Consider the following 72,089-nt stretch of genomic DNA (forward strand, 5'->3'; position numbering starts at 1 on the left):
TTTTAAAGTTATGGCACGTTGTAATGATTGGCTTTTGGGAGGGAGAGAAGGAGGATGGCTTCTGGGTTTCTGACTTAGGCCACCGGCCATCTCACTGGTGAACTCCCCTCACTATGGCCTGGATGTCCGCGTCGTTAGGTTATGATGGCAGATGTTGGATGTTTCCGCCTTTCATTAGCTGACCGTCTAAGGGGGGCTGGTAATTTGCTCTGTGCTGAAAGCAACCTCATTGCTTCATCTGCCCCAGGGACGCTAACACAGCCGTTTCCATAGCTTCTTCAGTCTTCCCTGGCCTTGCTTCTGGCTGTATCTTGATTTATATCAACATACTTAAAGCCTCGTTAATGTCACCCTGGGTAGACTGTCACTTGGAATAAGCTTTCCAACAAGTTTTCTCCCACCTCCTCTCACTTTCAGATTCATCAAACAAGGCATATGTTTCTGTCATTGCCAAGGTACCGACATAGACCACAGAAAGTGCATTCCCATTAATTACAGGGCTGTGTCAGAAACACCTTGACACAGGAGCTGGCCAAGGTACCCATTATACATGCACTAATGGTACACCTCACGCCTCTCCCCCAAAGCCCAGCTACAAAATGCCAAGCATTTGTCATCATGAAGTGAAATCATTAGAGAATATGGGTAACTTTTGACAAGTGCTTACACTTGAAGAACTTTTAGTGAATAGCAAATCAGGGTAGCATATTTTTGGAGAGAATGAACCTTACAAATAACTATCAATTTTTCATATAAATTGATAAGTAAAGAGAAGTCCCTGACTCTATATGAGGCGTTAGTCTTTATCCCATAATAACAACTTTCCTCAGTATATCCTGTTATTTACCTTGAAAATCAGAGCCGGTGGGTGGCAGGTTTATATATACAGAATAGGAATGCCAGTGGGGCAGAAAGTAAACAATAAAGGAACCAATATCTATTCTACAACATCAATATGTGGAAAGATGAAGGATGGATTTGAAAAATAAATATCAGAGACACAGTGATGAGTTGGGAGATTATGGCTGGTAAGAAAGGATGATAACCTGAGCTGGACCAGTGGTGGTAGAGATTAGCTTGGATGTCAAAAGAGGTAATATAATCCACAGGTATCATTCTACAACTTAAAATCTTTAATGGGTCCACTCTGTAAAGAATAAAGTTCAGCCTCATTTTTGTTACACTAAACCTCCCATCCTCAGAGTGATCTCCAGCCCAATTATTCTATTTTTTGACACATAGGATTAAATTTATCCTGCTATTTTCACTAACTCACTTGAAAATCCCATTCAACATATATTTCTTGAGCACCTACTATGTGCCCGGCCTGTTCCTCCTGTTTCCTCCCTTCTAATGATACACCCACTCAACATGAATTAGAAGTCTGAAAATTACTGTTATGTAATTGATAAATGTATTGAGTACCTACCATGTTTTGAGCAATGTTCTAAGTGCTAGGACTATGGTAATGAACAAACAAGATTAAAGTACCCTTTGCAGGGGGCTTTCAGTCTAGGAAGAGGGGCCAAAGTCAAGAAACAAAATAAATAAAATATTTGCTGTGCCAGATGCCTGTAGGTGCTATGTTGGACAATAATGTGGGGGGATGAGGGGGTAGATTAAGAGTGTCAGCTGAGGGAAATGAGATTTTAAGTATGACAAAGGGAAGACCTTACTGCCAAGCTGTATTTGAGCAAGAGAAGAGCGTCCCAGGCAGCGGAGAGTGAGAGTGCAAAGCTCTGCCGTGGGGGTGTGCCTAGGGCATCCCAGGAACGGTAAGGAAACAGTGTGACTAGAGCAGAGTGGCAATGGGGCAGAGAAGTAGAAGATGAGGTGACACAGGAAATGTAGGGCCAGACTGTATGCACTACTTAAGGTTTTTAGGTTTGACTTAAACCAAGAATTTTGAGTAAAAGAATCTTACAATATGAGCCAGACTGTCAAAAAACTCAAAGCTCAAAGCAGGAAGGCCAGTCAGGAAGCTACTGCAATAATCCTGACAAGAGGTGACATTATTGTAGGCCAAGTGACAGTTGTGCAGGTGGGAGAAATCAGTTAGACTCTGGATGAATTTGTATTTGATTGGTTCACAGATAAGACATGAGGTGTTAGAGGAAGAAAGAACTCAAAGAGAACTCAAAAGTCAAGTTATCGTTTACTGAGATAGGGAAGACATTAGGAGAAGCAGATTTCAGGGGAAAGTCTACAAAGTTGGATTTTAAACTGCTAAGTTTAACGTCGATTAGAAATCTAAGTGGGGATATTAAGTAGATAGTCTTGAGCTAAGAGGTGATACCTAAGCTGGAGACAGAAATTTAGAAATTGTCATTTTTGCTGCTCAATATGGTATCACTAGGCAAATGAGGCTATTTAAATTTAAATTAATTATAAAGAAAAAACTCAGTGAGTCCCAGTAGCCACATCTCAAGTGCTCAGTGAGGTTGACATGTGCCTAGCGGCTATCACATTAGACAACCATTTTGGACAGTTTCCATCATTTCAGGAAGTTCTATTGGACAGTACCAGACAGGCAGTATTTCAATATATGAAATAGGAGACTTGATGATATCAACCCAGAGAGTAACTGTTTCTAAACTTGGAGAGAGAGAGAGATGTTTGGGGGGAGGGGTCCTTTTTCTCACAACCCCACAAGTAATTGGTTGAAGAAAGTCTTCTGAGTATGTTCTTAGAAATTTATCTAGTTAATCTCCCCTTCTCCTCCTTCAGCCTCCACCTAATATTTCCAGCCTTCCTCACCTCTTGCTTGGATGATGACAGTAGCCTCCTAACTGAGCCTTCTACCTCAGGCCTGTGTCCCTCATATTCATCCTCTGTGCTCCTAAATAAAGATTCAACTGAATCACTCTCCAGTTTAAAGCCCCCCCAATAGCTTCGTTACAACCTACGGTGTTAAGCCCAAATACGATATTACTGTGTGTGGAATGCCTATAACCCGCCTCTTCTCTTTCCCTTCAGCCTCCTGTCTCAGTCTCTATCTCTAACTTGTGATCCAACAATAATGAGCTCCTAGTAGTCCTCTTTCTAACCTCTGCTTCTTACTTAGCTCCTCCTAGTCTCCTTTTTCTGACATAAATGTTTCACTTCTGACAGACTAATTTTTACCCATCTTACACGGCAGAACTCAAATGTTGCCTCCTCTATATTTGGGTCCGATGTCCCATATCTACGTTTTTATAGCATCCTAGACTCCTCTCTGTATAGTTAACACCTATTACTGAAGTGGTCTGTTTATACATCTCCCTGTGGACGAGAGCTCTGGGAGGTCAGTGCCTAGACTTTCTACATTTTCTATCTGCAAGGCTGGCTATGTCACCTAGCACTCAGGCAAGCAATGGCTGCTCGCTGAACGAAAATCAAAGTAACAGGAGGCTCTGTGGTTTCCTGGCATTGGCATGAACTCCCCTCAAGTGTTCGCTCATGCTACTTCAATCCTCTTCTTATTCTCTGTATTGTCCCACCCCTTCTCACCCTCCAATGCTCAATCTAAATGTCATGTCCTCTGTGAGGATTATGTGTCCTCCCCAGAGACAATCTCATCTTTTCTCCAAGAAGACGCCATTAGCACGATTCTTATGCCTCCGAAGTAGCACTTTTCACAGTAATAACCATGTCTCTTTGGCTTTTTAAGTAAGTTTTATGGACAAAGAGGGTGTGATTCATTTATTACATCTTGTATTTTTTGTACCATTTAGAAAATAGTAAACATTCAATAAGTTCTTGTTGAATAAATAAATCACTTAATTAATTACCGTATTGATTTACTAAGAGCTCCGGAAGTGGATGATTGGATTACAAATAAAAAGCTGTGATTAGAAGCATGTATGAATGTCAATGATTTTTTTAATGATTAAATCTGGAATGGGTTTTTGAAATTAATCTAATTTTACAGTTAAAAGACTATTGCCAAGAGAGTTAAAATTAGTTTTTGAGCCAGAAAGACAATTTTACGTAACCTGGCCATCACCCAGCCTCCTTCTCTGCCCACCCTGCATTTTCCTGCTTTGCTTTTCCAGATTCTTCCGTACCTAACTTCTCACCCCATCCTCTCCACAGTGCAACACTTGCATGGGTATGTGATATGATGGACAAAGATAAATATATGTATTTCCTCAGCCATGTATGACAGTGGCATTTTGATTATGAGGTTAAGATTTCTGTCTGAGTAAAAACAAAAGCTAAAACAATGTTTAATCTCAAAATAATATGAATCACAAGCCTGATTCCTTTCTTCTCATAGGAGTCTAAAGCCATCCTGCAGTTATTCAATAAAAAGAAATGGAATGAGTCAGGTTTCTTGCCATAAATTGTTTCAGCCAGAACAATGTTTAGGGAGAGCTGGCAATACTTTTGTCTTCTGAATGTGCAGTGAGATTAACAACTGCCACACACAGAGCTGAGCTGCTTAATACCCATCCTCTCACAGGCAGGTTAATGGCACGAGAGTTGAGTTTTCTAAGACAAAAACCATCTATACACACAATCTCCATTATTTAATCACATGTGCACATGTACACACACACACACACACACACACACACACACACACAGGTGGGACAATGTATAGAAATAAACTATAGTAATTTCCCCCCAAGAAATACTGAGAGATAAGTGTGGTCATACTGAGAACATTAAGAGATCTAATAATGAGCATTTACCATGAGTGAAGGCGAGCTAATTACTACTTTCCAATTAAAAACATTTGAACAAAGAGCAAAATACTCATAAATGTAATTGATTCAGAACCTTAACCTTCAAAATATACATTTGTCCTCTTCTTGAAAAGCAAGGGGGCATATCTTTAAGAAAGTGTCTCTAAAAGCATTAAGGAAATGACACTCATAATTCTAAATTAAAATCATTAAGATTATTTCTGGTTTCCAAAGAAAACTAATTATATTATGCCTGCATTTTTTTTTTTTTGGCTTTATGATATCTTTGCTCCAAGATTTTTGTCTTGAGTAACTTTTTAATACATTTTTCTGTTATGAAAAAAAGGTCATTTTAAACTAATTTTCTATTTTCCCACATATGTATAATGAGCATAAATAAGAAACTTATGTGAGAAACTCCCAGGAACTTTTTCCTTCTGGGATTGGGTAGTGGAAAGTGGAAAGGGATTTGAAAACAATACGTTTTATAACTAGGATAATGCAACCATATTTAGTCTTCAAATCTAGTTCTCCAAGTACTGAGGATTGGGTTACTCTTGATTGACTGGTCAGAATCTCTGGTTCCAGTTCAAAGGATGAGCTCAGTTCAAAGTTGCATGTACCATGCAAGGTTTACTCCTAGAGAAGCTAATATGTTTCACAATAAATCTAAACTAGGAAAGAAGCAGAAGGTGGACACAGCTTCCCCCTGCCTCTTTGTATTCCTCCTCTTAGGCATGCCCTCGAGCTCAGAGCTCTCAGAAGCCTCTGAGGAGAGAGAAGTCCTCTGGTCAGAGGCTCATGTTATGGTGGGCTCCCTGACTTTTATACTCAGAATCACATCAGCACATAGCATCAGCTCCCATTCTTCTCCTTAGGAACCCACAACACAAAGCCTGTTTTGCAAGATCTGGGTCTCGCAATTCTCGTTGGATGGGCACAAGGATAATGCCCCCTTTTCTGTGTGTGCCTCACTCATAGATTTTTTTTTCTTATTTCGCAGATGGGCGCTTCCTGAAGAAGACCAACCATGGACTACCATACCATTTAAGGAAGAAAACTGTACGTGTATCCTTACAGGAAAATAAGTAAGAATAGTAATATTACCAGTGGTCACAAGACTCTTCATTACCCCAGCTCTTCTCCAAAAAAAGAAAACATCAGATTAAAAAAAAAAAAGTCTCCAAGTTCTCTAGGTGAATTATGTTGAGGGACTTTTAGATGAAATTCTAGAGTGATTTTGTTTTATTTAAGCCAATCTTTGGAGACTATCAAAAATCCCAGTTAGTGCCAATTACCATAACATTTTTATTTTAAAGCAAAGTCTATTTTACAATAAGCCAATGTATGTTAGGTGCTTTATATTATCCAGCTGAAAGAAAACTACAAAAAAATGGGGGCAAATTAATATTCCTGCAAACAATTTTGAAGCCTACTGCCATGAATTATTTAAAAACTTGTAAGAGGCTATTATATATTTCCAAGGGATATTTTAAATTAAAAAATTAAATATTCTTGTTTCAGATGCCATATCTGAACGTATCTTTTCCCTTGTCAAAAGAAAAGAAAGAATTATATATAATTCCCCTTTAATATCCTCTGTCTGGTGTAATGATGTTATGAGTGGCTAGGGACTCAATTTGGAGGGAATATTATCAATATTAAAGAACTGAGGATCTGTCCCAGATTCTCCAAAATTGATAGATTGACCCAGTCATATAACCAAAGGCACAACAACTCCCTGACACAGCCAGCCTTCCCTACCTATAAAGATGGTTTCCCCATTATCCCTGAAAACAAAGGCTGGTCACTCGAGCTCCGCATTATTTTCTTCATGTTGTTTCATCCTGTCATGTTCAAGGATGTGAAACAGGGTGTAATGGGGACTTACAAGTGATGTTCGCAACTCAGATTGTCAGAGAGACATTGAGGGGGGACCATCACCGGTAAGTCCCTATTAACCATTTAGCCTGGAAAGATTAGTTAATGAATATTTTAGAAAGAAGAATAATTACATGAAAAAGAATAAAGAATTGGTATTTTATAGGAGAGAAGGGAAGAGACATTGGCTAGGCTCAGCTTCTGGAGGGTCTTGTGTGATATACCAAGCCTGGACTCTATCCAGAACATGAGAACGAGTCAAAGAAGAATTTAAACAGAAGAGAGAAAATGAACACAACTGTATTGTAGAAAGAGGACTCTGTAAGCAATGTAGAGAATAGATTCAATCAAGCTAAAACTAAAGACTTAGTTTAGGAGTAAACTAAAATGCATTTCTTCCCCAGGGAGAATGACGAGTGACTGAATTAAGGCAATGACTGTGCAGATAGAGACAGGGTGGACTGCAGAAACGTCAGCTAGATTGGTGACAACAAGATGGGGATAGTAATGGACAATAAGAAATTCAAAATGATTTCCTAGTCATTGACTTCAAAACTATATGGATGATACCACTGTTTGCAGAGACATAGACTAAAAGAAACAAAAAGTATTTTTTTTTTGGAGGGAGGGGGTTGAAATAATGAATCAAAGTAAACTATAGTTTGTAAAATAATAATAAAACTAATAATACAGACTAACAGGCACCACTCTATTTGTGAAGAGAAAATGAAAGACTTTCTGTCTAAAGATAGAATCTTTATCTCATTTACTCCTCAAAAAAACTCTGTGAGGGTATTATTATTATTATTATTATTATTATTATTATTATTATTATTATTATTATTATTATTATTATTATTCCATGCTACAAATTAGGAAAATTTAAAGAAACTAAGTAATCTTTTCAAGTTTACTTAAATAGGTAAATTCCATACTCAGTAGACTGTTGGGTGTACACGGTTAAAGCTCAGTAGAATTCTTGTGGACATTTAAGTGTAGAACTTGCCAGCTTTGTAGTTGAAGTCAAGAAAATAGATGTGTCCACCCAGATATAACGTATAGAGTGAGAAGGGAACACCAAAGGCAAACCTCTGGGGAAGACCAACCTCCCAGGAACAGAGTGAAGAAGCAAGATGTATAAAGGCAAGACGTCTAGGTAGGAAGCATCATCAAGACGGATGAAATTCTTTGTAGTTCAGAGTCTGCATGTTGATCAGGAACCACAGCCCACAGTGTGTCATCCGGATTTAGCATCTGGTAGGTCAGGAGTAGCTTGGAGCAGAGAAAGCCTGTTGGATGTTTCAAGGCTGAAATCAGGTAACAGTTTGCAGACATGATTAGGAGGAGAGTGAGTGGAGACAGAAAACTGAAAATGAATGTTTGAAGTCACTTCACTGTGAACACAGAGGAAAAGAGTAGCAAGATCTGGGGAACAGGTTGGTGTCTTGTGTCCTTGTTTTAAACGCGTGAAACTTGAGGAGAAAGTGTCAGAGTATAAAGTGAGAGATAAAAGAGAGAACAATTGCTTGCTTGATGTTCTTTAAGAGATGGGATTTTAGCAAAAATGAACTGATAAGCCTTAAACAAAAACAAGAGCTCCTCTTCCACTAAACAGAAGGAAGTTTCTTTTCTGTCAAGATCTGCATTCATTTAAGCTTTCTAGACAAGATGGAGGGGTATGTGAGTGAAGTTATTTATTTGTATTGTTAAACTATTTTAAGTACTTTCAAGAATTTGAAATTCCTCTTCTCAGCAATAGTCTCCAGCTAATGAGTGAAGCTTCAATATCAGATTCCTTCCTCTTTATCATTGACTTTAATCTTTGTATCCCTTTTACATGTAAAATAGTTGTGGAAGACATAATACCTTCAATCTTTCAATGAAAATGTGCTTTCTTCCCCCCCCCCCCAAAATACGTTCTTCTTTTAGAAGCTTAATAGCAATTGTAGGCAAAGGATGAATTACCTCCGGAAAAGGATGGAGATGTGTATTAGCAAGTGCTGTGCGCTCTACAGTCCCCACTGCCTCACAATTCTAGATTACGTGTATTTTTCATTCTCCATGTCTGTTTCTCAGCCTCCAAACTGCATTTCTAATCCTTGGTTGTCTTAGCCTCTTTGGGCTGCCATAACAAAATGCCATAGACCGGGTAGTTTAAACAACAGAAATTCATTTTCCCACAATTCTGGAGGCTGGAAATCCAAGATAAGGTTATCAGCATGGTTGGGCTCTGACAAGGGCTCTCTTCCTGGCCACCTTCTCTCTCTGTCCTCAAGTGGCAGAGAGATCTCTTCCTCTTCTTATAAGGCCACACTCCTAGTGAATCAGAGCCCCACTCTTATCACCTCGTTTAACTTTAACTACCTTCTAAAGGCCTTTCCCCTAGACACAGTCATATCGGGGTTAGGGCTTCAACATATGGGTTTGCGGGGGACACAAGTCAGTCTCTATTACTGGTATTACAGTTAATGTCCTTCATTCAATGACCAACCTGTCCATCTAGCTTCATCAGCTACTGAATGTTTGAAGGTGCATAAGCAGACAGCACCTTGACCTCACCTGGAACAGTGTTCAGTTGGGGGGATCTTAGTAACGAGTGCACACTCCCCTCACTGTCCACAGCTATGAGGCAGCACAAAGGGACTTAACAGGACCTGTGGAGAGGGAGAGAGATCCTGGCCCCTCAGCTGTGGGGTTTATTACCATAGGATAAAGGAAACACTAGCGCCTCCTCTAGAAAGAAATCAGTGGCTGGTCCAAGGCTTGCACTTAGAGGAGTAAGAGGTGGTGAAATTTTGTTCTACCTCCTGGGTAGTCCACTGGGATAGCCATACTTTATGTCTTTTTCCATTTATTGACTTTCCCTTTCCAAGCAGTCTTTCTACACGTGAGGCTGGTGTTTGCTCTGGGCTGCAGCTGCAGGAGACCAGTCTCATCCCTGGTTAATCCCAACCTCTCGTTTTCCTGCTCTACCTATCTACCAGCCACTCAGAGCTGATTATTATCCCAGAGGAGTTACACTCCTCACAGTCCCTCATGTTTGAGTTCCCTCTCCTTTTGTAGGATTTCTCTTTCTTCTCTGCTACTTGGAGAACATCTAATAATCTTTCACTTATAAGACATTCTCTGTCCACTACAATGTAATCAAGAGAAACCTCTTCTTCAGTTATCTTACCACATTGCTTGGAGTAGTCCTCTTTGACAGCACGTATCTAAGTATTTATTCTATTTATCGAATATGAATTTATTAAAGGCAAAAATCGTATCTCATCCTTCCTTGTATTCCCAGGTTTTATTACCATGCTTGCTTGGTATGTTGGCAAATGCTTGACAAGTCTATGTTGAGTAAATCATTAAATAAAGTAATTTCTCCCATCTTGGAATTCCTAAAAGCATTTGTAGCCTGTACCGCATATTGTATTCATTCATTCATTCATGCAGTCTTCCAGCAAAAGGTTATTTGATATTCTCTATGTTCCAAACAACATGCTAGGTCCCCCGGATGAGGAGAGCAAAGCAGAGTCTGGTGGAGGAACTTAAGTTCACTTCTGGTCTCTTCCATAGTGTTTGATGTGGGCGAGATACTTGACCCCTGCAAGTTCCAGGTTCACTGTATATAAAGTGGGGAGGATCCTGGTGCTTTCCTAGGCAGTGTGCTACGAGAGCTAAATATGATCAAGCAATTAAAAAAGCTTAGCCTTCTTTTGACACAGAGTAAACATTCAGTAGAGAATATTCTTTTTCTTCTCTTGCTACTTCTTCTTGTCATTGTTACTTGAAGAATGATCACTGCTCTCATGGATCCCATCCATGGGAAATACATAGGAGCCCTTCATATTGACATTAAGTTGTTTCACATGTGCAAACATTACTTGTCTGATTGGACTGCAAATTCCTCAGGGGCAGGGACTCTGTATAAACAGAAACTCTGTGCAGAGCAGTTTCTCCTGCATGATAACACTGTAACACCATTTTTAAAGGGCCACAGTACTAGCCAGAAAAAAAAAATGTAGTTGTTTGATGTATATGTTAAAGAGGGTGAAGAACTAGGGTTGAATCCCATGCAATGGATGAACAATAAGTACAATAGTAAAAATATAGTTTGACGGAATGATTCCAGTGGATCAGGTTCAGTGTTCTACATGAATTGTATCATTTTCTTCTCACAGCCACCACATGGTGTAAGTGGAAACTGAGCTTCAGAAATATTAAGTAAGCTACCCTAAGTAATTTCCTCTCCCATTCATACTTTACTGGGCTAATGATTCCAGTTTTTAAAACAACTAACACCACCTTGGAGCTTCATACTTTATTTTGTGATGTTCCGTCTTTTCCCACTTCTATCCTTCTGTCCATCCCTAAACTGGAAAGCAATATGCGGTATGTTACATTTTTTCTTTAGAAATACACTAAGTGTTTTTGTTTTGTGATTTTTCTTTTACAGAACTGTGGAGCTCTGAAGAAGAGTAGAAGTTCCCTGGGAAATAGAAAAATCAAGGTGGGTAAATATGATCAATTAATTAAAAATGGTTAGCACTTTTTTGACAGAGAGAATTTTTTGACAGCAGAGAAAAATAGACAGGTATCACATTGTACATGCTGGATATGGAGAGAGGCAACTGCGTACTGCAGTAGACAGTCTGCGCCATATTTGGTCTTAGGTACGGTCCGAAGGGAACAAATGTATGCAATGGATACCATGAATAGCTCCATTAGTTTGGCCCATTTTATCTTATCTTAAAAATGCTTTACAGCCTCTATTGAGGATTATTACATAGATTTGAAATTTTTTGTGTCCTCCATTTTTGTTATATAGTTTGTGTGTAACTATAGAGAATGGTAGTTGGATATAATAACCACATGCCCTGACTTAGCAATTGCCTTGCATTTGTCATTTTTTATTAAAATATTATTGTTAACATTTATAATAAAATGAGCCAGCATGAATCTGGAAGACCCCCATTTTATCCTTCTACTACTAGCAAAATTATATCTGGTTTGTGAAGTTTATATGTAGCGAACAGAAATCACCCTTTAACACATGGTTAAACTTGAAAGATGACCAGAGATAACTGATCTTTCTTTCCCAGGTATTTCTGGGGACAATGTAACCAACACCTCCCTTTCAAGGGAAGCATGCAATGTACTTTATGATAAAATTAAGTGCTTTTGGGCACTGATGGCTAACAGCAGCAAACCCTTCCAGGCTTGAATAGAGGTGGAGAAGTCAGTAGAGGTGGAGAAGCCAACACTGTTACGCTTATGAGACATTTGGTGAACTAGTTACTGTGCCGAGGCTTATGTAGTGACCTAAGAGGTGTGTGAAGCTACAGATTATCAGTTGGCCTGTAGTATGCTGGACAGCCAAAAAAAAAAAAAAAAAAAAAAAAACCAGTCATTTAAGTATACATCCTAGAAGAATGGTCTCCTTAGTTCGCTATGTGATCATTATTCTGGTGTTGGAAGAAGGTCATGACCATTGAGTAGAGGTTTCCAGATTACTAACTGCTAAATCAACCTGCTCTCTCAGATGCTGCTTCTCACTCTTAGTAACCTGCCATTTATCATGTCCATTGATAATAAAGACCTTGGGGTTCAGCTTCAATCTGCACTGTAATTATCTCTGCCTATAACAACCCGGGCCTTTTCTAGGCCATATGTGTGGCCATGACATTCTTGCAGTTCTCCTTATCAGGAGATGAAGATCTGGGATTCTGCTACCGGTGACCACCCCTCCTGGACATCAGAGGCACACTCATGTGGACTCTGGAGTGTTGACTCACACCTACATTTCTACTCATGTGCTCCAAAGTCCTGGAGAGACCATCTCCTTATTTTAAAGCCCCTGTTATTTGTCTAAACCTTGAGTAAAGTTTGCTGCAACCTTTCGATTGTGTGCCTACAGAAATCAGATTTTGCTCAATTTAAAAAGATTCTCTAATATTCAGTTTGTTCTCTCAGACAAATCTACGTTCAATGAAGATAAGAACTGTGGGGGAAAAATGAAGCAGAGAAGAGAGATACAAAGTTCTGTGGATTTCAATTTCAGATCAAGTACTCACAGAATTTTTCACTGAAAAGATAACACTAAAGAAAAGGCCTAAAGGAAATGAGGAAGATTCCATGAAATGTTAGGAAAAGAGCCTCCCAGACTGAAGGAAAATTAAGACACAAAGGCCGTGCAGCAGGAACATGCTTGGTGAGTTCGGAGAAGAGCAAGGAAGACAGGAGGCTGAGAAACGGTGATGAAGAAGCAGGTCAGCAAGACTGTCAGGCTTAGACTGTGTTGAGCATCACTGTCCAGCAGATGTAATGTGAGTCACATAAGTAATTAAAAAGTTTTCAAAAGCCACATACCAAAGTGAAAAGCGGAACACGTGAAATTAATTTTAATAATGTTATTTAATCCAATATATGAAAAGCGTTGTCATTTAACTTCAGTCAATTACAAATGTTGATATATTTAAGCTTTTTTGGTACAAAGTCTTGGGAATGTGGTGTGTATTTTTCACTTACAACACATGTCCATTTAGACTCTGTGTCTGGAGTGCTCAGTAGCCACGTGTGGAGATGCCCACCACGCTGGGCAGTGCAGATTAGGGCGCCGGAAGCTCTCTGAAGGACCTTGGATTATACTCTGATATAGGAAGCTACTGGAGGATTTTTAGAACAAAAAAGAGGTAAAATGTGACTTACATAAAAGACTGAAGGCTGGAGATGACTGTAGTATCCCATACAAGCCATGATGATAGCTGAGGTGTTGACGGTGGAGGCTCTGAGGAGTGGTTGGGTTCTGGATATATTTTGAAAGCAGAGCTTAACATAATTTTCTGACATATTGGTTGCCAGATATAAAAGAAAACAGTGAAAATATAAATTGGGCCAGGCATGTATACATTTTAGAGCATCTCTGATAATTCCTAAGTGCAATATTGGTCAAGAATTATTGGTGGCAGCTCCAGTTCCTGGATCCTGTTGTAAACCCTGTTGCTTTGCTTTCCTGATGAGTCTCTAGACCTGAAAGTTATTAATTTTGGATAGAGAAGGAGTGGGATTTGGAGCTGGAAAAGTAGGTAAGGACTTCCAAGAACCTTAGCAATTAGGCAGTCGGGAAGCAGAGGGATTCCTTGATTATGATTTAGAAAGTAGCAGTGAAGAGAAACAGAGAGACTGCTTTGAAGTCTGTTTCAGTGGCCGAGGTAAGAGGTTCCAAAGGCTTGGGCTAGGGGGGTTTTGAGATGCTAATCATTTCTGTTTCTTGATCAGGATTCCGGATACATGGCTACTGTCAGCGTCTGAACTCATGGACCTATACAACTATCATACATAGATTTAGTATTCCAATAAAAAGCAAATTAAGGAAGTTGACCAATCTCTCTGAAATGTACCAACATTCACCAGTCTCATAATATAAAGACAGAAGGCCAATGTTTTCATTTATAGTGAAATCTGAAAGTATTATTTAGACTGAAAAAAAAAAGATGCCTTAACTGAATCTGCAGGTAAAACTACACAGGAAACCAAAAAATAATCAGAAAGTGGCTGGGTGAAAATGGAATCAAAGCAGAGTTAGTAAAGTGAAATTGATTACTGGTGTAATTGAGCCCTTAGAGCATAATTTATCCATCCCCACTATAGAGATGTAAGTCTTGAATATTCAGGGTTCAGAACTGGGGCTGTTTTCTACGGAGGATGCTGAAAACTGTTACATCTCATTGTTCTGCCTGTCACTCCTGAGCCGTCTACCAAGATGGACACAATTCTTTGCTGTGGTTTCCTTGAAATGTTTTAACACCTTAATAAAGTCCTGGAAATAAAGTTATTTTAAGATTACTTTCTAGATCCTGTTCTAGAATACCTATATAACTATTTGACCAGAAATTTTAAAAGCTTAAAAGCTTTTTGAGGAAAGCCATGTTGTTTTTCTCAGGTAAAACTCACAGCATCTTGGCAAGATGTTGGACATAGCACTTGGAGCATGTTGAAAGTCAAAGATAACCTGGAAGATCCTTGCCTTGGCAGCATACTAAGGTTTTTCCATCAACTGAGGTAAACAGGGCAGGAGGAGGGGCAGTGCTGGGGAGGATGGGGATGGGGGCACTTTGAACATGTTAAGTTTGAGGTGATCCATCCAACTGAGCTCACTCTGCATCTCAGAAATCCTAGAAGACAAGATAGCTTAAAGTATAAATATGTTGATCATTTTGCTCTGAGGGAGATTAAAATTGTGAGAATTATTATGATCACCAAAGGAAAGGGGAGGGAGATAGAAGAAGCCTGGATTTAGGCAGAACCTAAATATGATAATTTAGAGAAGGAAAGAAGAGGCAAAGGGGCTGAAGATGCAGAGCAGATAAAATGTCCAAAGATCTAGAAAGATAGGAGAAAGTTTCAAGAGAATGTTCAACCGGTCTTATAAAAATAATGCTAAATTATACAAAATATCAGGACAAAGATTTGGAAACTATTTTCCTAAATTGAAGATTCCGGTGAATCCATTTTAAAAACGAATGATTTACAAAGCCCTACACACCTCACTCCAAACTTGAGAGCAGGTAAAGTCAGGAGTTGATAAAAAGATACTTTGTCCCATTGCTTTGAGCTATACTGAGTCATAATACTAACATATGCTTTATTCTGAAATAATATTGAATGTGAGTATGAAAGTTACAACACAGCAGCATGTTCCTGCTGGGAGACAGAGAGATAACATAACCCTTCAAATGAGTTCACTGAGTAGAAACATCTACAGAAGTATTTTGGTTTTTTTCTTCAATTTAAGATGGAATAAATAAGTGTATTGATAGGTATGAAGGAAAGAAAAAAGATAGAAGGAAAGAAAATTCCAAAATAGTTAGAAGAGTCAAACCAGGTAGGTTAAGGAGGATGTAGGCAGCGATGGAATAAACATACGAACAGAGAAGGCCTGCAGTAGGGAAATGCTATGTCTTCATCTCGACATTGGAAGAAAAAAAATAAAGTAAGAGGAGAAACATGAAAAGATGGGGAAGTGTGAGGTTAAGGAACCATTGCCAGCTGGTCTTAAGGTTTTCAGTGACACAATACATCATGTTTTCTATCAAGGCCATCGGTCGATGAAGTAGCTTAGAGCCTTGAGACAATGTGAAAGATCTGTAGCAGCCTCAGAAAGCCCACAGGTGTATGTGCACAGAGACCGCTGAGCCGTTTTTAAAGAGCTCATATGAGGTTAGACCACATAAAGGAGTCTTTTCTTTTTAATAGATTTTTAATTTTTTTAGGGCCGTTTCAGGTTCACAGCAAAACTGAGTGGATGCAGAGATTTCCATTATTCCCTTTGCCCATGGTGGAGTCTTTTACCATGTTTAAATAAGCTTTTTGCAGCATCACTCAACAGCTATGACTGGATAATATTTTACAATTATAGGGAAATAGGGAATGTTAAGGGCAAGTAATAAAATTTCTTTGAATTCCTTAGAAAGAAAATTCAGGGTTCAAGTTTTGAAAAGTGGTAAGGTGTGGTTGGGTTTCCTTTGCTTTGCTGTGTGATTTGTTTGCTGGGTAACGAGCTGAAAGACATTCGTGGGTTGCAGAAGTGCAATGCTGAACAGCGTCATTGGAATTTAGGAGATAAAGTAACTGAGACGCCAAGACATTAGAAAAGTCATCGTTATGGATTTCTGAAGGCATCGAAAATAACCACATAGAAGATGAATATACGTGCACACTATGTGCTTCCAGTGTTGTGGAGATGAGAGTTGAAACAGAAACAAAGACTGGGGAAGGTTGTGGAACAAAGAATTAAGAGTGAGGAAAGATAACAAAATAAAACAAAACACCTTACAGAGAAGCAAGAATTCTGCCTACTTCTTGCAATCAGGATTTTGCAGGTAATACCTCTACCAGAAAGAAAAAATGCATCGATTGGTTTGTTTATTCTAATAAAGACTGTGATGGCTAAACTTGTATTTGGAGAACTTCTATTGCCGTCTCATTAGACATTTTTCTGAACTGTTTATTTGTAGGTTTCAAAGGTGAGTTTTAATGAATTTTTACGTTCTGCATCCAATTTAGACAGGAAAGCCATATGCTGATAAACTTCCTGACACTCAATCTGCTTATCATTGTTTCCCTTCAAACCCCAAATTGCATATAAACAGAAAAACTAATCAACTGAAGCAGAAACACAGTATCAATTAGGTTGATGCCTGGGAACTGAAAAAAAAAAGAGCAAACAAAATTAATTCCAACCAGTTTGGTAATAAAAAAAATCAAAAATATGTAATAACTCAAGATGACTTTGCCAGAAAGTAGTTGTCATCTGGCTAAGAATTTTTATATAAATGCTTAGAATCTTTCAAAACAGTATTCATATATGTATCTTGTTATTGTTTTTAAATTATGTTCAGAATCACTGTTAAGACGGGTAAGGCTGTATGAAACAGAAAATTGAGCTTTGCAAACAGATATCTTTTTCTCTTCTGTGGCTGCAGTCACATGTTACAGGTATTTCAAAACTTGAAAAATTATAACAATAAACATTTACTAGGCATGTTTATGTGCTTTGTGAACTTCACATACCTTTTAAATTCATGGTGGTACCCATTCAAAGCATACCGGACTTACTGTATTAAAGGACCTGCAGGTAACACAGAATCTAGTGATGGAGGTTTCTCCAAATTGCCTTCCAAAGGGAAAGAGTAGATTTAACCACTTAGCAAGGGAAGAGAATACCAACCCTTGATCATCTGGATGGAACCACCCAAACTAGATTCATGTGGCACTACATACTACCTGATAAGTAGGAGAGGAGGGACGGAAGCACAGAATCTAGGGTGGGGGAAATAAGGAGAAAATGACCATGGCCCCATTTTCCTTGCCCCAACCTTTCCCAACTGTGCAACAAGGCTAAGCTGCAGTATGGGAAAGCCTTGGAGGAAACTGGAAGTTTTGATTCTTACCTGGGACTCAGGATATTAATTACTAAATTGATACTCTTTACCAAAATTTACTACTTAAGAGTATCCAGAAAAATGGGTTGTGATTTTTCTTATATTGCACCCCACGGGTTGAGGGGAGCCAACAAAGTGGACTTGCAAAGGCATTAATTAAAGACAAGGACCTGGCTGTTTCCTGATTTTAACCTTTGTGCCTCTTTAGTTCAGCCTGTCAGTTACAGCCACATGATGAATACAGTAACTCAGCATAGCGCTCAAGGCCTGTAAGAACGGGGCTTTGCTTGCCTCCCTGCTTCGTGCATTTCCTATTCTTACCTCCTGTGTTCTACTTGTATGTACAGCTCCTAGATTCCAGGCAAATATTTTATGAGGCTGTTCTGTGTTCCAGGAGGTTGTTCTAATGAAAGTTTCCATACCAGTTACTAAACTATAATTTTCAAAAAGTTAAAAATAAGACTCTTATGTAAATATAAAATAAAAACCTGTGAAAAGATTTTATTAAACTTATTAATTAATGAGAGAACTAGTAAAATGTCAATACCATCTAAAAGGAAATAAGAAGAAAAGATATACAGATATATAGATATCTATCTAGAAATATATAAATAAATATCTCTGCAGAGATATGGATATATATATATCTACAGAGAGAGAAATATCTATATTTATGCATATCCATATATCCATATATATATACAAATGGGCACTGGGCCCACACACACACACACACACACATTTACTTAGGAATGCTGAAATAAGTTTGCCTATATTCAAACCAGTTAGCATCCCATGTCACATAGGTCAATTAAACACAATGTTTAGGATTATCATTGTTTTGAATATTTCATTACTGGATATAAATCAATTCTATATTTACTAGAAAAAATATTTTCATTCCTATGAATATGAATCACTTGTGTGACTCTCAGTTTTCTAAAAGTTAACACATATTCCTTCAGATTTGAAAACAATCAATATGAAGTTAACTAAAGATGCAGAGTCCCGAACACTAAATATCACCCAGCATTCCCCTTAAAGGACAGCTAACAGTATCTTTTGCCCATTCCCATGACTTGCACAATTTTTCTGAAACCATCAATTTACCAGTAAACATTCATTTGTCAAAACTCACCCCAATTGCCATCTCCTGGGTTAGGATGTTTTGATTGCCTCCATGAAAACCCTCTGAGGTCACCCCGTTATATCACCGACATCATACTTTAGGTGGAGAGGGTAGTAGTTCTGTATGCCCTGTCTCTGTCTTCCGTGACAAATAGTATTCTCAACACGCAGAACCATAGTCATGTTGCACTGTAACCAGAAAGTCTTGGTGGGAAGCCTGGCTCCATCACTTAGCAGCTATACAACCTCAGGCAAATTATTTAGCCAGCTGCATCTTCTAGATGAGAATGATGTCCAGCACAAAGTTTTACCAAGAGGAGTAAATGAGGAAAATACTTAAAACATTTATTACAATATAGCCGCTAAATAAGTAATAGTGGAAATGGTAGTAAAGACATCAAGAACATAGAAAATGGCAGAAGGAGATGGAATTTATATATATAAGTTTAAACTCATGAGCTCTGAAGATTTCTCAGTGTGTGTTTTATGGATGACTTGGAAGAGCCTTAAATCAGAGTCAAAAATATCAAGTTTCAAGTCCTACTGAAAGCAGATGGTGCAAAAGTACAAATCATTTGCTTCATCAAATTATGACAATCATAGTCATTCACAAAGCAATTCATGTTTCTTGAAAAATTTAGCTCCAAAAGAATTTTATACATGTTTCTTTCTGTGTTCTTTCAGTTTATAAACTACACAAAATAAACTTCTTGAAACTGTGTAATTTTCAGACCCTCCTACCTGGATATTATTAACATTTTCAAAAGGAAGAACTCATAAAAATGTCACAGTTATCTTTAGGAAAATATGGCTTAATCAGTGAGAAATTTTTATTTTAATGATTGTATGAAAACACAATTCTAGGCACAAGGAATGACAAGAAGAAATTAGAGATGCTGTGGTTCCCAGCAGGTAGGGACACACTCATCTGAGTGTTCACACAAAAGGGAACACAGCATGGTTGGATCCAGAAAACATTCTCCGTTAATTTTCTTCCAAACCATCAGCCTTCTCATTTTAGAGGGAGAATGAACAACAAATTAATTCAGTTTTAAAGACAGACAAAACGGGAGCTTGAAATATCAACAAATCACTTGAATTCTTCATGGAGGTTTCTCCTCAACCTGGCAGAACAATCACCACAAATACAACGAAAAAAAACGACACCAATATGTTCTCAGAAGAGGTGTACCACTTCCACACAACAGTTCAACTCCAGAAAAGGTTTTCTCTTAAGTTGGGTTTTTGTCATAAAATTGAGTCATATATTAAAAACAATGGAAATCCATTTGTATAATGCAAAAATTCAGTGGCTTTTCCTTCTTTTACATTTTATAAACTTGTATCTCCATAGAACAGAACCAGGAGTTAGCTAATTAGGATATCTGTTCCGAATATTGTACTTTCTGATACCAGATTGGGAATGGCGGCGTATGACCGTGAATTGTGTTATCATGAATAATAAATACATCTAACCTAATGGGTGCTCGCTTTGTGCCAGACAGTATTCCAAATGCCTCATATGGACTATCTCATTTGATCCTCACAATGTGTAAGGAGGTGCATCTTTTCATTACCCTGATTTTACAGAAAAAGAAACAGAGATGAGACAATTTATCCAAATGGAACAAAGGACCCCAGATCAGACACAGTCAGTTTGATGCAAAGCCAAAGTCCTTAATCGCTCCACCATCCAGCTTTCCCTCTCTTAAAGAGGCTGAGTCATCACTTTAATACATGAAAAAAATAATTTGCTCATTAAATATCCAAAGGTAAAATGCCTCATTTTCAGTGGCCCACTCTGAATAAATTTAAGAAAAAAGAACTATTTCTCTTATAATCTTAAGAGGAATTTTAAATACCCTTTTTGAGGAGTGTGGAGGAAGTAATGCTTACTTAATTTTTACTTTTTCATGAAAGGATTTGGGTTGCTTTGATTCAATCTGTATAAATGCAAAATGCAGTTAGAAAATTGTTGAATCTATTAAATTCATTTGCTGCTGGTCCAATTTTCAGGTATAATGAAATATCCCAAAGAGTAAATGATGATTTGAATGTGTACTTTCTTAAATAAAATTAACAAGGCTCATAAAAGGTCAGCTTGGTAGAACTGTAGGAATCCTCATCAGGATGGCCACGGTTTCTATCTCGTATACTTCTCTCATCAGACAAACTGCATAATCATACATTATCTATTCAAAAGAATACATTAGAAGTCCTAAGGGGAACAGACTTGTTTCTTTAAAAATAATGACTAATTAACATAATAATCATCCCAGTATTTCAATTAATAATCAAGAAATTTTGTTGAAACCCAAAGGGATTACGAAAATGAGGTCAGATACCAAAAGAGATATGGGTGGGTAGGCAGCCTTCAGTGATTATAGTCCAATCCTTCCCCTTTCCAGATGTTTAATTTCTCCCTTTACTAGCCCTTCAACGAAATAGTAAGCAGGAGGCATATAATTGTTGGCACTGCTTTAAGAACAGGACTGTAACCTAACAGAAGACAAAACAGTGAGAAATTGTCCAAAGATGGGCTGCAGTGATAGGAAGGTTTAATTTGTTGTCTTGGAGAAGATCAGTGAAACTTAATCTTCCAGAATTCAAATATTAGATGTCATCTTAGAGCTAAAAGGTGAAGAGACTCACTAGAAAAAGACTCACTTTGGGGTCTTAAGTGTGTAGTTTATAACCTCTGACATTTTAAACTTTGCAAAAAGAGTAAAAAGAAAAATGAGGCTAATAAGAGGACTCATTAATAGAATGGGAAAAAATGAATAATATGAAGAATTTACAAGCTTGCTAAAATAACAGCGATTAATAGCATTAGTATCTGACTGAGGCTATCATGTGTGATGATCAAAGCACTTTAAGTTTGGGGGGATTAACATATTAAAATCAGAGCTAATCTAGCTGTTTTAATTGCTTTGTCAGTTATCAATTATTTAAACTGGATAATTTATAAATCAGATTTGTATTTAAACCTCTTTTTTCCAAGTGGAGACAGGGACCTAAGATCAGCGGCTTAAATCAAACAGTTCCCTTTGGCTGCTCTTGTAAATGTGGAATCTTCCAAACTGCAGGATGCTTTTGTTGTCTCATAATTCCACAGGTAAAAGGGCTGTGGATGTGCAACGAGGTGAGAAACCATCCTACTCCTCATCTCTCCAGAAGAGATGAAACCTAAACAATGCCACATCCTTTTTTTGTTCATCTGAATTTACTCACTGACAATAAGTACATTTTCTGTCTTCTTGCTAAGTGTAATTCTCAAGCCTTAAAAACTTCTTTTTTCATGGCACAAAAGGCCATGCTATCTAGAAACCAATCACTAATAGCAGAGAGAATGTGGCCCCCACCCCACCCCAAGATTGATGAATCACAGTGAAGACAGCTTCACCGTAATACATTATCGCCAACATAGCTCATAACATAACAAAAGCATAAAGGAAACGCTAATGTCCTTTCATGGATAAAATATTACTAGGTGCATCATCTTTTTTTTTTCTACATTACACATTCCAAAAAGAAGAGTGAAATTGGAGTGGCATTGTATTCCAAAGTAATGCTAATGTATTTGCAATCAAGAAAAAAAAAATAGAGACAAGTTTTTTTTTTATTATTATTAGAATTACAACCAGTGTAGGTTGGGGTTCTCAAGTTGGAGTGTGCCTTGTGGAATAATATAATAAAAAGTATTTCCTTTCATCACCATCAAAGTACACACAGCTGAGAAATTTGCCATTAGATAAAAGATTAGCAGTGAGACTGAGTTCACTGTTTACATGATTAAGTGCCCTTATGTGGTCTAATGTATGTTGGGAGATGTCTCAACCTCTGAAGGTCAGATGCTGAAAATACAAAGTAACAGCGAGGAAGAAGATAAAAGCTTGCCTGTGGCAAAAACATTTCATCAGAAAAAAAGAAAAAAATCTGGTAGTGACTATCCTATTTAAGGGACTTGAATCCATCCTAAGTACCTTGTGAAAATGTGTAGACAAAATGCAGTTATTAAAATGAAGAATGTCTTCACATCTTTACTGAGAATATGTTCTCCACATGACATGAAACAATTGTAAGTTAATTCAATAATCTAGAAGTATATGTTATTGATCAGAAACAACAAGAAAATGACAACAGTGGATCGGTCTCCCATGGCTTCTGAAACAAGCTACCACCGACTGAGTGGCATGAAACAATAGAAATTTACTCTATGACAGTTCTTGTGATCCACAGTCTAAAATCCGTGTCTCATCTGGGCTGTGTCCTCTCTGGAGTCTTCAGAGAGAAATCTGTCTCTTTGCCTACTTTAGTTTCTAGAGGCTCCCTGCATTTCTAGGCCTGTGGCCCCTTCCTCACATACCTCCAATGCCCTGCATTACTCCAGCTTCTTCCTTCTGTCATCACATCCCCTGGTTCCCACTGTCTCCTTCTTATGAAGACCATTGGGATTATATTTAGGACCCACCCAGACAATCCATGATAATCTTCCCATCTCAGGATCCTTAATCATATCTCCAAAGACACTTTTGCCATATAAAGTAACATATTCACAGATTCTAGAGATTAGAAAATAGGTATTTTGGAGGGCCTTTATGTAGCCTACCATAAATCACAATGATAAAAGCTAAGTGATAAAGTTATTTGTGATTTATGTTCATTCATTCATTCATAAGCTATTCATTCATCATTCTCAGTTCCTTCCACATGGGAAGTATTTTCGAGGTGGTAGAGATACAAAGAGAAAAAGTACAATTCCCATGCTAAGGAATTTAGTGTCTTATATGAAGACAGACAGACAAAAAAACTGAAATGCAGTGGGTGAATGAGGAAACATTTAACTCAGATTGAGGGAGAAGGATATATCAAGGAAGTATTCTAGGAGGATCAGGACCGACAAGTGAAAAAATGTTGGAATCAGCCAAATGACAGGGGGGCTGAGTTCAGGCAAAGAAAATTGCATGAGAATTTTAAAAACTTTACATTTTTAGTCACATGTTTTAATATGTCAGAGATAACCACGAATAAAGGTTATAATCAATGTTAAGAAAGAAGTCACTTTTCCTCTACTGATCTGTAATGTTCAGTCTTATACAAAAATATGCATTAGTTCCTGTCACCACCCACTGCTGATTAGACCATGATTGGACCTGAGGACAAGCCGACCTTTGCTGGGTAATAATTACTCAGGTTTCCTCTCCCACATAGTGAAACTAAGAGAAACACAGACACGTGAGTTGATGGCAGGCACTAGCACTAAAATACTATGATGTGATGGAGTGGCGTACAAGAATCACCTGCAGAATTGTTAACAAATACAAATTTCAAATATCGTGGTATCATTTTGTATCTTGAATTCCCACATAAAAGCAGACAAAGTAAGCTGCAAAATCAAAACCACACAGAGAGCATTTACAACAAAATGATATCTGTACAAACCCTGCTCTATCCACAGGTAGGGACAAATGACCAAGAACCACAGGAGCTTGTATATTACTGGCATGAGGTCTGATGGAAGCAAAGTGATGTCTGACAGATCTGAAGAGGAGAGAACACCAAATGGCCAAAAGATAGCCCTTGGAACATGTGGCAGGCCAACTCGAGAACAACAGCTAAAACTGAGGGGTTTTCCCCCACAGTAGCAGGTGACTGAACTCAAGGGGTGCACAGCAAGATCGTCTGAGGGACAGAAGCAGTTTGTCCCCTATGAGCTCTCAAACTCACCCACTAGACTTCCCTTCTAGAATAAGAGTCCACATGAAAGAGAAGCAAAGTAAGGGGGAAATCCAGGGGAAAACTGATAGCACTATAACATCCTAGAAAGCACGCTGCCATTTAGATAAATTTTTTTAACACTAAACATAAATACACACCAAAGAAAAAGCTCTGTGAAATTAGTTAGCTCTGTGAAGACAAGCTACCTAATCCAAGACCTTTTCTAAAAGCTTAGAAAAAATAACTTCACTTCAAAAATAACTCACTTCAAAAATGAGCAAAATATAAGTATCAGACTCAAATTCCATACAAACCTCCACAGTCTACAAAAGAATTACATGGGGAGTTTGTTAAAAATAAAGGTATTTGGCTCCTTTCCCAGGAGGTCTTGGCTATCAGTTACTCACTGTGACATCTGCCTCCCCAAATATCCAAATTATTCCCTTTGTTATGTGAATATTCAAGTATTCCCTGTCTTAACATCAACAATAAATCTCTGACCACACTCTTCATATATGTATCTTACTGGTTTAATTCTCCAAAGGTAGCATTTTTTTTCTACTTTTTTTTTCTGTGAATTCATCATATCCTACTACATTTACATGAATTGTATTTATCATCTTAAAAAACAGTTTACTCCTACAAGTACATTTTAGTCTATTTTAATGAAAAAAATGTGAAAATAAAGGCATCAAGGTTTTATCTAGCCTAGATCAAATAGTGAATGAAATGTATTTTTAAACATTTTGGAAGAAGCTAACAGTGACCCTAAGTACATGCAAATTAGCGGACACAGAGTGAAAAATATTAAGTAACAGATGTAAGAAAACACATAAAAAACCTGATTAATCTGATTTATTCTGACTATAAAAAACAGAATAAAACATAAATGGAGCACAAAGAATTTGAGTATCTAGGGTTTCAAGCTTTCTATGACAAATGGCCTGTCAAACTTACTTCCTAGGTGATGACTAAATGCATATCATCACTTGAAAAATATTTTATCAAATTGTATAGCTTGTATTTTTAGATTATATTTCAGCATGGCTTGGGTAGAGTGACACGAATTGTATATAAAGCTACCAATCTGAACACATTAAAACAAAGCACTGGAGAAACGGCAGGTTAATATGTAAGCAAACAAAAAATTTCATCTGTGATAGTGTCAAATACCTTTGTTACCTGGGAAATACTCAGGGTAGAAGTTAAAGCCAAATGCTTTGAAATGATGCCTTCAATACTTAAATTACACACTGAGCTTGATGAAACTCAGCATGACAAACATTCAAAAAAGTATTCAAGAACTTGATGCATAAAATGGATTTCTTCTACTGCATTTCTGCATTATTATATTCCTTTTCATGAATACTCCTAGAATTTCTGCAATTGCCATAAACCAAGGAAAACAGCTCTCAAAAGAGTCTGCTTTATTTTGTTGGATTTCTTACGTTCAAAATAAAATTATAAGATAAATATAATAATATGAAATGTACAGAATCTTGTTAGTATACATCTTATACTGACAACTTTCATTCATAGCAACTATGAACACCATCAGTCTTCTATGAGGCCGTTATCTACTATATTAACGTTTAAGTAAGTCACGCATTGTATCACAGTCAGTACCTCTGACACATGTCATATGTTTAAATGCCCACTGTGGCACCAAAATCCCCTGACTTACAATCCCAACATATACTCTGGAAGTCTAAATAAGAATTAACATCACCAACATCCAATATTATCACATCTGTACTTTACAAGTAAAGGCAATTAGCCAGGTACGTTGATCAGCATTTACAGGCAAATTTGTCCACTTTGATTATCATCCTGAAAATAGCTGTTGACAATTTGCTTCTTTTTATATTTACTTTTCTATGATTTTAATTAGAATGTTTAGGGTTCTTTTTAAATTTCTTATTCCTTTTCCTTTTAATTTTATAAACTCAAGTTAGAAAGTTGTATTTAGTTTAATATTCTCTGAATTTAGAATTGAACTATAAGCAGATCAAAAAAGTTATTTTATTTCCTCCAATCTGTGCAATGTTGATAGGATCTCTATATTTGGGGGAAAAAAGATTATAGATAAAATACAAATCTTGAGTACTTTCTTTACCTGTAGCACAGGAATTAATTGTTTACCCAGATTTAAATGAATCTTTATTCATTCAGATTCTCAAATAATTTATTAAATATCTTTTCTCCACAAATAAAACTAACACTAGGATTTGTCAAAATCTGAATGAATTAAATTCATTACATAAGAACTGAACAAAGTCCACTGTGTTTGACATCTGTTCATCATAAAACTTGAGTCTGGTACATAACTCCTTTCTGTCATCCACTGCTGTACATCCTTCCTTGAAGACTCCAGAACAGAGACCATAATTGGCTAATGTAACATAGCAGTCACTGCAATCCTCCAAAAGGAAAATAATTTATTTGATAACACATTTATCTGGATGATTACTTACTGGTAATTAGCATTTCTACATTATTTGAAAGGTAATCATTTTAAGTGCCAATATCTATTAGGCTAGCAGAAAAAAGGTGAAACAGCCCTCACAAAGTCATACGCAGTAAGATAAGAGAAGTCAAATCTGATTTGTTCCAATCAGACTTCTTGGAATTATTCAAAAATTTTTCTGGCAAAGATGAGCTTGGCTTATCACAGAAAGAAGGTTCTTTGAAGGCTGCTGCTAAACTCATTTGCTTTTGGTAAAAGTAAATTTCAAGGCATGACAGTGCAAGGGGTAAGTTTTTCATTTATAGATTAATTATAGAACCTTTGTAGATGATTTGTGTTTAGTCACTAATTTCAAATTTATTTTAAAGAACAAAAACCACATGTATAATTTTACTTTGCCTAAATTTAAACTGAACTTTGTACACCCATGAATCACACCAGAATCAGGACAATCTGATTATCTGAATGGTCTTGCAACCTGCACACTGTGATGGAAGGGGAGGGCCCATGGACGTGAGGCTCCTCCAGGTTCTCTGCACAAGGACTCTCCCCTTAGGAGTCCGGGGGTCTGAGAAAGAAGTTGGCTCTCCAGAATAGGCTTTCAAATATTCTCTCAATAAGTAATTAAGAAAAATGGTGCTAAGTGGAGAGTTTCTGGAAGGTCTGGAAGGTCTGAGTGTTTCTGAACCCCCCCTCCCCGGGTCTGTGTCAAGGATCGCAAATTCCTCCAAAGTGAGTGTTCCCTATAGGGCGTATTCTGTAGGGTCAATCAAATTTTCATAACCACTGTTGTCTAATTCTTCAACTCTGTCTCTAGCTATGCTCTGGGGAAGAAGAAGTTCTGCTCCACTTCCAGGATGCTTCAGTCTGGCACTGGTGGGAGCATCACTGGAAGAGCCCATGGCTTGAGATTGAGGCATAAAGACTCTACTTTCCATGAGAGAAAGGCTCAAAGCAGTTTCTTGACTGTGTGGGTGAAAATCAGAAAAACAGGGAGGAGGATCAGAAGCTTCTGCATCTCCCAGTGACCTTCTATGTTCAGCTACAAATTCAGGGCATCTGAGGACCAAATGTTGGTTCCAAATTTTCAGACGGCATCTGTCTGCTTAGCATCACCTGCTGCAATCTTCTTTCTTGTTCCTTTTTTGGTTTTCATGTGAGTGATTTGTCTTCTTAATTTGTTCATGTCTACCTGACAAAATTCAACAACTCGCTCACTCTTTTCCACATCTGCACACAGTGTGTGTGTGAGTGCTTTAGAAACCTGTAAATAACCTTGATGTCTTTCATTACTCCATCCTTGTTTTTTTAAAAAAAGTCAGTAGGATGTTCTTCAATAATTGGCATAGCTCTGAGTATCTGGCACTGAGGGCACTGTATACTCATGCTGGTTAATCTTGTCTAGATTGGGAGTAGCAAAGGATTTCCTTTGATTATATCTTTGATTTAGTCTAAAGAGAACCTGTTCTAAAGCATGAGTGGAATTGTTGGCTGTGGAGATGAAACTGAAGAGAAGGAAAAGGAGGCTGGACTCAGGGTGAGTGCTGATGAGCTGCTGTTTGTGGATAACTTTCCCTCTGCATGTTTCCTCTGCATGTTTTGCCAGAACTTGTATCCACCAATAACTTTCTTTCTCTGACCCTTAAAAATCCCATGCAAACTGTCTTCACTAGCTTTGCTTGCCTAGTTATGAAAACTAAAAAAGTTTTGAAGAAAGCTGATGGTGACAGATCTCAATTACTTGCAGAAATTCTGTGTTGCTGATCTGTGAGTTACCAATGCTACAGGTTACATCTTGTCGTACCTCTTCTAGTAAAGATCCTTCCGAGAATGATCCCTTACAAATAGTCCGAGTGTGGTCCTGCTTAGGCTGGCACCTCAGTGAAGGGGGTCAGTCTGGCCCTGGAAGGAAAGGGTACTGGGAAGCAAATGAGGCTCTGCCTAAGCCCGTGCTTGGGACCCCTGACTTGCGATGAAGGCATCTCAGAGAAGTGCTAACTGGGGACCTCAGTGTATGGGGCTTGGATCACTCCCCATAGGTATGTAGAGGTCTAAAAAATGTATTTTTTATCCTTTAATATATTTTATCAATTCAATTTAAAGTCCTTCAGAGTTTTATAGAGATTTTTAAACCATTCAAATTTATTGTTCTGTTATTTAGATGTCATCTTCTGTAAACCTATTTCACGCTCTTACTTTACTGTTTCCTCCTTAATTGCATAATTACTCGTTTTGTAATGTGTTGCAAGTTTTGAAATACTAGATTAATCCTTTTCCACCCTGTCTTTGAAAAAAGAAGAGTCCAACACTTTTATAGCTTGTCTCTTACCTTTTGACACTTCCCACATATCTTTATTTTATCCGGCAGATTGAGTCCATTATTTGTCACATTTTTTTTTTTCTTTTGTTTCCTACTTTGCTCCAGCAGTTACACCAGTTAAGATTTTTCAGTTCTAGTGCTCCTTTAATTTTGGTGTTCTGTCTTCTAATTTATTTTTATGAGTCTTTGCCCTATCGTAATGGTGTTGTTTAATTAAATCTAATAGTTTCTTTTCAAAAACAACAGCCACACTTACTGGATGTTGCATTATTGGTACAAGGCTGTACCGTTACTTTGAGAATTCAGTATGATTTAACTCTTCGTGCTCATCATTGACCCTACGAGTCTTTTTGAATGTCTTGTGACATATGAAGACATAACCTGCACAATATGCACTTACATAAGACTGAAGGATGATCAATTTGGATACAATAGGAACAGGTACTAAATGAACGAGGGGCTAGAAAATGCAAAATGAAAAAAGACACGGTTGTTGAGCTCAAAGTGTGGAATTCCACATTAGACGCTAGATTACATCTGCCAATGCTTTATTCAGGAAAAGATATTTGGATAATTATTTACTCAGTATTTATTGGATGTGTTATTTTATTGTGGATTGGCATTGAAAATTAAAGTTAGAATTGTTAATGCCTTTTAGTAGTAGTTTATATTTGTGCATTTTACTTGGGACATATTAGGCTTTTTAAATTTCTCTCTGTTCCCAATCCTAGGAATTTATTTACTTTAGTTCTATATTTTAAAAAATTTTATTTTGTCCATGCGTATGTAGCTTTCCCCTCTGTGTTCTGTGTTCTTCTTTGGGGACTCCTATTATTTACATAGTATGTCTTCATTCTCCTTCTCTTGGAATAAAATGCTCTAATCTGTCTTCTATTTCACTTATCTGATTTTTTTCAAGGACAGTTCTACTGTACTATATTAAGTGTTTTCAGTGCTGATTTTATTTTTTATACCTCAGAAATGATTTCAGCCTTTCTGTGTTCGTGGTTAAGACCCAGTTTCAGTTTACTAACTATTCGTATGAGTTGTGTTGATAAGACTTCCTAGGAATTCACGTGACAGTCCCTCTTTCGGAATTCACATTTGCCTTTAAAATTTTTGCGATTTTTCCTTTTTCTTAGATATCACAGAATGTTTTGTTCATTCCTTGTTTTAAACTGATTTCTTTTTAATTAATACTCTCTACTAATTTGCTTGCTTACTTCTGGGAAACAGAATCTGAAACAGACTTAAAAGCCCCCATGTTCAGAATTGGAAAATGGACCAGCTTAAATAAGTTCCCTTTACCTGCCTTTAAAACCCAATGTTTTCAGAATGTATTCCTGTATTAAAAAGAAATAAAGTGCAATTCTTGATTTCATGTTGGCAATTCAAAGGGGAGGATAAGTGAATGAACAGAAATGCACGCATATAAATGTTCACTGCAAGCTATATGTTAGAGTATACATAGCAGTACTCTTCCAGTAGCCCCAACCTAATAAACAAAACAAGCGAGACAGAAGCAAATTTTCAACAACAGTAGAATGAATAGACACACTGTAGTAAATCCAAAAAGTGGGACATCACACAGTAGTAACTGACGAATAAGCTACTAACAATGCCTGTGCTCACACACATAATATTAAGCAAAAGAACCCAGACACACAAAACTAACACTCGTCCGTGGTGATAAGAAGTGGGGTGGTGTTACCTGCGGTGAGCAGAGCTGTGACTGGAAGGGAGCACAGGCCACCACTTGGGGATTGATAATGTTCTGTGTATTGCTCTGGAAAGAGGGTATATGAATATGCTCACTCTGTGAAAATCACTGAGAAACACATGTAAGATTTGTGCGCTCCTTTGTACGCATGTTATACTCAACAGTTTATCTTAAAAGTGCGTGGGATCCAGGGGTAGTCACACTGCATCTGTACCTGCCACACGTCTGCAACCAGTCACCTGCATTATCTGTAATTTTTATGGTGTCTAATGACAGCGTGTGTCATGTGCCATAAAACAAGAATAAGCGTTCTGCTGTAAACAAATGAGGAGAGGCTGAAATAGTTCTGATGAGGAATCAGAGACGGTTTCATAAAGGAATTGTCAGTGCAGAGGATCGATTGGGTGCACAGAGGGACAGTGAAAGGAAGTCAGTTAAGAAACTACTGCAACAGTCCAGGGTCGCATCTAGTATTTGAGGGTTGAGCATTGTGCCTTGGGCAGTTAGGTGATTACTGAATATTTGCTAAATGTGAACAACATTGGACTGAATGTTATCTTTGACAATAAACTGACTTACCACATGGGGGAAAGAAAGCACAAACTTTTCTCATCATTCATACTAAATATCTTTTGGGAAAATTCTGGACATGAGCATGGGTATGGGGGATTTGGATTCTTATTAAGCAAAAATACATTAAGCAAAATTTTGTTTAAATAGTCTTTAGAGTGTTGGAAATATGGGAACTGGCAAACATCAGCAAAGTGACAAAACAGTTGCAAATAACATGTTGTGAAGATTTCCAGTTCAATGAACTTACTGATTTATTTTTGCACTTATTCTTGTTTTGCTTTTTAAAAAAATGTATAGCAATATTTCAGAAATGCAGATGTAAGGAAACATGAGAAGAAGAAAAATGCTACAGGTACTGAACTCTAAAGTGACCTCCCAGGACTATGTTGAATAGGAGTGGTGATAGTGGGCATCCTTGTCTTGTCCCAGATTTTAGTGGGAAGCTTTTGAGTTTTTCACCATTGAGTACTATGCTGGCTGTAGGTTTGTCATATATAGCTTTTATTATGTTGAGATATGTTCCCTCTATACCCACTATGGCGAGAGTTTTTATCATAAATGGGTGTCGAATTTTATCAAATGCTTTTTCTGCATCGATTGAGATGATTGTGTGGTTTTTGTCCTTTCTCTTGTTGATGTGATGTATTACACTGATTGATTTGCGTATGTTGAACCAGCCTTGTGTCCCTGGGATGAACCCCACTTGGTCATGATGTATAATCTTTTTTATGTGTTGTTGGATTCTATTTGCTAAAATTTTGGTGAGGATTTTGGCGTCTATGTTCATCAGTGATATTGGCCTATAATTCTTTTTTTTTTGTAGTGTCTTTGCCTGGTTTTGGTATCAGGGTGATGGTGGCTTCATAGAATGAGTTTGGGAGTATTCCCTCCTTTTCAATCGTCTGGAAGAGTTTGAGAAGGACTGGTATGAGTTCTTCTTTGTATGTTTGGTAGAATTCCCCAGTGAAGCCGTCCGGTCCTGGAAGTCCTAGCCACAGCAGTCAGGCAAAAGAAAGAAATAAAAGGGATCCAAATTGGAAAAGAAGAGGTAAAAGTGTCATTATATGCTGATGACATGTTACTATATATAGAAAACCCTAAAAGGTCCACACAAAAGCTACTAGAGCTGATGGAAGAATTCAGCAAGGTAGCAGGTTACAAAATTAACGTTCAAAAATCAGTTGCATTTCTTTACACTAACGATAAATCAACAGAAGAAGAAAGTAAAGAAACAATCCCCTTTAAAATAGCACCCAAAGTAATAAAATATCTGGGAATAAATCTAACCAAGGAGGTGAAAGAATTATACACAGAAAACTATAAACCATTGATGAAGGAAATTAAAGAAGACTTTAAAAAATGGAAAGATATTCCATGCTCTTGGATTGGAAGAATCAATATTGTTAAAATGGTCACACTGCCCAAGGCAATCTACAGATTTAATGCAATCCCTATCCAATTACCCAGGACATATTTCATAGAACTAGAAAAAATCATAATAAAATTCATATGGAACCATCAAAGACCTAGAATTGCCAAAGCATTACTGAAGAGAAAGAAAGAGGCTGGAGGAATAACTCTCCCAGACTTCAGACAATACTATAGAGCTACAGTCACCAAGACAGCATGGTATTGGTACCAAAACAGACATATAGACCAATGGAACAGAATAGACAGCCCAGAAATGAACCCACAAACTTTTGGTCAACTCATCTTTGACAAAGGAGGCAAGAATATACAATGGAACAAAGACAGTCTCTTCAGCAAATGGTGTTGGGAAAACTGGACAGCAGCATGTAAAACAATGAAGCTAGAACACTCCCTTACACCATATACAAAAATCAACTCAAAATGGATTAAAGACTTAAACATAAGACAAGATACAATAAACCTCCTAGAGGAAAACATAGGCAAAACATTTTCTGACATACATCTCAAAAATTTTCTCCTAGAAGAAATAAAAGCAAGAATAAACAAATGGGACCTAATGAAACTTACAGGCTTCTGCACAGCAAAGGAAACCAGAAATAAAACAAAAAGAAAACCTACAGAATGGGAGAAAATTTTTGCAAGTGAAACCGACAAAGGCTTGATCTCCAGAATATATAAGCAGCCCATACGACTCAATAAGAAAAAAATAAACAACCCAATCCAAAAATGGGCGGAAGACCTAAACAAGCAATTCTCCAAGGAAGACATACAAATGATCAAAAAGCACATGAAAAAATGCTCAATATCACTAATGATCAGAGAAATGCAAATCAAAACTACAATGAGGTATCACCTCACACCAGTCAGAATGGCTGTCATTCAAAAATCCACAAGTGACAAATGCTGGAGAGGCTGTGGAGAAAGGGGAACCCTCTTACACTGCTGGTGGGAATGCAGTTTGGTGCAGCCACTATGGAAAACAGTGTGGAGATTCCTCAAAAGACTAGGAATAGACTTACCATATGACCCAGGAATCCCACTCCTGGGCTTGTATCCAGAAGGAAATCTACTTCAGGATGACACCTGCACCCCAATGTTCATAGCAGCACTATTTACAATAGCCAAAACATGGAAACAGCCTACATGTCCATCAACAGGTGACTGGATAAAGAAGAGGTGGTATATTTATACAATGGAATACTACTCAGCCATAAAAACCGACAACATAATGCCATGTACAGCAACATGGATGCTCCTGGAGAATGTCATTCTAAGTGAAGTAAGCCAGAAAGAAAAAGAAAAATACCATATGAGATCGCTCATATATGGAATCTAAAAAACAAAAACAAAAACAAACAAACAAACAAAAACAAAGCGTAAATAAAGGACAGAAATAGACTCACAGACAGAGAATACAGACTTGTGGTTACCAGGGGGGTGGAGGGTGGGAAGAAAAAATAAATAAATAAAATAAAGTGACCTCCCAACCATGGATTCAATCTGTCCACTTACCCACGGAAACAGCACCTGCTATAAGAGGTCTAATTTCACTTTCAGCAGCTTTTTTCAAAAAACAATCAGAAAAACCTAGCAAGTCCACTAAATGCGGACTTCATCAATCAGCTAGCAAACACAACCAAGGCTAAAACAAGCACATGATTATTTCTATTGGGTCAGAAGGCAGCAAATCAAACATAAAGCTGCCCTGGATTAAGAAATCCAAGAGCAGCGAGTTGTCTGAGGCCAACATCACTGTCCCCAAGTGTCCCTTCTCCCTGCAAAAGGTATTATTGGTGTCACAGCTGTAGACAACGCTGTCGTCTTTAAAGGAACTTGGAAAATGATGTCACTTACAACATTAAACTGTGAAATATAAATGAAGGAGGAAGCAGATGTGGAATGCAAAGAAGAAAAAACTATATTTTAGAGAAACTCCAAATTAATTCTTACCTCATGTAGCTGTGACAAAGGAGAAGCCAGTAGAAGGGAGATAGGAAGGAGAGCAGTGGGGTGAGACTGTATGTAGAGAGACGGCTGCAGCACAGAAAGCCATGCCCTCCGAGCCTCCCATGTCACTCTCATGCTTTCCCCATACGTCCCAGGTTTGACACTTTCTGCAAATATGCACCAGCCTCACATATTTCCACAACATCCCCCCTCTGCAAAGAAGCTTGGACAACTCCCCAAAGAGAAGTGGCGGGGTGGGGGTGGGGGGGGACTTCTGTTCACTTGCCTGCAGTGGGCAACCTGGTTAAATAACCATGTTTTATTGCCATCTCCAATTGCAAGTAAAGTCAAATGAGGAGTATGTGGGGAAAAAATAAAATAAAATGTAGAAATGTGGGAAGCAAAGATCACTACCTGTATATCCAGCAAAACAATTCTAAAGTCTTATCATCTGTGCAGACTATATCAAAATTGATCATTTCTAGGTTTTTCAAGTCAAAACTGTACCAAATCCCTGGCATTCCATAAACCAGAACAAACCTCTGACTTGGTGGCATCAATCACCCGACTAGGGCATGCAGAGCAGCTTAAAGACCATGCAGCTCTGCTTTGTGGCTCACAGTGTAATTCTCACTGTAGCCTTCCTACCCACACAAAGCAGAGGCTTTGGAACAGAAAGCCTCCAGTGTAAAACAGTAATTTTTTTTTGATTGGTCATCCTTAGGCTGCTGTACTCAGATGGATTAAAAAAAAAAAAAAAAGCCACATAAGCAGAGAGAGAGAGAAAAAGAGAGAGAAAAAGAGAGAAAGGGCCCAGATTATTTTGTTTTGTTTTGGATCGGGGAATCTATCTTCTACCCATCTCAGTTCGTAGAAAAGGCAAAGAGAACAAGTGCTCAGTATACATGGCGTGGGAGGCAACGCCTTGTTCTTTTTGCACTTGCTCTGTGACCTTAAACCAGTCACTTCCCCTCCCCTCAACTTTAGTGGACCCCTTGTAAAGTGTGGTTGGTAATAATATCTCTTCCTGGGATTGTTTCAAAAATGTAATTAGATAATGCCTGTGAAAGCACTCTGCGAACTCTAAAGTGCTCTGCAAATACAAGGGATGAAAGATTGGAAAGCTGCCTCTGGGTGGCTCCTTCCCAAATATGCCCCGATATTAACATTTTAGTGGTGAAAAAGGAGCGCTAATGTTTCTCACTGGCACTTCTCTACTGCAGAAGAAAGTAATCTAAGTAGAAGGAATATATTTTGCCTCAAGACCCAGTAAAGCTATTTTCATTTTAATTAGGAAATTGTGGCACATAAACATTTTTATTTTCCTTGAATTGACCCTGCTAGAAAAAAAAATTAAAATATTGCTCACCACTTGTCTAATGGAAAAATCTGAAAGTCAGAGGAACCCTGTCCTCATCTTGCCATCAAGACCTTGTGTGGGACCTTGGACACGTTATTGTCCTTCCCATCAATCAGTTCTGTACAACAAATATTTATATAGCCCCGAATGGATGCCAAGTTCTGTGCTAAGCTCTGCTGGAAGAACAAAGAAAAGAGCAAAAGGCATAGTTCTTTCCATCCAAGAAGTGTATAATTTCATAATGTTTTTTCATCTTCCAAACAGAATGGAGTACCCACCTCTCAAGTTTGTTATGAAGATAAAAAGATAGCACAGGAGAGTGCCGGCAAAATAAAAACAGTGATACATCTATGCAATGCGGTATTATCCCTAGACATAAAACCATCAGCAGCATGTAAATGGTTAAAGAATACTTAACAGGCGGAAGTGGAGAACGGAGTCATGTTTTTAGAGATCTACATATGTTATTTCATCCACGCAACAAACTGGTTAGATGGATGTTAACCACTGCTTTTGACCAATGGGGAAGTTGAGTCTCAGTTAAATCATTTATATCAGTTAAAATGACTTCGCTAAGAAATCAGAGCCACTATTCAAACCAAGGTCAGTCTGACTGCAGAGACGACAGAAACAGTTGATGTAGATTGTGCACTGCTTCAGAAATCCACACGTTTTCACAGGGACAGGAGTTGCCAAAACTTAACAAGCAGCAATAATCAGTTGTAGAAATGGATAAGAACACATTTTCTTAACTTATTTTCTTTGAAGGCATTTGAAGGAAAGGAGCAAATTGAGCTGACTTAATAAACATATCAGCACAAAGGAGTCGAAAAACACTATCGTTTTCTTAATCCCCTAAACACAACTCATACCTGGAATAATGTTTTAAAAGCAAAACTAATGCTGTTTTCTGAATCCTTAAGTAGTTAGAATGGAAGGCAAGACTGCACATTTCAGCACTCACATGGTTAAAAGAATCATTTAGAGAGGGCTTCATGAAATAAAAATTTCTGTAATGCTTTCTGTGTGGATTAACATACAAAGCAAAATACAAAAGGTAGCTTAACGCCTAGATATATTAAAATCAAGAGCTTAACTTCTAATATCCTCTCTCCAATCAGGTACGGATTTACAAAACATTTTACTATGGTTGTTATTTTTCCTAGCTAAAACTCACAACAAAATCCACCAGCCTGAAAGACTGTTGAGTTACATTGGTATGATTTTCAAAATTTATTTTCAACCGATAGAGCAGAATAAGATAAACTCCTGGGGTATGCAAAAGCTGGAAACTGCTTAGAAGCAGCTAACAGAGGTGCACATAAATCAAGCAGCCTGGAATTATAAATACGTAATGACTATTTAGGAAAAAAATTGTAATGATTGACTCTCTTTGCTGACCTAAATGGCTATGAATGAGCACTTCCCTCTCACAGCAGGAAAATAACTACTAGTATTTATCCAGCATCCACTAAATGCTACACCCTGAGGTACATGCTTGTTATACATTATCTCATTTAACTCCCACAAAAACCCTATGAAGCAAGTAAAATTGTCTTTACATTCCAACCAGACGATGGAAATTCCAGATGATAGGATTGAGATTTAGAATTCAAATAATGGTCCAAAATCACACAACTAATAAACAGCGGAACAAAGATTCATCTCCGAGTCCGTCTTTTCCCTTCGGTGTCCTGCCTCCCTCTTCACGTTAGGCACCTTAGAAGGTCCCATCTCTTCTCTGCATGCCATTTGCAAATATAAAAGGCTTGAAAGGCAATGGAAAGAATTCCCAGAATAGGTTCATTCATTCATTCATGTAACAAATAATTATTAAGAAGTCCCTACTCTTTGTAAAGGACAACACAGTGTGAGGGAAACATACATGGGCTTTGTTCTCATGGGGTTTATGGTTTGAATTATTTCGGTTTTCGAACAGAGGAGTCTCAAAATAACCCAGAATTGAAAATAAACTAGACTGTACATCTTGAACGAGACACATCTGGTCTGTCACTCACCGTCTGGTGACTCAGGCTAAATAGCAAGCACACTGAGTCCAGTTGTGTCATTTATAAAATAGAGATAAAAATCGTATGATTTGCCTTAAGATGATATGATGAGGAATAAATAACATAATGCATATGAAATTACCACGAACATTCAAAGACAGACAGATGAATACACACATAAAAGGATTATCATTCTGCTTATTAAGGAAAAGAAAATACATTTTTAGCTTATGAAAAAAGCAATTATGTAACATGAGGGCAACAGCTTCTACCAGAGTGCAAAGTTTTGAATCTCCAGCCCATGTGGATATATAGATAATAAACTGGAAAAGGAACTGCAGAAAAGAATAATTCATTTATGATTTTAATTATTTGACATATAGTACCAAGGCAATTTGAAGCCTCGTAAAGCATACGTTTAGGGGTTTTTTTTTGTTTTTTTTTGTTTTTTTTTTTTTTATCTTGTGGATTTAGATTTAACTAACCAGCCCAAATGCTTCCCCACACACTGGGTGGTGAGAGTGCACCAGGTTAGCAGAAAGGTTTAACACCAAGAGACGCTCATCATCCAGTGTGCAGACAGGCGCTGTGATGGGCAATGAAGACAGGCCAGTGCACAAGGGACGGACCATGTTCCCAGGGAACTGGCAGCCCACTGGGAGATTCACAAAGTAGCCAGATGCTATTCACTGCTGCTAAGAGCTAACCGAGGGAGACACAGGGCATTACTGGAACAGAATCTTAAATCCCTCCGAGTGTCTAGGAAACCCGTAAACTGAGGACTGGAGGGATGACGAGGCAATTTCAGGTTAAGGCCAATATTTGGTGGTAGGAGAATGTTGCAGGCAGAAAGGCCTAAGGCAAACACATGGAAACAAGGGCAAGCTGGAAACAAGAGTCAGCAGGAAACAGCGCTGAAGACCGAGCCTCGTCCATGGTGGCTGGAGGAGCAGAGTTCTCCACAAAGTGTGAGCCTGGAGAAGTTAAGGGAGAGGTACTCTGGGAATAAAGACTTCTGAGGATGTATTGAGGGACGTGGAATTTCTCCCCACAGTAAAGTAACTGATATTCAGAGGCTTTGATTTTGAGTTTGGTTTTGGCTTGAGGGCAAGCAAGAAGGTCACCATCAGACTTGGTCTTGAGACATCCCACTGGTGTCTGGGTGAAGAATGAGTTGGTAAAGTGAAGCCAGGAGACCAAGCTAGAACTTTTGCTGAGTTACCACGGCCTGTGACTGAACATAAGTGCGTGCTATAAATATAAATCAGAGGCAGAGTGAATTGTTTACCAAAGAAATGAAATGCTCATTGAAAAGCCAGAAGATCACGGAGCAAGGTGAGGAGGGCATGGGGGTGATGAAAGTTGCTCCCTTTGGCCTAGATTTGTGGAACTTCCAGGACTGCCTGGAACAATCCTCCTCCTCCCAACCCTCCTCCCTCCACCCAGGGCTCCCAATTACCTTTTTTGTTCTGACTGGGGGAAAAGTGTGATTGCTCCCTTTCAGGAAGTGGAATGCAGGCCCCATCTGTGGGATGCTAAAGGCCAACCTGGTACAGCATTTACTTCGTAGGGGGCAGGGGCTCCTCTGACTGAGAATTCATTTGTGGCTTTCAGCCCCGTCTCTGAGTGCATCCTCCCTGCATACACTGCTGCTGTACGGCAAGGTACTTTTTGTCTCCCACAGGAAGATAGATTTATTCATTTTAGTGGTATCATAAGATTGAACAGCTGGTCACTGTTTCTCACTGTCTCACTTCTCACACACACTTCTGCTTTGTCAGCCACAGTCCCATGGCTAAACACTGTGAAAAACAAAGGAAATGTGTTGCAAAAGCAACTACGCTGATGAACAAAACATATAGACCCTCTGGACATAAGTGAAAAATCCAGCAATTCATTTTTCCATCCTTTTCCAAGTTAAATCTAAAAAAAAAATGTTATACTGATATAAAACCTTGTATTTGAATAATCTAGCTCATATTTTTAAAGTTATGATGACTATTGATCTAATTTAATTCATGTGTTAAAAGGCAGTAAGGGAGATCAGTCATGCGACCAGAACATGGAAATTAAATAGACTATTCAAAATTCACAGATCAGTTTAATAATCGCTGGTACTTAAAGGCAGGTCACCTGACTCCAGGATGAATTGCCAGCTCCTAGCCCCAGTCTAAAGGCTCTGTTTAGCTGAACTGGCCCCTTGATCAAACCACACAGCAGGCTCAAAGATAATCTTTGTTCCAAGTCAAAACTCCATACATAAATCTTCCCACTACTACCTTTGTATCATCTGCGGACGTTTTACTGGCATTGGGAATGATAGTAATAATATAGTAGTAATAACAAAAAAAGTGATAGTTGAGCAGCTGTTGTGTAACGGTTACTATTACAACAGCAACAATAACAGACCGGCTGCAGCAAGGGAACTGGGCATGCAGGCTCCAGGTCACAATATGCAGCTTGAACGTACTGACTCCAGCACTCTGTGACTGTGTGTACGAGTTTAGGTAAGTTACTCACCCTCTCTGTTCCTCTGTCTCTTTATTTTAAGTAACTGCCATTCACCTGTAAGAAAAAAAAAGGCATCTTGGGTTATAACAACACTATCTAACAGAGATGTATTATAAAGATTAAAAGAAGTAATACCTTTTAGGTGCTTAGAAAATTATCTAGCACATGACAGACATTCAATAAGTGTTGCCTCATCATTATTTTTAAAATATGCGTAGGCACCCATATTATTATGTTGTTAAAATATTATTACCATTATTGTTGTCATTATTGTTACTACTATCATTATGGGACCTACTTTCTGACTCACAACAGTCCCACGAGGGAGGTGGTACATGCAGTACATCGACTGTTAAGGGATTGAGTCAAGAGTTATGGCTAGTATCAGAGCCCATAAGGCCTTGTGGATTAATTTCTTATTGCTCCGGTAACAAGTCACCACAAACTTATTTGTTTATGGAACTGTAGGTTAGAGGTCTGGTATGGGTCTCCCTGGGCTGAAGTTAAAGTATGGCAAGGCTGCATTCCTTCCTGTCACTAGAGGAGACCCCATTTCCTTGCTCACTCTGTTGTTGGCAGAACTCGGTTCCTGGCGGTTGTCAGACTAAAGTCTCCATTTCCTTGCTTGCTGTCGGGGAGGACTGTTTCCAACTTATAAAGACCCATAATTCTTTGTCTCATGGCTCCCTCCGTTTGTCTCATGGCTCCCATCTGATTACACTGGGCTCACACAGGTAACTCAAGGTAGTCTCCCTGTCTTAGGTCCGAGACCTTAATTCCATCTCCCAAGTTCTTGTTGCCATGTAGTGTAACCTATTCTCATGTTCCTGAGTGGAAGGCATGGGCATCTTTTGTGAGCCATTGTTCTGCCTATCACCCCAAGGCAACTCTGATTTCTTCTGGGGACCAGTTGGTGTCTGAGCAGCAAAGCTGCTAGTGACAGAAGAAGAAAATGAGAATTACAAGGAAAAGGATAAATTAATCAAACATTCTGAAAGACAACTCTAACTGCATACTAAACATGAGGCCAATGGTGAAAGCAAGAGTGTGGTGCAATAGATCAGTTTTGTGAGAAACAAAACAAATCACACGTTTATCAAAGTGGTAAGAAGGGGAAAGTCAAAAAAACATAAAAATTACAGGTAAATATTAATTTGACAGTAATAAACGTTATTGGTTTAAAAGAAAGGAATTATAAAGAAAAGATTAATAGAGTTGAGCAAATGTGTATACAAGAAGAATATTTTAAGGGGTTAATATCATAAATTTATTATCCTCTCTTACCAATAAGATAAAAATGTCAATAAATACGTGGACAAAGTATCAGTAAACAGGCAATTCATAACTGAAGAAATATCAGTGGTCAATAAATATATGCAAAAACTTAATTCCATATACTTATTATTCAAATATCAAATTTAGGCAAAGATAAAAATTTGCCTAAATGAGAACATTTTCCTGATGATACAACTTCAAAACATTTATCCCAAAGAAATAAGTAGAAATAAGCACAAAAAATATGTCAGAACATCATTTACTTATAATAGAAATAAATGAAGAAAACGGTAAATGTAACTAAAATGATCCCTTGTGTTTGCAATGAATGTCTTACATAAGCATTGTCTTTGGCCAAACATGAAGATGTTTTGGTATTTAAAACAAATAAATGAAAAATCCATTCAAAATGTTTGAAAAGAAAGTAAAAAATCAAGCTATTGAGATTTTCCTAAGAATAAAGATTTGAAAAGTATTCTGAGAAAGATCAAGCCATAGTGAACCCTATAGAGAAAGCTGCTTTAAAATCTTTTGGAAGACTTCAAGGTACACACGTAGAACTATTTGGTAAAGAATAAACTAGGATAAAGGCTAAAACACAAATCTGAACCAAGCATATAAATACAACTGGTTTCATGGAGACTGGGGCAAACATGGAATTTAGAAAGATAGTATCATGAATTGAATTAGATTTAGTCGTTAGTTTTCATTTAATGATTCAGAATGAGCCATGATTTTTCACTTAATGAGTAAGATTTATGGTACTCCACAAGATTGAAAACAGTAGTAATTAATAGAAAAGGCTTAGTAAAGACATACGATCACTCACTCAAAGACAATTCAATATTGGAAATGAGGCATGGTTACTTTACATCCGGCAGAAATTTATAATACTAAATTGATAATAACATTTAACTATAGGAAGAGGATGTAAATTTCACTCAGAGTTCACACTGTGAGTAATGAATAATCAGCCAAGGAATAATTGCAGTCATAAAACATCATTATTCATTTACTTTACCTCCCAGGGCATCTTTGCACAATACTGAACAGGATAAATCTTGATCAGAAATGGAGAAATGGTCACTTTTCACTGGCATCTGAAAGGTCTTATAGTCAACACCAAAAATATGCAAGATCATAAATGATCAGTTAACAAAGTACAAGAGAGATAAATTGAAGAGTATATGTTTCCCTTACTTCAGGATGTTTACCTAGAAAGAATTGGGCTGTTTCAGACACTAAACACAAAGGCACTTTCCATGTGCAAAAAACACAAATACTTTGATCAATACCATCTGCCTCTGAAGAACATTTCATTTTCTCCATTTTCCCCCTTCTCAAAATCCACACTTTAGCAAAACTTTTCAATTCTGCCCAAAAAATTATTTCCAATAATCTTGCCACTTGAATATTGCTTACATATTACAACTTCATATGCTGTGTGTGAATCCCTGTATCCTGTGTTAAATTTACATTTTTCAAGCCTTCAAGTGAAAATTCTACTGTCCTGTGGAAATAGTACACTGCTGAGAAGAAGAGTAATTGATTCGAAAACCTCTGAAATTTCTTGATGTTTCCTTTTTCTTTGAAATAGTAGTCAATTGAGGTCAAGATCCCTACCTAGATGTGCCCTTAGTCGGGTACCATGTGAAGAGGCTTAGAAAAGTCCAATGAATGGAAAAGACAGGTTATCCCCAAAGTCCAGGAAGACAACATTTTGATATTTGGATCTTCTGAAGAGACATAATAAGAACATTTCTTAATCAGTATTTAATTATAAGCTGGAGAGTTCATGTGCGTCACCTAGCAGGGAATTCTTTGTTAGAAGGCTCAGCGGCCCTCCAATGAAAGTCCTACAGTAAAATGAGCCCCAGTCTGGCATCACCATGGAACAGATGTACTGCCGACAGGCCAGAGGACTGAAATGAAGGGGTGACAGTCCACGAGCACATAAAAATACATTTTTAAACTACACTTAAGCCGCAGAGACGAGAGGGAAGAGATGACTGTTTCAATGACTAAGAATGTTAATAGATTCCTATTCACTTTTCAGCTCCACCAGTTAAAGCATCAGCACTCGTGCCTGTCTATTTGCAGTCATGTAGCCATTCACACTCAGCCTGCAACGGCTTCAGGACTGGGAGATTTGTCACGTTTTCCGCATGTTCCAAAGGGTTAGGTGCTGCCAGGAGACAGCACTAATAATAAAGCATGCGCTCATGAATTCACACTAATAACTAGAAAACCAATACAAATTGCAGGATTGGAGAGATTAACGGGAATGCAGAGACATACAATAAGCAAATCAGCCCTACTTCATCAAGCAAGTGTTCGGTGCTGTACTATAACAAAGATAATTGAAGACTGTACTGGAAGGGAGCCTAACTGTCTAATAAGTACTTGGCTGTGATTCACTTGCCAGTCAGAAACTGAGACATGACAAGTTCTGAAGCAGATAATGCCTGATTTGAGCAGTGGCTTTATTGTTTATTGATTTCAAATTTGGCTTAGAGGGTTACATTAGAGTTAAAAAAAAAAAAAAGAAGAAGAAGAAGAGATCTCAAGGGAGGGACCAATCAGCCATGGTGAATTTAACTGAAGTTTTATCATGTCTTAAGTTCACTTTTTTTGGTTTCTCTGTAATCAAAATATTATATATATATAATACATATATACACACACATATATATACGTGTGTGTGTATGGAATGCGAATCCAGTTTCCCACTTATGGAATAGGCTGCCAACATTTTCTAGCCATGCAAGCTTTCAAGTTATGTACCCTTAAGCTAGTTTTCTTTAAACTTAAGTACACTCCACTGTAAAACATAAATGATGGTATTTATCCTATAGGGTTGCTGTGAGGATTAATTAAGATGCATTGTGGGGTTTACTGGTAGGCAGCAAATGAAGACTGGATGTGTAGGACCAGCAACAGCTCCCAGCATTTCTTTGCACAAATCTATATGATTGAGAAAATTTACTTTTGGTTGCAAGAGGAAGAAAGAGGATGGATCATGGTGACCAGAGGCGGAGGAAATCAAATTGAGAAAACAGAAAATGAAATCTATCGTCCAGCCACTTCAAGTTCTGAAACAGAGATGCAAGGCAGAAGACGAGAGATCATTTTGACAAAGGAAAATGAGAGATTAAATGTGCAGTCAGTCACATTTCAGGGCTCCGGGAATAGAGAGTTAGGAAGAATAAAATTCTTCCAATCTTCCTACCAAAATGTCAGCATCAAGCCAGGCTGCAGAACAGACAAGAAGTTATCAGTAGTGCCAGAGATGCCTGGCAAAGAGGCAAAAATCTTAAGATCACTGACAGGAGTGGCTTTGGTGAAATTTCTCTCTCAAAACACTTTTGGGCAATAAACACCCAAGAGAATGCTAACACAAAAGAATATGACTAGATTTTTCTTGAAAAAAACTCTTAGAAATTCCAGAGCAATAGAAGGGCTTGGCAGGGAAGTGGAAAGGCTGCTGGAAGGAACCAAAGAGACATTAAAATCTGGAGCTTAATGCATTTTGTGCCTGCAGCTAATAGCACCTGGGTCATTTGAGTTACATGTTCTCCATATTTTGTTTTTGCTTTTCACCCCAACTAAAATCAAGCTCTTAGAGAACAGATGCACATCTCAGATGTTTTGTATTTCTCATATCACCCAGTACTACGCTGGGCACAGGTTAGCTGTTTAATACAATCATACTGACTTTCATAGTGCATGCCAAAGGAATTGATCAAAAAATAAGTAAGTTGAGAGGATACTTCAGAAAAAAAAAATTGATGAACAAGGCATAAATAAATCACCAAGAACAGATGGCATCCAACCAAATGTTTTTAAAGCAGTCAGAGGACACTGGGATTGCTGGCTAAAATGTTTAATCTTTCATTAGAATTGGACACTGCACCAAACCATTGGCACATTGCCATCTCATTTAAAAAAACAAAAAAAACTTAGAAAGTGACCTTGGAATTGTTTGCTGCTACAGAGTTGAAAATTAGTAAATGATATGGTAAATACTAGTAATGAGATAAGCAGTTTTTGGTTGTTTATAGAAAGGAAGACAGGCCAAAAAATTGAATTAAATGTAGCTAAGTGGTATTTATATTTTGAAGAATAAGGGGCCAATGAGAATGATTTATTTTAACCTTTAGAAAGTCTTGGGAAGGTTCCAGACCAACAAATTCAGCAGAAGATTAGAGAAAATGCTTACTCATGAAGAGAAAATTGACTTCAACACAGGAAACAACAGTAGGACTGAATTGTTTTTCTTTATCTATATAAATGGTGACATTGAAGTATGGGAGGGATGGTGACAGGACAGATACACATAATATCTTCATAACTGATTTCAAAGAGGGAGCAAACAATTTTAAAGAATGAGCAAGCTTTTGCCAAGTAGAGAAGAGAGAGAAGGACAGTTCCGGTGGAGACTGAGCGCAGCAGGGACGCAGAGATTTAACGCTTGTGTCGTGTCAGGGAGCAGCCTCAGCTCGGGTGAGAAAGGACAGCACGAGTGGAGCCTGGTCCAGACCAGGGAACCCCCACCCAGCGGGCGGCCCCATCCTTTAGGCGACAGGGAAGTACAGCATTTCAAGCACAGAGTAGAGGTGATGCCACAAGACTTGCTTCTAAGAAAATAATTTTGGAAATAGAATTTGAAGAAAAGTCAGAAGAGATGAAGAGGTGGACAGAGATGAGCAGCAATGAGAAGGTAAAAGGGACAGGTCCTTGGTGAATTTTCAGGTGACGAGGAAGTGGACTCAAAGATGAAGCGGATGTATTAGAGCCTGAGAGACTGAGGCATGAGATGAATAAATTCTACAGGAAGAGAGTAGGTAGAGCAAGCTGCAATGAGCCCCGTATTTGCCACATTTAATTAAAGACAGAAATTTTCAATTGGCAGAAATGTAGGTTAATACAAAATTAAGAACGTAGACGTATAGGCTTGTATAAGGGATAGTTAAAATCTCAAGGATGTCTATTTTATTCCAAACTTTTGGAACATTTCTTACATACCACAGGATTGAGGATTTCTTTCCCAGTCTGTCCTTCTGCCACATTTGAGGCAGGATATTATTACCCTCCCTCTACTATTTAGATCACCCTTTTACCATTCCCTCTGCTTGCAGTCTGTTTACCTTCAGAAACATTTGCATTCTGTAGTCCAGCGTGTTCTCAGACCACTAGTCCCTCGAGCTGAGGAAACACTGTCTACTCTCCCCCTTGGGGCATTTATGTGGGACAGCAGCAGTCCCTGAAGGCTCTGGAGGTCCTGAGCTTCGATACACGCTTAGCTTTAACCCAGTATTTCCCAAATTGATGTGACTGAGGAAGTGCTTTCTTATTTATTTACTTTTATTTTTTTTGAAGTAAGGTTTTTAATATCCAAGAAACTAACTTTGAGAATCAGTCCACCAAATACAGCAATAAAAATGCAACTTCATTCCTATCACTCTTGGATTGATAGGAAAATTTTCTACTTTCCTATGTCTTGCAAAATCAAGGCCAAGTGCACAAATTTTTCACTCAACCTCCAGAATCTAACACAAATGTATCTTTAAAATCTAATCCTGATCCCTTATGAACTTTCTCCCCTCTTCCCCCTGGGAGCATGGCATTTTCAGAGGCTACTTTGATCCAGCTGTTTATTGACACCAAAGATAACCCAACAAGAAGACCATTTTAACTGTTTTTGACATGAGTTATTTTGAAATAAACAAGTAAAAAACTCAAAACTTTCAACTATTTCAATTCTGGAAAATACATATTTTTAACTTCTCCTTCAGTCTCACTCCATCTATAACTGCCACCACTTTATGATCAACCTAAGGTGGAGAATAGAATAACACAAAGGCCAGGGATGTGTAAGGCAAGAAGTGAACTGAAGAATGAAATGGCTTGTGAGGAACATGTAGTCAACAAAACACATCAGAAGTCATGTCACTGTATTTGTTTTTCTCAGGAAAAACCATTAATCAACATAAGCTAAGGGTTTGCTTATTCTCTACATATTAACATATACCTCCTGCCTTTGATTTCTTGTCTAAAAACAGCATTTTCACAATGGAAATAGTTAGACCAAATAGCCTAATAATGACACTATATATGAAACTATATATGAAATTTACACAAAATTATGAAATTGTTTTTGGTAAGCTTTCTGATTTGGCAATGCGACTTAATTGATAATACTTATTTAAAAAGGTGGATTTATGGGGAAATAGGACAGAAAGTTGGGTCATAATATGATTCCTTATCTCTCTATCAAATTGCACAGAAAATTCTCAATGATATTTCTCTTATTTCTTTTAATAACCAATGGAATACACACATTGTATTTTATTTTGTTAAATATTCTTATAATAATGAAAATGCATCTGGTGTTAAACTCTTTAACTGCTAATCTGATGTTGGTTGTTTTCTTGTTGTAAAGAAAGCAACGTTCACTGAGTGTCAAGAATGGGGGTTAGGAAGTAAGTCAGGATCAGAGATGTTTTGCAGCTTGACTTACTAATAAAAACAAACAAACACATGTAGCCCCAATGAATCTGCGTTTTAAAACCCCCACTCTAGAGGCTCATCTTGGCCTTGTCACACATAGAAGAAACATATTCAACTCCAGCAGCCTTGAAAAAAAATCCTACAATTCTCTCCCGCAGTACTTTGAAAAGGTGGTGAAGTTGGTGGGGAACATGGCACAAAGCCCTCCAAAGCCCTCATCAGTGCTGTTTACCCATCTAACGCCTCAAAAATCCTCTTTGCAGGACAGTGGCTACTCCTTAAACCTCATTCCTCTCTCTGAACATCAGCTCCCCTTCCCTGACTCCCTGCCCTGCAGATAAATTTTCTTGTTTCGTGTGTACATCAGTCACACCTTTTGTTTCCTCCAGTTCTTCTCTATTGGCAATAGAGATGCTGGCGATGTCTCTCTAACGGGAGGTAACCACCAGCATCTGGTCAGCACAACAAGATGGAGAAGGCACACCCTTGGCAGTCATAAGAGAAGAAAAGCCTCTGAACACACTTGCCTTGTGATATTTCTGTCACTGTTTCATTTATTTTGCCAGAACCATTTTGATGCAAACACATCCAAACAAAAACAAAAACAAAAACAAAAACAAAAACAAAAACAAAAACAAAAACAAAAACAAAAACCACACACAAAAACCAAAACCTAAGAGCATCAAAATGACCGTATCAGAATGGCCTGTTTTACATCCTGCTGTCCGTAGTGCACTTTGTGCTCTAGCCAACTACTTTCAATTCAAATATTTATTCTGTTACGTCCCAGCTTAAGTTCAATTATTGTGGGCCCCGCCAGTCCACAATCACTTCAAGCTCCTATCCTCTCGCTCATTCATTCAGAAGTTATCTACTGAGGGCTTGTGATTGCCAGAGATCTGGGGAGGGGGGAGCGATGCAGCCAACAAGAAGACAGCCTTTACTCTAGCTTTTGGGATATTTGACATTCCACTGACATCAAGCGGGGAAAGTAAAAGACAAACAAATTCAAGCAAACAAACTAACAAGAAAATGTCAAATAGTGCCAAGTGTTAACATTTAAAATTAAAATAGCTTTCTAGGTGGAAGTGAAGAGGAAGCTGCTTTTGATGTGTGGCCTCTCTGAAATCTGAATGAGAGAAAGGAGGCAGTCAGGAGAAGGTCAGGAGAGTGTATCAGAGAAACCAGAGTGAGTAGCCAGATGGGAGTTGAGAGGGTGTAGGGATCGAAAGGAGGCTCTGGAAAAGCTGATGATGAGGCCTGAGAAAAGCCCAGACCAGGAGGCAAACGTCAGGTCAAGACGGGCTTTTTAAGAAAGAGTCAGAAGTTTGGATCTTTATTCCAAGCATAAGGAGAAGCTACTGTAGAGTTTTGAACTGGGAATTTGCATAAGCTGATTTATGCATTTTAAGCATCTTCCTGATACTTTTCTAGATATAGAAATTATATCCCATTCCTCAGAGATCAAATTCAAGCACTCCTCCTCTATCATTAGGCCATTTCTTATGAATCCTGACCAAAATGTTCCTCCTTGTTCTCTGTTCTTTCCCAGCCTGCGTTCCCTTGAGGTGCACCACTCGGGGTGGCTGCTTATCTGAATCCTGAGTTCCCTCTACGCACTGTCCGGGGTGGTGATAACGGCCGATGACTTGATGAACACAGCATCCTTTGTTTACTGATATGGCTGCAATATTTTTCATTCACACCATTCGTTCAACAAACGTCTATTGAGTTCCTAAAGAAATGGGACGGAAACTGTGAGAGGTTACAAAGATCAATCCCATACAGACCATACCTTCAGTGAATCTTCAATCTTTCTTTCAATCAAAGAGAGAATACACGCAGGCAGTGCCCATGATACAACAGTACAAGGTGACAAATACTTACTGTAAGTGAGGAACAGATAAACTCTGTTTAAACCACAAAGAGAAAGCATTTCTATTTCTTTCCCTCCCTCCCTTCATCCTCCCCTTCCCCTCTCCCTCCCAGCTTTCCCATTGCCAAAGCTGTGCTTCTTTTTGTAAGCTGCCTTCATTGCATTGTAATGCAAATAGCTTCTTCAATGTGATTGGGTATAATGGCCTCAACCAACTCCTGGTACATGAGACTAGTAATAAATCACTATAGCAGAAAAGTCTCAAAACTGCAGGAAAGACTTGATTGACCAAAACAGAATTACCAACCCATCTAAACCTATCACTGAGATTAAAAGGTGGAATACTTTAAATAATCCAGGTGTGAAAACACCTATCTAGTGACTGTTGTCCTTAAGAGAGAAAGGAGAGGGAGATTTGAGACACTGAGATGCAGGGAAGGAGGCCAGGAAAAGACAGAGGCAGACATGAAGTTGCGCTGGCACATGCCAAGGAACACCCAGAACCACCAGAAGCCGGAAGAGGGAAGGAAGGAGCACGGCTGCTGGCACCTTGATTTTGGAGTTCAGGCCTCCAAGTTGTGAAGATAAATTTCTGTTATTTAAGCCACCTAGTCTGTGGTACACTGTTGTGACAGCCCAAGCAAAGTAACACAACTTCTATTACTGTTTCCACAGCTACTTCCAATACTGACATCTCTATTCTTACATAGTACCAGGCACTGATCTCAGGGCACTACATTTATTAACCCGTTTAATTCCAACCCAAACCCCATAAGGTAAGTACTGTGGACTGAAACAAACGCACAGCCTAAAAGTTGAGAGTTATGTGTTATTTGGCGGGAGGACCTGAGCCGGGATGACAGCCTCTCAGGTCGCTCTGAGGGACTGCTCCGAAGAGGTAGGGGAGGAGCTAGGATATACAGGAGCTTTACAACAAAGACCAGGTAGTTGGAACAATAACAGATTACTTGTTATCTAAGGAAAACCTGGCATCTCAAGTTAAAGAATGTAGTGCTTTTCTATGCATGGGAGGGAGCAAACATTTGGGCTCATTGAATTCATTCCTTTGACAAGCACCTAGCCATCTAGGGCCAGTGTCCTGTCCTTTCTTATTCTGAGTCCCCTCCGGGTGCGCCATAGTGAGTGGCTGCAGAGGCTGGGCTGCAGGCTTGTCTTCTCTGCTGGGGGGTGGTGGCAGCCACTGCTGACTTAATGGCTTCAGCATTCTTTGTTTACTGATACAGTTTGCAATATTTTTTGCTCACAGTACTATAATTAGTTTCATTCCACAGACAAAGCAAACTAAGGAACAAATCAGTAACAAACAGATTTGAGGATATAGGTTTGGATCCAACTCCAGAGCCCTCAACATCTTCACAACACAATCCATCAAAAACAGAGCACAACTGCGCCACAGGTTTAAACCTCAAAAGCCAGACAGCATCTTATGTTTTCCGTGTGGTCTAACGGCCTCCTTCCCTGTAGCTACAAACCTACAGGGTGTTTTTTCCCCAAAACGTCAGCTTCCTTGGGAAGGAAGGCTATTTACCCAGTTCCTTTGTCCCTCAAGTTTTTAAATTTCCTTTTGCAAGTCGCAAAATGTAAAAGTTACCATTTTTCTCATCAAAGAAAAGAGGACTTTGGCCATTGTTCCTGTGAAATAACCCACTAAAATCCTGCCAGATTTAGGAATAGTTTTGCATTTGTGGATTTTTACTGCTCCTCCTTTCTTTCTTCCACAAACCATGTTCTTGCTAACTTAAAAGTGTGGAGGTCAATTTAAATTCTCTTTCAGGTTGAGGCTACACCCATTCTTCACCATGAGCTGTTTCTTTCTCTCTTTTTCTTTTTGCTTCTTTTCAGGACTGAAAATGCCTAAAACACATGTATTATTAAGCTCTTCCTTGCACTTAAAATTGTGCTGAGTCCCGGACTAAGCAAAGACACAACATTGCTGCCCTGTAGGAAGTGTAAATAGACGTGAAAGTCGTATCTGTGTGTACGATCTAACAGATACACCAATCTAAACGAGTGCAAACATATTCATCCATGCACTGAAAGGTCAAAAGAGCAGTCTATCAAAGCTATTGCATTGTTAGTAGAATCACTGTTTTCCCGTTTAAATGGAAGCTAAACTCTGTTGGTGCATTTGCTGTTTTGAAACGAGAATGTGCCCTTTCCTGTTTATTCCAGAGGCAGCAGTTTTATGAGTTCAGCTGTAACACTATATTTTTGCAAGGGACAATTATAACCATAAAGGGAATTGTGTGGTAAAAGCTAGGGAATCTGCTGTTAGGCAAGAAGATGACCTTTTTACTCAGCTGGCTTGCTAAATTTGAGCAGGTTCTTAGCATTTGGGAGAGATTTATGGCCGCTAAAGGAAGCCTGACTGCTCACCATAAGACTGAAAATCTTTATTTCCTTAAAAAAAAAAAAAAAAGATGTGCAAACAGTAACAACTCGTTGAGCCACGTTAGTTCAAGAACTTCTCTGTTCACCAGCACTTTTCTCCTGCACACTGAGACTTGGAGATTCCTCTACTCTATGCTCCATGCTCTGCCCCTCCACTCGAGGCTGTTTCCTCCCCTAAATCCCTCAAGAGTACCCCATTTAGTGACTGTCTACAAACACACTTGGAAAAGTTAATTTGCAAGAGCTGAATTTCCCAGGAGGAAACTGATTCAGGCCAGAAGGAATAGGCTGGAAATTTCCAAGTCTACTTACCCAGAAGCTCCTGGGAATATATCATAAATAACTTAGTTCATCCTGATAACCAGAAAGAAAGAACATTAGGGACCAGTCCAGGTGATGGAAGGGCCTGCACATGCATCTTTCTGGCCTGAAGCAGGAATTGATTATGTGGGCTGATCTCTTTGCTAATGGAAGAGGTTAAAGGGCATGAAGAAAGACGGTGTAAATAACATCCCAATCAAATCCCAAAATAATAACAAATCAATTCTTTAAATATTAAAAATATAATTGATTACAATGGGTACATTGAAAGATAATCTCAGGATAAACATTTTTATAAGTAACAAGCTGCTATAAATTTTAAAATGAAAGACTACTGCTTATTAAAAATTAAAGGTTTCCAGTGGCTGTTTTTTCTCAAATAAGTATAAAGACTAACTTAAAAAGTGTTTGCAGCACATGTAAATTAAAAAAAAATTATAAAACAATAGTAAGAAAGATAAATAGTCCAGTAAAAATAATCAACAAAGGATATGATGATGTGTTACGGCTTGAACAGGGCCCTAATCCAATAGCTAGCGTTTCTGTAGGACAAGGAACCCTTGGACTCACAGACACACAGATTAGATGGCCATTAAAGAAGTAGACAGAGGTTGAAGTTAATGCTGCCACAAACTAAGGAAAGCTAGAGATACCAGAAGCTGGAAGAGGCAGGAAAGGACCCTGCCCGAGAGGCTTCAGAGGGAGCCTGGCTCTGCCAACACTTGATTTCAGACTTCTGGCCTCCAGGACTGGGAGAGAATACATTTCTGTTGTTTTCCGCTACCCAGTTTTGGTAATCTGTTACAGCAGCCACAGGAAAGTACACACCAAGCGAATGAAATAAAAAACAAACACAAATGGTCAAGGAATATTAAAAGTCCGTTTGAGCATCTTTTTATGAATTATCGGCCACTTGTGATTTTGCCTCTATCTTTGCCTTTGTATATCCCATTCTCCACAGAGCAGCCAGAATGTTCTTTTCACAAAGTATATTAGATTAAATCAGACTCTGGCTAAAAACCAACCAATGTCTGCTACATTCAATTTGGTTACAAGTAACGACAAACCCAAATGTCTGAGGCTTAAACAAATAACATCCTTTGACAGGGGACTGGAGGTCTGTGGTTCAGGGACTCAACAGTGTAAGGAAGGACTCGGCTGCTCTGAACCCATGAATCTACTCCTCCATTCTCAGATTAATATGACACTAGTTCCTCCCTTTCTCTCCTTCTCCCAGGACTCTATTGTCTGCAACTCAAAGTCATCAAAATCCCCTGGTTACTCAAACTTCTCAAAATGTCTCCCTCCCTTCGTTGTTGAAATGGTTACCTGTTCTCCTTGGAAGCCGTCACTTCCTTTGCAGAGTCACCCTTTAGTACTGACTGTATTTCTCCTTTGTTCCTCATGCCTTGAGCCTGAGAGTGTCAGGTGTCCTCCCCTGACGCACATTAGTGCTTCATGACCATTTTCCTCCCTTCTCCTTTAAATCTCCCAGCTTTGAATTCTATGCCATTAAATTACACCACTAGCTTGCCCTCCATGTTGCAGTCATCCATGGGCCTTCACTGTAATTTTTTAAAGACTTTAGTTCCTGAATCACAATCACCCTCTCCAGTGTCATTCTGTCATAATTCTTGGTAATTTAATTATCTGCTCATATGATTCTTCCAATCTCCGGCCTCTCAGTTCCTTGACTGCCTATCCTCCAAAAGGTTTACCTTCTACCCTTCTTCAGCCACCTGATTCCATGGGTTATTCCTTAGACTTACACATTAATAATAATTACATCCCATTTGTAAATGCAGTTTCAGGCATTTACTCATTGAAGACAATCTCCTTTTAGTCCATCTTAGTGTCTCACTTCCACGAGACTCTAATGCATTGAACTTACCTTTTCACTGTCCCTCAGTTCTTCCTGACTTCCAACTTCATCAAACTTAAGTCCCATGGTCATTCATTATAATCACACTTATGTAAATTCATGACCCCCAAGGTAACATGGCTCTTAGTGTTTTCAAATATCCCAAATTTCCCTAGTCTATTCAAATTCCCATATTCCTAAATAAATTTTTCACACTTTTTACACTCTTCTCAAGTGAACATCTCTTTCACTGTCTCTTTCTCTCCTGAACTCAAATCTAATATTTCCAACTGCTTCACTAGACATCTCTGGATGACTGTCTAATAGATGTCACAAACTTAAAATGTCTAAAACTAAACTCTTCACCTACCACTGAAAAGATGTTCAACTGCAGAATTCCTATCACAATGAGTGGTAATTCAATTCTCCCCTTTTCCATAGGCCAAATGTTTTTTGAACAAATAAATTTGTTTTTTTTTCAATCTGGGGGTAGGTGCTTCTTTGTCAGCTCATGGCTTCAAGATAGCTACTACAGTGTCAGACTCTATCAGAATATTCAAAGCCTGGAAACAATGGTGAAAAAAATATATGATTCAAATCTTGCCTTTTATCAAGGAACAAATGAATTTTCAATGACCAATCAAAAAATTTAATTGAAATTTGAAGAAAAGGAAGAAAATCATCCATTTTTTTCACCTATAAGCAAATTAAGTACTAAGGAAGAAAACTGATGAGACAGAAAATCACAATAAAGAATGTTTCCAGCATTCTTAGGATAAAAAAAAATAAATGCAGTGACGATCTGAAGCAAAACTGGACTTACTTAACTTAGCTCTTTTTCCCACTTGCCTATGGGTCCATAAGGGTAGAAACGTGTCTGTCTTTACTGTCCTAGCCTCATTATCTCGCACAATGCCTGGAACTCAGTAAGTACACAGTTCTGAATCAATAAATGAACCCCACCTAGGGCCTAAACTGTGTGTATGTCATTGCACAAAAAGTGAGTAAAAATAGGGAGGCTTAAATTTTTAGCACACGTACGCAAACATAGTTTTTTACATAAAAGCATACTTGGGTGCTGTGGAACTGACAACTAACATGTCCACAGAAAGACAGACCTCAAGTAAATACCTTATATAGAAAGGGAAATGGCAGTGCTTAACAAGGAGTCTCTTTGTGTGTGTGTGTGTGTGTGTGTATCACAAATCTAAGGATAAATCCTTCTGGTGGGAGGAGGGTTAGTATAGCACACCGAGGATCCCTTCAAGAAAAACCAGAGAGAAACTATATTTTCCTAATCTATACTAGAAAAGGAACAAAGAGGAAGAAATTGAGAATTTATGGGGGGAAAAAAAACTTCTAGAAGACTCATTTGACTGAAAGCAGAATATTAGAAAAAGTTTTGATGTATCTGACAGTATCTACACTCATAAGAACAATGCCAATTCTAAACAAACTCTTCTAGACACAGAAGAGGAAAGAACACTTCCCAATTCATTTTGTGTTTCCAGCCCATTGGTTTATACTGATACGAGAACTGGACAAAGGTATTACAAGAAAAGAAAACTGCAGATCAATATCCTTCATAAACGTAGATTATTCAAAAGTACCCCTGAAATAATTAGTAAATTGAATCCATCAAATCCACCATGACCACGTGCGGTTTATCTCAAGAATGGAAGTTTAGATCAGCATTTGAAAAATCATTCAATTCACCATATTAACAGCCTAAGGAAGAAAAATCATATGATCATTTTGATGGATGCAGAAAAAGCACTTAATGAAATTCAGCATTCATTAATGATATGGAAAAGATCTCGGCAATCTTAAGAACTGAAGGGGATTTCCTTAACCTGATAAATGGCATTTACAAAAGAAACCTACATCTAACTTCACAATTAACAGCAAAGTAAAGTATTTCTCCCTAAGGCCGGGAGCAGGTCAAGGATTTCTTCTCTGATCTCTCCTCTTCAATGTATAAAAACTGGGCAAAACACTCATACAAACACACCACCGAAGACAATATATGGGAGAAATATAACCCCAAGAAAAGATCGTAAGTCATTAGGAGAATGTAAATTAAAATCACAAAGAAATACCACAACATATACATTAAATAAAATAAAAAACAACACCAAGTCTTGGCGAGGCTGCAGAGCAGCTGGAACTCTCACCACACTGAAGGTGGGAACGTAAGGTGCTGCCGCCTTTCAAAGCAGTTTAGTAGTTTCTCATACCGTTAAACCTACACTTACCATAAAGCCATATAAACCCTACCCTTCGGTATTTAACCAAAAAGAGAAAAATACATGCCCATAAAAATTTTTCTAAACATTTATAGTTTCTTTATTATAATCACCCCAAGCTGAAAATATCCCAAATGCTCATCATCTGATAATAGATAAGTAAGTGGTACATACATAGAACAGAACACTGCTCAGTAATAAAAGGAACTATGGCTGCACACAACGTGGGTGAATCTCAAATGCATTATACTAAGTGGAAGGAAACAGATACAAAAGGTTATGTACTATATGATTCCATTTACATGACATTCTGAAAAAAGCAAAATCAGAGGGACAAAAAACAGATCAGCATTTGCCAAGGGCCATGGAAAGGCAGGGAGAAATTGATTAGAAAGTATCAAGAGAGAACTTTTGGGGGTGAGGTTGATGGAAATGTTCTATATCTTGATTGTGGTGATGGGCACACAGCTGTATGCATTTGCCAAAACGCAAAGAATTGTATATCTAAAAAAGTGAATTATACTGTATGAAAATTGTACTAGTTATCTATTGCTGTCTAACAAAATATCCTAAAACTCGGTGGCTTACGACAATAAGCATTTATTAGCTCATGATTTCTGAGGGTCAGAAATGCAGGCTCAGCTTGGCTGGGTCCCTCTGGCTCAGAGTCTTTCTCACAAGACTGCATCCTGGGCTGGTACAGTCATCTCAAGGTTCAGTGAAGGTAGGAGCCGCTTCCAAGCCCTCCCAGGCTGCTGCTGGCAGTACTCAGTTCCTAACCACTTATTGACTAGGGGCCTTCCTCAATTCCTTGCAAGGTAGATTTCTCCATAGGGTAGCTCACAGCACGAGAGCTGGCTTCCCACAAAATGAGTGAACAAGAGATCAAGAGGTCAGGCTCAAGCAGAAGCCACAGTGTTTTTTTTCAACCCAGCCTTGGAAGTGACATCCTATTATCGTTGCCTTATTCTATTCATTAGAAGCAAGTTGCCACATCCCACCTACACATGGCAGGAAGAGATCACACAAAGACATGAATATCAGGGAGTATCATTGGGGGCCACTTTATAATCTGTCCACTGCACAAATTGTACCTCAGAAAGCTTGATTTTTAAAAAAACAGGAGGACTAGAAGTAGGACTAATGTAAAGTACATACTTAGGGGCAGCTAAGGCAAGGAGATTAAAGCAAGCCAGAAAGTGTTAACAATGTGAGCTCAAGATGCCTTCTTGCATGTCAAGAGTGATATCTCCATCAAGAAAATCAGATGGCTGAGGAGGCAGTGGGGACAATGGGGAGAGACAGGACTTCATTGATTAGACACAAATTGGGGTTTAAGAGCAAGACCTGAGACAAGGAATGAAGACAGAGGTTTTAGGACTTAGAGAGACAGAAGACGATGCCAGCTGTTAATACTGATCCCTCTGGGAAAAACTTCAATCTAAAGAGCAAAGTAAACAAACAAACAAACAAACAAACAAACAAACAAACAAAACTAGCTACAAAATCAGATGACAAAATCATGGGTTAACAAATGCTAAATTGCCAAGCCTCAAACATAGGAATTTTAAAGTTTACTATTGGATCTAATTCCTCAGGACTGGCCTGTGATGGGGACAGGAGCCAGGCAGATCATTACAGAGACCTGATTTGACGGCCATGCACGTGCAGAAACCCTGAAAGGCTTTAGCTTCCCGCAAGTTCAATATGGGACAATAGTGAAATTAACTTGCTTGAAAGGTCAATTCAGTATTAGGCTGTGCTCAGAAACTACCAATTCCGATCAAAGGATATTCCCATTCACCTTTATGGTAAGATCACACCAGAATTAAATGATTTGGCATACATGGTCTCTGTCAGTGAGATAATCTTTAATAGTTAAATGATATAACGAAAGTTTTCATAGAGACTTGAAACCTAAAATGTAAGATCGGTAAAGAGATTTTAATGGAATCTGTAGCATGCAAACAGAGCATGAAAATATAGAAATTTATTTTTATGCATTAATATAATATATTCATTATGCTTAATATATGTGTTATAACAGTATAATATAAATTTTATTTATATATAAATATAAAACATTTCAAATATTGCCAAGAAAGAGAGATTCTGCCCTCGGGTGTAGATAATCTTCAGGGAGAAGAAAGAGTTCATGTCATTTTGCAGACTGGGAAATGCTAAAGGCTTCAGCAGAATGCAGCGACAGTGGCAGTGCTGTGCCGACAAGCTTATTCCTTTAAAGGCTGGAATACGCATATAAAGTTGAAGGAGAAGCTTGTGGTTTCTTTCTCATAGGTAGATAATGGGAAAGAATAGCTATTTACTATCAGGTTTTCCTTTGTGTGAGTGTGTTTAGATATGGCATTAATTTGAGTGCCTTCTAATTGATTAGTAGAAGAATTCAATTTTCATGTATGGCTTCAATGAGAAATGGAGCCATTTGACTCTGTAAAGTTTTTCAGGCACTTTTGTAATATAAGATCCAGGGGATTAGGGACCAAATATGTTTTGTTTACCAGCCCCTCGAAAAAAAATAGTTACATGGTAGGTACTCAACATCTGCCTCAGAACTAGGTGAGAGCATCCTTACTTGTCTGCTAACTGCGGTAACATGAATTCTTGTTGGTGTACACGTTTTATCTCAAGTGTTTACCGTGTGTTATCATTTCTTTTTTCCAAAAAAAAAGTTCCAGAATGAGAACACTTTTCTCACATAATTATTCATAAACTGTATTTATCCACAAAGTTAATCCCACTCTTTCAGTCTGGAGAAGCCTGAAGCCTGGAGGGCTGGGGAAAACAATTACAATAATTTTTCTGAAGATACAAAAACTCCATAAAAAATGCTGAGCAAATATGCATAAAGTCAGTTAGCATAAAGCAGGGCTTAATCTTAGAAAAATTAAAGATAAAATGCAATCAAATTATAAATTAGACCCAAAAAACTATAGCTTGAAGAGAACTGAGGTAATAGACTAGATGCTTTCGTTCAGAACACCAATGAAAACATAGTTTAAAACCTTTAGTGTCTACAATAATAACATATCAGTAAAATGAGGAAGCATTTATTTTTGGCTAGAGTTACACATATGACCACACAGGTGTGCACTGTACAACTGTAGTGTATAACTTGTATACCTGAATGTGAATGACGAATCACTATTTACCAAGCAGTGAAGTGAGTTTCATTTCAGTGGCTGGAAGATTTTATAGTTCCTGTCCTTTTATCAGGAGCTTCCGTTTTGTACATTAAGGAAAAAAGCCACCCCCACCCAGGCAGAAGTCATGCGCCTCCTGACACTTTCCGTCTCACACACTCTGCTGTGTGCAGCAGCTCTGGACTTTTGAGGCGCTGCGTTCCCTAGCAGACAGTCTACACACGGACATCCAACAAAACAGCACTGAAGGTTTTTTTTTAGATCTAGACCCTCATTCATCACCTGTTAGCAATTTAAAGTTTTTAAATTATACTCTATCATAGTCTTTAGGAATGTTCTATTTATGACACATTGCTCTCATTTCAATATAGTTTTGTGGGTGGGTGCGTCATACTAGGAGCTGAAGCAGAAGAGAAAGTTCATTAAATAATCATTTCACACTTTATAATATATGCACCTAATAAACACATTGAAAGATTTAAAATATTCCAGGGAGGACATATTCATAGAGGCAGCTTGAAATACGATTTGAGCAATTATAAAAATATATTTATCAAATGCAGACAACCAATCTGTGTATTTCAAAGGAAAATACTTTATTTAAACTCTGACTTCACTTCCTATCCATCATTATAGCCAAAGTTCTAACATTTTATTTCAGCTGCAAACTTACCATCATTTACTTTGTCTCTCCCACATTCTGCTTAAGGAAAGAAAAAAAGAATATATATATAAAGTTTATAGCAAACATTGGGTGAAAATTAAACTGAAAATGTATTAAATAATGAAAAAGCTAAATGAAACAAATTATTAGAGTGGAAGTTTTTTTGAATTGATTAATTTGACAGCAAACACAATAATGATTAATCTATCTTTGCACACATATCTATTCTGTCTTTCCTTTCTCATCGATGAAGTTAATGTATATGTTAAAGAGCGTCTGGTATGGTAGTATATTAATTAGTTTGTTAGTGTTATTAGCAAAAGCCTGGCATTTAAAGCTACTAAACCCTCTAGATCTAACACAGAGACATACGTCTCCTTGGTATTACCATTTTGGCTTTGGGAAGACTAGTTCATGTGGCCTTTTGCATAACAGATACAAGACAGTGAGTGTCCACTGCTTTGGAGAAAACTTTTAACAGGTTTTATTTGTTTTTGTTTTTAACAGAGATTACTTCACCCCAGATTTCTTGATATATAGAATTTATCTTTCTGGGTATAGTGTAAGCACATTAGGACAAGGCATGAAAACCCATCTGAGAAGAAAATGATTCAGAGCCCAACCTCTTCCTTTCTAGAAAGAGGAGCCTGGACGTTGCTCTGGTCCAGTTCCAAAACCACCCTAGGCCCTGGGAGAATTCCACAGAGAACTCAGGAGCTGAGGTGGGGGAGTGAGAGGAGGAAGCTACTTAAGAAGAAACATACATAAAGGTCACAGTCAAAACATGGGCCAACTGAAAGAGTGAGATTTCATTGGAAGATTGTACTTATTTTAAAGTGTATATGGAAAGACAAAAAGCATAGAATATTCAAGACAACACTAAAAAAGAACGGAATTGGAAGACTCAATTTATAATCAACTGATTTTGACAAAGGTGCAACGGCAATTCAATAAGGAAAGGAGAACCTTTTCAACAAATGATGCTGGAACAACCGGGTATCCACATTTCCCCCCACCCCCCGCCCAAAAAATGAACCTAGACATGACCTCATCACTTATATAAAAACTGGCTGAAAATGAATCAATGATTTGAAAGTTTGTAGAAGAAAACATAGGAGAAAATTTGAATTACCTTAGGTTTGGTGATGAGTTTTTAGATATAGCATTCAAAACATGATCCATAAAGGGAAAAAACTGAGAAATTGGGTTTTTTACTAAAAAACAATTGTTCTGTGAAAGACAAATGGAGAAAATATTTGCAAATTACATATGTGATAAAGAACTGTATCCAGAATTTACAGATCTTAAAACTTAAGTGTAAAAAACAAAATACTCAATGAAAAAAATGAGCAAAAGTTCTCAACAAACACCTCATCAAAGAACAGATATATTACAAATAAGGATATGAAAAGATGGTCAACATCATCTGTCATTAGGAAATGCAAATTAAATCAACAATAAGATATTATTACACACTTACTAGAATGACTAAAGTTCAAAATCTCTCATTACTGGTGAAAATGCATGACTGAAAGACAGTTTGGAAATTGCTAATAAAGCTAAATACTGCCTTAGCCACAAGCAAACAATTATGCTCCTACTTATTTTTTTAATTTTTTTTTTATTTATTTATAATCATTTTACAATGTTGTGTCAAATTCCAATGTAGAGCACAATTTTTCAGTTATACATGAACATATATATATTCATTGTCACATATGCTCCTTCTTATTTATTCAACTGATTTGAAAAATGGTATTCACACAAAACCTGCACACAAATGTTTAGGAATTTTATCCATAGTTGAGAAAAATCTGGAAAAAAAAAAAAAAAAAAAAAAACAAAACCAAAAAACCCCCCAAAAAACCAAGATGTCCTTCAACAGGTGAATGAGTAAACAAGCTGAGACAAATCCGTATCATGGACTATTACACTGTGATAAAAGGAAATGAGCCATCAAGTCACAAGTAGGCCTGGATGAACCTGAAATTCATATTGTTAAGTGAAAGAAGAAAGTCTGAAAATGTTACATAGTATGTGATTACAGTTATATGACACTTGGAAGACAAAAACAAATAAATAAGAAAAAGATACATGGCTCCTAGGATTTTGGGGTGGGAAAGAGTTGAATGAGTGAAGTACAGGACTTTTTCAGGCAGTGAATGGTTGTGATACTGTCATGGGGAATACACGACATTTTGTATTTGGTTAAACCCCTGTAACTTCACAGCAGAAAGAGTGAATATTAATGTATGCAAATTTAAAAATTGTCTCAAGTTGAAGGATCCAAGGATGGAATGTAGAAGGTGGAAAAAGAATCTAAATGCATTATAACTGTATGAAACAACCTCAGTGGGGGCTGCAGACAAAGATGCTAGCTGAGCAACTTTGGAAGTGAATGGCATCTGTAAGACGAAATGTGAAAGTGACTGTGCATAACACTGTCCTCTTTTTGGTGACGCTGACTCCCACTGGCCCTGGGTTAGCTATTCTGAAAGCCCTAGGTATGGACACTGGAACTGAACAACTAAAGTAAATGGATAGCAGATGATGGGAACCAGGGTTCCCCAAGTAGATTAGAGTTAGGGACTCTAATGAATCCATGTTTAATTTAATGTAGACACAGGTGGGTACATATAGAGAAGTATTTGTAGATGTGCATATGTAATGGGTTAGTATACACACACACAATTACTCAGTCAGTTTAGAGGGCCTGGAAACAGGAACCAGATGTAATAAGCACACCTAGTGCACAGATCTTGATTTCTTATGCCGTTCTCCAATAAAAAGAACCAACGCTCCATAGAAAGGGTTGATTTTAGGAATGGGGCAGGAAATATACAAGAAGAGCCAGAGCATCTTGTAGTGCCAGAAAATAATTACTCAAAAGAGAAGGAAATGATAGGACTATATAAAAGGGACCCCAGAGCCAACTAAAAGAGCTCCCGATGGTTAAAGCTGGGAAAATTTGAGCTACAAAAATTATAAAATATGTACATGAATTTCTAGTAATAATAATAAAAATAATGATATGCCAATATCAGTTCATGAATTGTGACAAGTGTACCCACTAATCCAAGCTGTTAGTAGTAGGGGACACTGTGTGCGGGATGTACAAGAACCCTCCCAAGTCTCTTCGCAATAATTCTGCAAGCCTAGAACTGCCCTAAAATTTAAAGGCTATGTTTAAAAACCATCCACTCTCCAGAGCGAAGTGTATGCTTATGATCTGAAATACCTAACACTGTCACACCCCAAATATCATTGAAAGGTCTTATCCTCAGGTTTCAAGCCCATTAAACTTGCAAGATGCTCAAACTACACAGTCTAAGCCAATTTTGTGCCAAAAAGACCAACCCCAAAACATTTCCAAAACAAATTTTGAAATGCATTTTTATCCATAAAGTCAAAACTAATGTTTTGCATTTTCTGTGAGATTAAATTGTACATTGCTTTTAATCTTTATTGCTTGTATATGAAATGCATTGCAGGTTTCAGAACAAAATTCACTTGGACAAGTAAATGACTTTTGTGCTGTATATTTCCATACATTAATTGCATCATTTGCATGCTAAAGAAATGAAATTTTTATTCTGCTGTGGTCACCAAGGATTAATTTAATGAATTGAGAATTTGGATTGCCTTCAGAGACAGAGAAGGTTAAAAGGTACATTTTGCTAAATATTTAAAATCTTTAACCTTTGTGGTATAGATTTCCATGATTAAAAAACAAAACAAAATAAAAAGATAGTTAAAGCACAGTCGTATCTTGCTTGAATTTTTTTCCTATGTGAATTCAGAGGGAATCTACATGATCCTGTGAATTAAAACACAGTATTTTATACATGTTATAATTTTGCTACAGAACTTCCAAACGTGTTTATCAGATTTTCTACAGTTCTATTTTATCAAACCTGGGCACCTAGAGGAGGAATTTTACACATGTGTAAGCAGCATTAAGAGTCTCTTATATGACTCCCTTCTGCAGTAACAAATGGGATCATTTTAGAATTCACTGATTCCATTACTAAATGAATGGCCTTCCTAGTTCTATTTAATTTTTAATTTGGTCACTTGTGGGACAATTAAATGCTATCTTTTGTATTCTTGGAACTTCTGTATCAATTTATTAGTTGACATCTGGTATTTCCATCCCAAACTGTCAAACATAGAGGCAGCCCAGGTGCTAGAGGCTTTTGTGAAGCAATGGACACTATATATGGCATCATATTTTTCTTTTATTAAATACAATTTCTTCCCTCAATTAACAAATTACAACAAATCTATCAAATGTGCAAGATGATTGCGGCATCTCTGTAAATATGTAAGGTGGTGTTCTGGGAAAAACTTATTAAAACAACCTCTTGACAGGAAGGCAGAAAAATCAGTTTTAAGTTAGAAATTACCTTACAAAATGTGTTTTATATTGTTGAATATAATTGGAGAAGATTATCTGGGATTCAGCACAGAATAATAAAACATAAGCATTTAAAGTAATATATTTTCTTGAATCATTAAATTTAATCCAATCCACAATGTTTCTACTTAGTATTTTATGCAACATTTAGAAAAATGTAGGCCTATTTTGAGGATTGGCCGAAATGGACTTTTCATACACAAATATGCTTTATTGGGTTTTTTTATACTTTCATATTATAAATGTATACATGTTAACATCTAAAAGACAAAAATTTAAAAAATAGGTTTTTAAAATATTAACTGTCTGCAGAACATGCTGTAGTTTCTCACCACCCACAGCCACAGGTCTTCCCGTTACTCTGACTCTAGTCCTTTCCAGCGGCCTTTGGACAGGAACCCGAAGCCCTAAACTTCTGGGAAGCCTTGGGAAGCCTTTCCATCCCAGCCAGACTAAAGCTGATTCTTTCCAGAAGGACTCCTGTTTGTCTAAATGTGCTATCTGAGCCCTCTCGCATGGAATTTCTGCTGTTTGCTCTCTTTTCCTAAGTATGAGTCATGTCTATTTTTTCTTTGCACGTGTCATCAATTTTTGTTGGAAACTGGACATTTCAGGTAATACGTTGTAGCAAGTCTGGCTATTGATTTCCAACTCTCTCCAGGGCTAGTTTTCATTATTATTTGTTTATTTGTTTAGTGACTATGCTAGAATATTGCAGTGAAACGTGTTAATATCATTGTGTGAAACCTCTAATTTCTCCTCCTAAGTTCCGGCCCTGGGGATGTGCAATCACTGTTAGGTCACAGCTGTTTAAACAGGGCTTTCCTTGTTTGTCCCTCTCCCTGATCTCTCTGCTAAGCTGTCTGCCCCTATTGCTATCACATCCAGCTCTTAGACTGCTAATGATAGACTGATTCCTCTCTTGCTTTTGATAATATTAAACTATTCCACAGGCTGATCCAATTAACTATGGGCAGGGATCGTTTTAAGGCCAGTCTTGGAGGTTTGTTCTGACTCTAAGAGGGTTTTTGTTTTGTTTTGTTTTGCTTTTTTCTTAGCTGTCTATTTCCCTGCTTGTCTCTGTGTAAACTAGCTGGCCTATCGTTTGCTTGGTGATCTCACAGAGCTAACAGTCTCCTCTGAATTTTTTGTCACCTAAATCTCCATTGTTTCTGAGCTGGCTGTTGACATTATTATTTGAGACTATTGAAATTACTCACAGTTTGTATTAAGTGAAGTTAATTCCTTTGGTGAGAGCTTCGGCGTTCTCTGTCTTTGTAGACCGTCCTCGAGCGACTGCTCTGGACACTGGGTAAGGGCAGTAACCCGTTCTTCTCCTGGCATTGAACACCTGCCCTATGAACGAGCTAGGGTGAGGGTGATTGGAGCCCTACCACCCTCGGCTTGCCATGCCCCGGTAGAGCATCTACCACATGAATAGTCTCTCTGCCCTCTCAATTGCCCTCATCAACAATTTAGCCTTTGCAACTCAGAGCTGGAGGGAATTAGAAATGCTGGTGGCCCACTCTGCCTCGGATTTGCAGGGTCCCTTGATTGGGAGCTTAGAAGAGTCGAAGTGCTGTCTTCTAGGTCACATCTACCCCGAGTGGAGCTTCTGTCAAGCTGAGCTGGTGGTGGGGAGGGAGTGAAGGAGGGCAGAAGAGGGACATGTGAGATGTGGCTCACCTCCCACAGACTTGGTGTACTGAAAAAGTTTTAGTAGATTTTATTGAATAAATGTTTCTTCATTTACTTGCTGTACACTCTTTAGAAAACTTCCAGAGACTTTAAATACTTATGTGTATGTGTTCACAGATATAGATATGTCATTCTGTCTGTTTGTCTATTGAGGTAACTATCTATGTATCTATCTACTCATCTATTATCTATCTTTCTACCTCATGCTTCTTTCACTGGGGAGCAAGTCCATGGAGCTCCTCCTGCTTCCGTTCCTAGAGTGGAAGCCTATTCGTATCATTAGTTTTCGAGCCCACTGTGCTAAGCTATCATCAGTAGTAACAAGATCCTCTAATCTCATGCTTTTTTAAACCAAGTCAGTCATAGGGTCTTGTAAGTGTTCAGTGCTGGTGTCCACAGCTTCAGGGCTCTTTTCTCTCAAACTTTTCCCAGGAGAACAAGGATCTCAACCTTTCTAAAACCTGACTTAAACAGAAATCATGACTTTTAGCAACTTTCTAATCTCTTAAAACATGAAAACATGTGAAAATTCTTGCTGTAAACAACATGTTAAACTCTTTACCTTATTTTGTACTATAAAATATGATTGTTCTAATGGATAAACAAAATGTATCATTTTCATATGATAAAATACTATTCAGCAATAAAAAGGAACAAACTACTGATTCATGCTTCAACGTGACTGAACTTCAAAAACATTATGCTAAGTGAAAGAAGTCAGTGCAAAATTCTACATACTATATGATTCTATTTATATGAAATGTTCAGAGAAGGCAAACCTTTAGAGACAGAAAGAAGATTGATGGTTGCCTCAAGTTTGGGGAGGGAAAGGCGATTGCAAATAGGTGTAAGAGATCTTTTGGAGCTGATAAAAAAATATTCTAAAATTAAATTTTTGTGATGTTGCAGTACTCTGTAAATTTACTAAAAATCTTTGAATTGTACACATAAAATGAGTTAATATATAGTATTAAAATTACACTTTAATAGAGTTGTTAAAATATGATTATCTTATTTGTCCCTATAGTCCCTATGTTTTGCATAATCCCTAGGACATAACATGTTCAATAAAGATGATTAGACGAATGAGTCAATAAATTAATGTAAAATCCCACTGGATGCAGAGATCAGTTCCTTTCCCAGATGGTGGTATCACCAGAGTGTAGAACACCAAGCATTCATGGATCTATGTAATTTCACCATGCACTAGGGGAGGGACATGGGTAACAAAACAAACAGGATGTAAATAATAGAAAATTTGAGGCGAATCTTATCTGGGTCTACCTCTGATGATCAAGCAGGTGGTTACTTTAGGACCATTCCACCCTAAACCCACACCTCTCTGTAAGGAGAAATGTACAGAAAGAAGCAAGACAGGCTGAAAAAAAAAAGGATCCAGGATCCCCTCTCCACCCACTATGTTTCAATAAAAGGAGATCACTACTATCTGATCTTGGACCGTTAAGCTACCCAAGTTTTTGTTTAAAGAAACTCTCTGTGGCAAACAAACATGTATAAGCAATTCTGAATAATCATATTTATCTCAATGCCAATTAATTTTAAACAAAGTTTTTCCTAATTGACTTTATAGATCATCTCCTCAGGAAGTCCCCTTTGACCTCAAGTCTTAGCACCCTTTGCTTGTCCATAACATAGGACCACCCACACCTCAGGTTGGGAAGGGATGGGCAAGAGCTATCTCGTTCATCATTCTACTCCTGGGATCAGAGTAGGTTCTTAAATAAATGTTTATTGTATGATTAAATTAAATCTTGAAGTTATTAAAGCACAATGCCAAACAAACTCAGTATTATAACATACCTTGTGTCTCTAAAACAGCTGAACAAAGCATTTGCCTATTTGCCAAATTTGCCAAAGGTTTCATTACCTTCTAATGCCCACATTGAGATGTTGGTATGTTAAGAAACTTACTGAATAATCAGTGGCAGGTTATATATATGCTTTTCTATTTACAGGACCATTTTGCCTGGTTAAAAATATATATAAGACTTGTGTAAAATTATTTTTCCATTTTGAAGTATTATAAAGCTTAGCTTCTAATAATAATACATAATCAGCCAAATGTCAATGTCTCTTTTTTTATAAAGTGCTCAAAACTACCCCACTAATTATATTTAAGAGCTTTTGATTTAATCATTGTTTTACATGCTAGAAATGTTTCAGGTATCCAGTCTCTAGCCTGCCCCTAGATAAAACACAGGTAAATTTTGCCTTCTGCTCTTTGTTAACTAAGGCATTTACCTTCCCACTGAAGTGAGAAGAAAAGAGAAAGAAAGTGAAATTTAAGTGAGAAAGTTTTTTAACTTGATTATAATGCCAATAAAAAATTTGGTAGGGTTGAGGTTGAGAAATACGCTAAATGCAGTTTTTCAAACATCTATGGATTTCAATTATCCAAGGATTCCTCTCCCTTGTTAGAATAAATAACTGTGAGCTAATGTAACTTATTTGGATAGAATTTAAATCTCACCACGCTCAACTTCATTATCTGGAACTGGACTTTCATTTTCAAAGACTGAAGGGAATTTAAGAAACTACATTATTGTGTTGGCTTGTTTTTCCTTTCTTTGAAAAAGCTGACACAGTGTTTCACGCATCAAGGAAACAATAAATTGGAAAGATTGTCAGTCAGCCTCCTTTTAGTACTTCATTGATTATAAGACTTATATTTTATCATATTCCTGAAACAATGGTTATAGTACTTGGAAAACACATTGACATGTAAGAATATGCATAGATATATAAGTTTCATTCATGTATATTGCATGCACATACATGAATAAGCTATAATATCAAAGTCTTGAAATAAATATATACATTTAAATAATTAAACATGAAAACATTTCACAAAAGTTTACTGCCTTCCTGGATAAATGTTCAACAATCACTCACGGCATCAGAAGGTCTAAATTAAACCATGGTTAAGAACATGGACCAAGGATTTTGATCATGATTCCTTTGAGTCTCAGTTTCCTTCTTCCTTATGTGTAAAATGGATATAATAATTTTTTGTGAGGAATAGATTATAAATATACGTGTGTGTGTGTAGGCTCAGTGCTTTGCTTTGCACATAGCTAACTAAATAGTAGTTGAACTATGATTGTTATTTCCTTCTTTCTGCTGACTTTGGGCCATGTTCTTCTTTTTTGAATTCTTTTAGGTGGTAGGTTAGGTTGTTTATTAGAGATTTTTCTTGTTTCTTGAAGAAACCCTTTATCACTATTGACTTCTTTCTTAGAACTGCTTTTGCTGCATCCCATAGATTTGGAAAGTGATGTTTTCATTTTCATTTGTCTCAAGTTATTTTCTGGTTTCCTCTTTGATTTCACCATTGATTTCATCATTTTAGTAGCATGTTGTTTAGTTTCCAAGTGTTTGTTCTTTTCCTGTTTTCCTTTCTGTGGTTGATTTCTAGTTTTGTACTGCTGTGGTCAAAGAGATGCTTGATATAATTTCTATTGTCTTAAATTTGTTGAAGCTTCTTTTGTGATCTACTATGTGATCTATCTTGGAGAACATTCCATGTGCACTTGAAAAGAATGTGTATTCTGCTTTTCTTGAATGTAACGTCCTGTAGATATCAATTAAGACCAACTGGTCCACTGCATCACTTAGGACCTCTGTTGTCTTACTGATGTTCTGTCTGGATCATCTGTCCGTTGATGTCAGTGGGTGTTAAAGTCTCCTACTATTATTGTATTATTATCAATGTCTCCCTTTATGTTTGTTGCTATTTGCTTTATGTATTCAGGTGCTCCTGTTTTGGGTGTGTATATGTTAATGGTATAATATTCTTTTCATATATCGATCCCTTTATCATTATATAATGCTTTTTTTGGTCTGTCATTATATCCTTTATTTTAAAGTCTATTTTGTCCTGTATGCTCATTGTAACATATTAGCATGATAAATAACATGCCCACAGGCACCATGACAGTCCAAGGCTAATCACAAATGGTCAGAATGGTGGCCCATTTCCTGGGAATCCCAGCCCCTTCCCCAGGGTAGTTGCAATGGTCCTCCCATTTGTTAGCATATGATGCTACCAAGCCCACACAAACTGGCAACACCGTGCCTTATGGTGGCCCCTCTCGCTCCCTCCTCTTTGGAGATGGCTCGCACTCTGTCTATGGGGTGTGTAACTATTTTTACTTTAACCTGAGCACCCAACCCTCACACCTCGTGGCCTACACTCTATACAGTAGGCATCTCTCTAAGTAAATCTACCTTTACTCAAAAAACTAAAATTAAAATAAAGTTTATTTTATCCAGTATAAGTATTGCTACCCTCCCTTTCTTGCTGTTTCTGTTTGCATGAAATATCTTTTTCCATCCTCTTTCAGTTTGTGTGTGTCTTTTCACCCTGAAGTGAGTCTCTTGTAGGCAGCATATTGAAAGGTCTTATTTTTTTTATTCAGTCAGCCACCTTATATTTTTGATCAGAGTCTTTAGTCCATTGACATTTAAAGTAATTATTGATAAGTATGTACTTATTGCCATTTTATCCCATGTTTTCCAGTTGTTTTTATAGCTCTTCTTTGTTCATCTTTCCTTCTTTTTATTTCTCCCATTGCAGCTTGATGCTTTTCTTTTGCAGTATGCTTCAGTTCCTTTCTTTTCAGTTTTCATGTGTCTATTATAGATTTTTGACTTGTAGTTACCATAAGGCTCATATATGTTGATCCATAATTATATCTACTTGTTTTTATATCATTATAGATAAAATGATAATTTAAGTTCAAACACATTCTGAAAGATCTATACTTCTTACTCTACTCCCCACATTTTGTGTTTTTGATGTCATATTTTGCATCTTCAAACTTATCCCTTTATTGTTTATTGTAGTTATAGATGCTTTTATAATTTTTATTTTTTAATCTACATTCTGGCTTATTTAAATGATCTTCAATATTTATATATTTGCCTTTCCTATTAGGGTTTTCCCATTCCTATAAATTCTT

General features: G+C 37.8%; 1 pseudogene; it reads right to left on the minus strand.

Annotated features, from left to right (window-relative positions):
* Positions 1 to 27,348: 27,348 nt before the first annotated feature.
* LOC105085670 (BRISC complex subunit Abraxas 2-like) lies at positions 27,349 to 55,008 on the minus strand (annotated as a pseudogene).
* Positions 55,009 to 72,089: the final 17,081 nt, after the last annotated feature.

This window comes from Camelus dromedarius, chromosome 9 (genome assembly GCF_036321535.1).
Source record: "Camelus dromedarius isolate mCamDro1 chromosome 9, mCamDro1.pat, whole genome shotgun sequence".
NCBI lineage: Eukaryota > Metazoa > Chordata > Mammalia > Artiodactyla > Camelidae > Camelus > Camelus dromedarius.